The sequence below is a fragment of the Oncorhynchus nerka genome, unplaced genomic scaffold (assembly GCF_034236695.1).
Source record: "Oncorhynchus nerka isolate Pitt River unplaced genomic scaffold, Oner_Uvic_2.0 unplaced_scaffold_772, whole genome shotgun sequence".
Classification (NCBI taxonomy): domain Eukaryota; kingdom Metazoa; phylum Chordata; class Actinopteri; order Salmoniformes; family Salmonidae; genus Oncorhynchus; species Oncorhynchus nerka.
Genome location: NW_027040450.1, coordinates 285,559 through 357,647, shown reverse-complemented (window position 1 = coordinate 357,647; position 72,089 = coordinate 285,559). Strand labels below are relative to the sequence as shown.

General features: G+C 41.4%; 1 protein-coding gene across 1 annotated transcript; it reads left to right on the top strand.

The window, feature by feature from the left end:
* The first annotated feature begins 35,940 nt into the window (after positions 1 to 35,940).
* On the top strand, positions 35,941 to 63,008 carry LOC115125517 (NACHT, LRR and PYD domains-containing protein 12-like). Its single transcript, XM_065016899.1, is given in 13 exon segments — positions 35,941 to 36,044; positions 36,846 to 36,930; positions 37,060 to 37,288; positions 37,667 to 39,458; positions 39,747 to 39,920; positions 41,898 to 42,005; positions 42,007 to 42,234; positions 46,692 to 46,865; positions 48,952 to 49,125; positions 51,203 to 51,376; positions 55,265 to 55,438; positions 55,915 to 55,961; positions 61,205 to 63,008. Coding segments are annotated over 13 exon segments (3,960 nt in total). The 5' UTR covers positions 35,941 to 35,976; the 3' UTR covers positions 61,738 to 63,008.
* Positions 63,009 to 72,089: the final 9,081 nt, after the last annotated feature.

Sequence of the window (72,089 nt, the reverse complement as noted above, 5' to 3'; positions counted from 1 at the left end):
ACATGGTCTGATAAACACTCCTAACAACCCCACCACTAGGAGGTGTCCACATGGTCCTAAAACACACCATTTGCTTCCTTTTTTATCACATTCTAATAATCAAACTGTTGGGGACAAATATGAATTGGTATAGTATGGTCAGATTGCTTGCGATTAGAGGGTTGGGCCAGTAACCGAAAGGTCACTGGTTCGAATACCCTAGCCGTCAAGGTGAAAATCTGTCTATGTGCCGTTAAGCAAGGCACTTAACCCTATTTTGCTCTAGTGGAACCGTACTACTATGGTTGACCCTGTAAAACAACACTTTTCACTGCATGTGACAATAACAAATTACAATTCTTTCTCAATTACAACATTTAGTTTAACAATGTTGGTTATAAACCTTGTTGACATTCATCCAATGACACCTTGACTTGCATTACATTCTCACTGCAGAAAAACATGCTCATGTTATGGACCAACCAGAAATGTCACATATCTGTTTGACAGTAACCCTGGAGGAGGAATGTGTGAACTATCTTGTCATCTCTTTGGGTAACCACATTGGAACATTCTAGTCTTGAAGGACATGAACTGGAAGAACAGGTTTCAGCAAAGTATGGAGTCATTGTTTTCAGGAAGGTGTAACCATGATGATGGGAGGGACAGGAGGCAGACTAAGTGCAAGGGCAGCCACCTGAACTACTGTCCTACAGAGACAAACAGCATCTACACAAACAGCCACCTGAACTACTGTCCTACAGAGACAAACAGCCACCTGAACTACTGTCCTACAAAGACAAACAGCATCTACACAAACAGCCACCTGAACTACTGTCCTACAGAGACAAACAGCATCTACACAAACAGCCACCTGAACTACTGTCCTACAGAGACAAACAGCATCTACACAAACAGCCACCTGAACTACTGTCCTACAAAGACAAACAGCATCTACACAAACAGCCACCTGAACTACTGTCCTACAAAGACAAACAGCCACCTGAACTACTGTCCTACAAAGACAAACAGCCACCTGAACTACTGTCCTACAAAGACAAACGGCCACCTGAGCTACTGTCCTACAAAGACAAACAGCCACCCAAACTACTGTCCTACAAAGACAAACAGCCACCTGAACTACTGTCCTACAGAGACAAACAGCATCTACACAAACAGACACCTGAACTACTGTCCTACAAAGACAAACAGCATCTACACAAACAGCCACCTGAACTACTGTGCTACAAAGACAAACAGCATCTACACAAACAGCCACCTGAACTACTGTCCTACAGAGACAAACAGCCACCTGAACTACTGTCCTACAGAGACAAACAGCTACCTGAACTACTGTCCTACAAAGACAAACAGCATCTCCACAAACAGCCACCTAAACTACTGTCCTACAGAGGCAAACAGCATCTACACAAACAGCTACCTGAACTACTGTCCTACAAAGACAAAAAGCCACCTGAACTACTGTCCTACAAAGACAAACAGCATCTCCACAAACAGCCACCTGAACTACTGTCCTACAGAGGCAAACAGCATCTACACAAACAGCCACCGGAACTACTGTCCTACAAAGACAAACAGCATCTACACAAACAGCCACCTGAACTACTGTCCTACAGAGACAAACAGCATCTACACAAACAGCCACCTAAACTACTGTCCTACAGAGACAAACAGCATCTACACAAACAGCCACCTGAACTACTGTCCTACAGAGACAAACAGCCACCTGAACTACTGTCCTACAGAGACAAACAGCCACCTGAACTACTGTCCTACAAAGACAAACAGCATCTACACAAACAGCCACCTGAACTAATGTCCTACAAAGACAAACAGCATCTACACAAACAGCCACCTGATCTACTGTCCTACAAAGACAAACAGCCACCTGAACTACTGTCCTACAAAGACAAACAGCATCTACACAAACAGCCACCTGAACTACTGTCCTACAAAGACAAACAGCCAACTGAACTACTGTCCTACAAAGACAAACAGCATCTACACAAACAGCCACCTGAACTACTGTCCTACAGAGACAAACAGCATCTACACAAACAGCCACCTGAACTACTGTCCTACAGAGACAAACAGCATCTACACAAACAGCCACCTGAACTACTGTCCTACAGAGACAAACAGCATCTACACAATCAGCCACCTGAACTACTGTCCTACAGAGACAAACAGCATCTACACAAACAGCCACCTGAACTACTGTCCTACAAAGACAAACAGAATCTACACAAACAGCCACCTGAACTACTGTCCTACAAAGACAAACAGCCACCTGAACTACTGTCCTACAAAGACAAACAGCCACCTGAACTACTGTCCTACAAAGACAAACAGCCACCTGAGCTACTGTCCTACAAAGACAAACAGCCACCCGAACTACTGTCCTACAAAGACAAACAGCCACCTGAACTACTGTCCTACAGAGACAAACAGCATCTACACAAACAGAAACCTGAACTACTGTCCTACAAAGACAAACAGCATCTACACAAACAGCCACCTGAACTACTGTGCTACAAAGACAAACAGCATCTACTCAAACAGCCACCTGAACTACTGTCCTACAGAGACAAACAGCCACCTGAACTACTGTCCTACAGAGACAAACAGCAACCTGAACTACTGTCCTACAAAGACAAACAGCATCTCCACAAACAGCCACCTAAACTACTGTCCTACAGAGGCAAACAGCATCTACACAAACAGCTACCTGAACTACTGTCCTACAAAGACAAACAGCCACCTGAACTACTGTCCTACAAAGACAAACAGCATCTCCACAAACAGCCACCTGAACTACTGTCCTACAGAGGCAAACAGCATCTACACAAACAGCCACCGGAACTACTGTCCTACAAAGACAAACAGCATCTACACAAACAGCCACCTGAACTACTGTCCTACAAAGACAAACAGCATCTACACAAACAGCCACCTGAACTACTGTCCTACAGAGACAAACAGCCACCTGAACTACTGTCCTACAAAGACAAACAGCATCTCCACAAACAGCCACCTGAACTACTGTCCTACAGAGACAAACAGCCACCTGAACTACTGTCCTACAGAGACAAACAGCTACCTGAACTACTGTCCTACAAAGACAAACAGCATCTCCACAAACAGCCACCTAAACTACTGTCCTACAGAGGCAAACAGCATCTACACAAACAGCTACCTGAACTACTGTCCTACAAAGACAAAAAGCCACCTGAACTACTGTCCTACAAAGACAAACAGCATCTCCACAAACAGCCACCTGAACTACTGTCCTACAGAGGCAAACAGCATCTACACAAACAGCCACCGGAACTACTGTCCTACAAAGACAAACAGCATCTACACAAACAGCCACCTGAACTACTGTCCTACAAAGACAAACAGCATCTACACAAACAGCCACCTGAACTACTGTCCTACAAAGACAAACAGCATCTACACAAACAGACACCTGAACTACTGTCCTACAGAGACAAACAGCCACCTGAACTACTGTCCTACAAAGACAAACAGCATCTCCACAAACAGCCACCTGAACAACTGTCCTACAGAGACAAACAGCCACCTGAACTACTGTCCTACAGAGACAAACAGCATCTACACAAACAGCCACCTAAACTACTGTCCTACAGAGACAAACAGCATCTACACAAACAGCCACCTGAACTACTGTCCTACAGAGACAAACAGCCACCTGAACTACTGTCCTACAGAGACAAACAGCCACCTGAACTACTGTCCTACAAAGACAAACAGCATCTACACAAACAGCCACCTGAACTAATGTCCTACAAAGACAAACAGCATCTACACAAACAGCCACCTGATCTACTGTCCTACAAAGACAAACAGCCACCTGAACTACTGTCCTACAAAGACAAACAGCATCTACACAAACAGCCACCTGAACTACTGTCCTACAAAGACAAACAGCCAACTGAACTACTGTCCTACAAAGACAAACAGCATCTACACAAACAGCCACCTGAACTACTGTCCTACAGAAACAAACAGCATCTACACAAACAGCCACCTGAACTACTGTCCTACAGAGACAAACAGCATCTACACAAACAGCCACCTGAACTACTGTCCTACAAAGACAAACAGAATCTACACAAACAGCCACCTGAACTACTGTCCTACAAAGACAAACAGCCACCTGAACTACTGTCCTACAAAGACAAACAGCCACCTGAACTACTGTCCTACAAAGACAAACAGCCACCTGAGCTACTGTCCTACAAAGACAAACAGCCACCCGAACTACTGTCCTACAAAGACAAACAGCCACCTGAACTACTGTCCTACAGAGACAAACAGCATCTACACAAACAGACACCTGAACTACTGTCCTACAAAGACAAACAGCATCTACACAAACAGCCACCTGAACTACTGTGCTACAAAGACAAACAGCATCTACTCAAACAGCCACCTGAACTACTGTCCTACAGAGACAAACAGCCACCTGAACTACTGTCCTACAGAGACAAACAGCTACCTGAACTACTGTCCTACAAAGACAAACAGCATCTCCACAAACAGCCACCTAAACTACTGTCCTACAGAGGCAAACAGCATCTACACAAACAGCTACCTGAACTACTGTCCTACAAAGACAAACAGCCACCTGAACTACTGTCCTACAAAGACAAACAGCATCTCCACAAACAGCCACCTGAACTACTGTCCTACAGAGGCAAACAGCATCTACACAAACAGCCACCGGAACTACTGTCCTACAAAGACAAACAGCATCTACACAAACAGCCACCTGAACTACTGTCCTACAAAGACAAACAGCATCTACACAAACAGCCACCTGAACTACTGTCCTACAGAGACAAACAGCCACCTGAACTACTGTCCTACAAAGACAAACAGCATCTCCACAAACAGCCACCTGAACTACTGTCCTACAGAGACAAACAGCCACCTGAACTACTGTCCTACAGAGACAAACAGCTACCTGAACTACTGTCCTACAAAGACAAACAGCATCTCCACAAACAGCCACCTAAACTACTGTCCTACAGAGGCAAACAGCATCTACACAAACAGCTACCTGAACTACTGTCCTACAAAGACAAAAAGCCACCTGAACTACTGTCCTACAAAGACAAACAGCATCTCCACAAACAGCCACCTGAACTACTGTCCTACAGAGGCAAACAGCATCTACACAAACAGCCACCGGAACTACTGTCCTACAAAGACAAACAGCATCTACACAAACAGCCACCTGAACTACTGTCCTACAAAGACAAACAGCATCTACACAAACAGCCACCTGAACTACTGTCCTACAAAGACAAACAGCATCTACACAAACAGACACCTGAACTACTGTCCTACAGAGACAAACAGCCACCTGAACTACTGTCCTACAAAGACAAACAGCATCTCCACAAACAGCCACCTGAACAACTGTCCTACAGAGACAAACAGCCACCTGAACTACTGTCCTACAGAGACAAACAGCATCTACACAAACAGCCACCTAAACTACTGTCCTACAGAGACAAACAGCATCTACACAAACAGCCACCTGAACTACTGTCCTACAGAGACAAACAGCCACCTGAACTACTGTCCTACAGAGACAAACAGCCACCTGAACTACTGTCCTACAAAGACAAACAGCATCTACACAAACAGCCACCTGAACTAATGTCCTACAAAGACAAACAGCATCTACACAAACAGCCACCTGATCTACTGTCCTACAAAGACAAACAGCCACCTGAACTACTGTCCTACAAAGACAAACAGCATCTACACAAACAGCCACCTGAACTACTGTCCTACAAAGACAAACAGCCAACTGAACTACTGTCCTACAAAGACAAACAGCATCTACACAAACAGCCACCTGAACTACTGTCCTACAGAAACAAACAGCATCTACACAAACAGCCACCTGAACTACTGTCCTACAGAGACAAACAGCATCTACACAAACAGCCACCTGAACTACTGTCCTACAAAGACAAACAGAATCTACACAAACAGCCACCTGAACTACTGTCCTACAAAGACAAACAGCCACCTGAACTACTGTCCTACAAAGACAAACAGCCACCTGAACTACTGTCCTACAAAGACAAACAGCCACCTGAGCTACTGTCCTACAAAGACAAACAGCCACCCGAACTACTGTCCTACAAAGACAAACAGCCACCTGAACTACTGTCCTACAGAGACAAACAGCATCTACACAAACAGACACCTGAACTACTGTCCTACAAAGACAAACAGCATCTACACAAACAGCCACCTGAACTACTGTGCTACAAAGACAAACAGCATCTACTCAAACAGCCACCTGAACTACTGTCCTACAGAGACAAACAGCCACCTGAACTACTGTCCTACAGAGACAAACAGCTACCTGAACTACTGTCCTACAAAGACAAACAGCATCTCCACAAACAGCCACCTAAACTACTGTCCTACAGAGGCAAACAGCATCTACACAAACAGCTACCTGAACTACTGTCCTACAAAGACAAACAGCCACCTGAACTACTGTCCTACAAAGACAAACAGCATCTCCACAAACAGCCACCTGAACTACTGTCCTACAGAGGCAAACAGCATCTACACAAACAGCCACCGGAACTACTGTCCTACAAAGACAAACAGCATCTACACAAACAGCCACCTGAACTACTGTCCTACAAAGACAAACAGCATCTACACAAACAGCCACCTGAACTACTGTCCTACAGAGACAAACAGCCACCTGAACTACTGTCCTACAAAGACAAACAGCATCTCCACAAACAGCCACCTGAACTACTGTCCTACAGAGACAAACAGCCACCTGAACTACTGTCCTACAGAGACAAACAGCATCTACACAAACAGCCACCTGAACTACTGTCCTACAGAGACAAACAGCCACCTGAACTACTGTCCTACAGAGACAAACAGCATCTACACAAACAGCCACCTGAACTACTGTCCTACAGAGACAAACAGCATCTACACAAACAGCCACCTGAACTACTGTCCTACAGAGACAAACAGCCACCTGAACTACTGTCCTACAGAGACAAACAGCCACCTGAACTACTGTCCTACAAAGACAAACAGCATCTACACAAACAGCCACCTGAACTAATGTCCTACAAAGACAAACAGCATCTACACAAACAGCCACCTGAACTACTGTCCTACAGAGACAAACAGCATCTACACAAACAGCCACCTGAACTACTGTCCTAAAAAGACAAACAGCATCTACACAAACAGCCACCTGAACTACTGTCCTAAAAAAGACAAACAGCATCTACACAAACAGCCACTTGAACTACTGTCCTAAAAAGACAAACAGCATCTACACAAACAGCCACCTGAACTACTGTCCTACAGAGACAAACAGCATCTACACAAACAGCCACCTGAACTACTGTCCTACAAAGACAAACAGCATCTACACAAACAGCCACTTGAACTACTGTCCTAAAAAGACAAACAGCATCTACACAAACAGCCACCTGAACTACTGTCCTACAAAGACAAACAGCCAACTGAACTACTGTCCTACAAAGACAAACAGCATCTACACAAACAGGGAATCTGAGAAAAAATGGCTTTAAAGTTTGTTTTCTAGTCCATGCATATTAACCATGACCACTGATCTGAACTATGACCCCTAAGTACTGATACTACACTCTGCCTTGGTCTGACCTTAAACAGCTGTCTGGGTAATGAAACAGCAAAGTACAGCATCTAGAAATCTAAATGTGTTGATCCAGATTTATTGTTGTTTTTCTGTTTGATGGAAACAGTTTGAGATCTAACTACATTCCAACTGTATTTAATGGTGTTATGTAGTTGTGTTGTCATGTTGTCATGTTGTATTGTAGTAACCCTCAACTGTATTTAATGGTGTTATGTAGTTGTGTTGTCATGTTGTATTGTAGTAACCCTCAACTGTATTTAATGGTGTTATGTAGTTGTGTTGTCATGTTGTATTGTAGTAACCCTCAACTGTATTTAATGGTGTTATGTAGTTGTGTTGTCATGTTGTATTGTAGTAACCCTCAACTGTATTTAATGGTGTTATGTAGTTGTGTTGTCATGTTGTATTGTAGTAGCCCTCAACTGTATTTAATGGTGTTATGTAGTTGTGAATGTTGTATTGTAGGAGGCCTAAATGACAACAATTTCTGGTGATGGAGAGAGACACAGACAAGACACAGAGACAGCAACAGAAGAATAGGATATGATGAAGAGAGACACCAGACAAGACACAGAGACAGCAACAGAAGAATATGATGTGATGGAGAGAGACACCAGACAAGACACAGAGACAGCAACAGAAGAATAGGATATGATGGAGAGAGACACCAGACAAGACACAGAGACAGCAACAGAGGAATAGGATGTGATGGAGAGAGACACCAGACAAGACACAGAGACAGCAACAGAGGAATAGGATATGATGGAGAGAGACACCAGACAAGACACAGAGACAGCAACAGACTATGATATGATGGAGAGTGACACCAGACAAGACACAGAGACAGCAACAGAGGAATAGGATGTGATGGAGAGAGACACCAGACAAGACACAGAGACAGCAACAGACTATGATATGATGGAGAGAGACACCAGACAAGACACGGAGACAGCAACAGACGACACAGAGAAAGTGATGGAGAGAGACAGAAGAATAGAGTTCCAGACAGTTGTAGAATGTATGCCAATACACATTGTAAGAGCTATAAAGAGAGAGGGAGGGAGAGAGAACAGGCAGAACCTGATATGTAAATGAGCAGAGCAAATGAAAGTAACTTTTGACGACCTGATGATCATTCAGACTCTGTTTCTATTGAGAGATAAAAGGTAAGACGACGATTGTTATGTGTATTCATATAGTTGATGATATTGTTATGTGTATTCATATAGTTGATGATATTGTTATGGGTATTCATATAGTTGATGATATTGTTATGGGTATTCATATAGTTGATGATATTGTTATGGGTATTCATATAGTTGATGATATTGTTATGGGTATTCATATAGTTGATGATATTGTTATGTGTATTCATATAGTTGATGATATTGTTATGTGTATTCATATAGTTGATGATATTGTTATGTGTATTCATATAGTTGATGATATTTTTATGTGTATTCATATAGTTGATTATATTTTTGGTGGACAGTGTTATAATAGTCCTACTCTCCTTAAAATGTTTGATATAAATTAGATGCTTGGGGTGAATTGGTTCTGTGCCCATCTGTGTGCCCCAGGGTGATCACTCCTACACTATCTAGAATCTAAAAGGGTTCTTTGGCTGTCCTCATAGGAGAACCCTTTGTAGAACCCTTTTTGGTACTAGGTAGAACCCTTTTGGGTTCCATGAAGAACCCTTTCCACAGAGGGTTCTACATAGAAGCCAGGAGAATTCTACCTCGAACCCAAAAGCGTTCTCCTGTGGGAACAGCCAGAGGATCCGTTTAGAACCCTTTATTCTAAGAGTGTACTGTATCATAGGTCTATAGACCAGGGTGATCTCCTACTGTATCATAGGTCTATAGACCAGGGTGATCTCCTACTGTATCATAGGTCTATAGACCAGGGTGATCTCCTACTGTATCATAGGTCTATAGACCAGGGTGATCTCCTACTGTATCATAGATCTATAGACCAGGGTGATCTCCTACTGTATCATAGGTCTATAGACCAGGGTGATCTCCTACTGTATCATAGGTCTATAGACCAGGGTGATCTCCTACTGTATCATAGGTCTATAGACCAGGGTGATCTCCTACTGTTTCATAGGTCTATAGACCAGGGTGATCTCCTACTGTATCATAGGTCTATAGACCAGGGTGATCTCCTACTGTATCATAGGTCTATAGACCAGGGTGAGCTCCTAAATCAAATCAAATCAAATCAAATGTATTTATATAGCCCTTCGTACATCAGCTGATATCTCAAAGTGCTGTACAGAAACCCAGCCTAAAACCCCAAACAGCAAGAAATGCAGCTGTAGAAGCACGGTGGCTAGGAAAAACTCCTAGAAAGGCCAAAACCTAGGAAGAAACCTAGAGAGGAACCAGGCTATGTGGGGTGGCCAGTCCTCTTCTGGCTGTGCCGGGTGGAGATTATAACAGAACATGGCCAAGATGTTCAAATGTTCATAAATGACCAGCATGGTCGAATAATAGTATGGCAGAACAGTTGAAACTGGAGCAGCAGCATGGCCTGGTGGACTGGGGACAGCAAGGAGTCATCATGTCAGGTAGTCCTGGGACATGGTCCTAGGGCTCAGGTCAGTTGAAACTGGAGCAGCAGCATGGCCAGGTGGACTGGGGACAGCAAGGAGTCATCATGTCAGGTAGTCCTGGGGCATGGTCCTAGGGCTCAGGTCCTCCGAGAGAGAGAAAGAAAGAGAGAAGGAGAGAATTAGAGAACGCACACTTAGATTCACACAGGACACCGAATAGGACAGGAGAAGTACTCCAGATATAACAAACTGACCCTAGCCCCCCGACACATAAACTACTGCAGCATAAATACTGGAGGCTGAGACAGGAGGGGTCAGGAGACACTGTGGCCCCATCCGAGGACACCACCGGACAGGGCCAAACAGGAAGGATATAACCCCACCCACTTTGCCAAAGCTCAGCCCCCACACCACTAGAGGGATAACTTCAACCACCAACTTACCATCCTGAGACAAGGCCGAGTATAGCCCACAAAGATCTCCGCCACGGCACAACCCAAGGGGGCGCCAACCCAGACAGGATGACCACAACAGTGAATCAACCCACTCAGGTGACGCACCCCCTCCAGGGACGGCATGAGAGAGCCCCAGTAAGCCAGTGACCCAGCCCCTGTAATAGGGTTAGAGGCAGAGAGTCCCAGTGGAAAGAGGGGAACCGGCCAGGCAGAGACAGCAAGGGCGGTTCGTTGCTCCAGAGCCTTTCCGTTCACCTTCCCGCTCATGGGCCAGACTACACTCAATCATATATGACCCACTGAAGAGATGAGTCTTCAGTAAAGACTTAAAGGTTGAGACAGAGTTAGCGTCTCTGACATGGGTAGGCAGACCGTTCCATAAAAATTGAGCTCTATAGGAGAAAGCCCTGCCTCCAGCTGTTTGCTTAGAAATTCTAGGGACAATTAGGAGGCCTGCGTCTTGTGACCGTAGCGTACGTGTAGGTATGTACGGCAGGACCAAATCAGAGAGATAGGTAGGAGCAAGCCCATGTAATGCTTTGTAGCTTAGCAGTAAAACCTTGAAATCAGCCCTTGCTTTGACAGGAAGCCAGTGTAGAGAGGCTAGCACTGGAGTAATATGATCACATTTTTTGGTTCTAGTCAGGATTCTAGCAGCCGTATTCAGCACTAACTGAAGTTTATTTAGTGCTTTATCCGGGTAGCCGGAAAGTAGAGCATTGCAGTAGTCTAACCTAGAAGTGACAAAAGCATGGATAAATTTTTCTGCATCATTTTTGGACAGAAAGTTTCTGATTTTTGCAATGTTACGTAGATGGAAAAAAGCTGTCCTCGAAATGGTCTTGATATGTTCTTCAAAAGAGAGATCAGGGTCCAGAGTAACGCCGAGGTCCTTCACAGTTTTATTTGAGACGACTGTACAACCATTAAGATTAATTGTCAGATTCAACAGAAGATCTCTTTGTTTCTTGGGACCTAGAACAAGCATCTCTGTTTTGTCCGAGTTTAATAGTAGAAAGTTTGCAGCCATCCACTTCCTTATGTCTGAAACACATGCTTCTAGCGAGGGCAATTTTGGGGCTTCACCATGTTTCATTGAAATGTACAGCTGTGTGTCATCCGCATAGCAGTGAAAGTTAACATTATGTTTTCGAATAACATCCCCAAGAGGTAAAATATATACTCCTACTGTATCCTAGGTCTGTAGACCAGGGTGATCTCCTACTGTATCATAGGTCTGTAGACCAGGGTGGTCTCCTACTGTATCATAGGTCTATAGACCAGGGTGATCTCCTACTGTATCATAGTTCTATAGACTAGGTGCTCTCCTACTGTATAATAGGTCTATAGACCAGGGTGATCTCCTACTGTATCATAGGTCTATAGACCAGGGTGATCTCCTACTGTATCATAGGTCTATAGACCAGGGTGTTCCCCTACTGTTTCATAGGTCTATAGACCAGGGTGATCTCCTACTGTATCATAGGTCTGTAGACCAGGGTGATCTCCTACTGTATATCATAGGTCTATAGACCAGGGTGATCTCCTACTGTATCATAGGTCTATAGACCAGGGTGGTCTCCTACTGTATCATAGGTCTGTAGACCAGGGTGATCTCCTATTGTATCATAGGTCTATAGACCAGGGTGATCTCCTACTGTATCATAGGTCTATAGACCAGGGTGATCTCCTACTGTATCATAGGTCTATAGACCAGGGTGATCTCCTACTGTATCATAGGTCTATAGACCAGGGTGATCTCCTACTGTATCATAGGTCTATAGACTTGTCTTCTCAAAACAGGCTTAAAACACAACAAGCAACAAACAATCTCATTTTTATGCTTCTCACTTAGTTGTGTGAAAGAGAGACAAATACATATTGTGGAAAGCCTAATAACAAATTCCACTTCATCAAAACAGGTTGTGTGTATTCAATAGTGCCAACTGTAGAAAAACGTTTTTTGTCACGTTGTACAGTGTTTGGAAACTGTAAACTGTTTATGCAACATTTTAAAACCGTTGGCTGTGGAGTAAACTAATGAATACAACCCAGGTTGTAGCCTACGACTCGGCATGTTGATACCTGCCTGATGCTGAAACCTGAACATAGCCTGAGGGGTAAACTATGATACTAGCCAGATATACTGGTTTTCTAAAAATAGCCAGGTTCAGTTAGCTTCACATTCCAGCTCAGACCTCATCCATCAGAATATACAGAACACAACAGAAAATATCTCAATGACTTGACATGTTCTGGTTGTGAATTCAGGCTACAAGGTGAGAATCCTGCCAGGGATTATTGTAAAGTGTGTAGAGACATTCAATGTCTGGTGTAATGTTAGATACATTAAATAGTGAAGTGAAAACACTAAACACTCCTAACAGTAGATACATTAAATGTCTGGTGTAATGTTAGTATAGTGAATGACAGTAAAACACTCCTAACAGTAGATACATTAAATGTCTGGTGTAATGTTAGTATAGTGAAGTAAAACACTCCTAACAGTAGATAAATTAAATGTCTGGTGTAATGTTAGTATAGTGAAGTATAACACTCCTAACAGTAGATACATTAAATGTATGGTGTAATGTTAGTATAGTGAAGTATAACACTCCTAACAGTAGATAAATTAAATGTCTGGTGTAATGTTAGTATAGTGAAGTAAAACACTCCTAACAGTAGATAAATTAAATATATGGTGTAATGTTAGTATAGTGAAGTATAACACTCCTAACAGTAGATAAATTAAATGTCTGGTGTAATGTTAGTATAGTGAATGACAGTAAAACACTGCTAACAGTCTACTTCTACTGAGACAGGTTGGTGTCAGTTTAATCATACAACATGGAGCTGACTGGACGTGGTCAAGTCAAATTCAATATATCAATATTCATATATTATAGTTCTACATTTAACATTTCATATGATAATGTCATTTTATCATAGTTCCACAATAGTATAGTAATCCTCTACATTTCATATGATAATGTAATTGTATCATAGTTCCTCTACATTTCATATGATAATGTAATTGTATCATAGTTCCTCTATAGTGTAGTGAGCCACGTCACAATTCCAACCAAGTTACCCAATTGGTGCCAATGGCGCGATGCGTAGGTTGTTCACCTTTCACACATGCAACCTGGGTTCGCTTCCCTGCCCTGCTGTTTGCTACATTGGTGTCTGAGACATGCTTTTGTGTGAGCCAGGTAACAATTCCCACCATGTGGGTTAACCCTATTGGTGCAATACGTAGGTTGTTGACCTCCCTGCCTGCTGTTTTCAAGTATATTAACAGCACAGGCTGCCTGTAGGGTGTTGACCTCCCTGCCTGCTGTTTTCAACTATATTAACAGCACAGGCTGCCTGTAGGGTGTTGACCTCCCTGCCTGCTGTTTTCAACTATATTAACAGCACAGGCTGCCTGTAGGGTGTTGACCTCCCTGCCTGCTGTTTTCAACTATATTAACAGCACAGGCTGCCTGTAGGGTGTTGACCTCCCTGCCTGCTGTTTTCAACTATATTAACAGCACATGCTGCCCGTAGGGTGTTGACCTCCCTGCCTGCAAACAAACAGTGACTTATTATTATTATTATTATTATTATTATTATTATTATTATTATTATTATTATTATTATTATTGTTGCTGTACTGTCTATAACTACCTTAACAAACAGTGACTTATTATTATTATTATTATTATTGTTGCTGTACTGTCTATAACTACCTTAACAAACAGTAACTTATTATTATTATTACAGACAGTTACCATGGAGATGAAATGTCACAACTACGTTTTCATGTGATTGCATTAAATCATCTGATTGTTTCTGTTTCTGTTAGTAAATGTTTTATAAGAGATAATTAATAAATGATAACAATTGACATTAAATAATTACTGTGTTAACCACAAACAACATTTTGGGTATCTGTTTAGGGGTCAGTGCTCTAAAATGAGTCTCTCTGGGGAGAGAGAGGAGGGGGGCCATGACTCTAAAATGAGTCTCTCTGGGGAGAGAGAGGAGGGGGGCCCTGCCTCTAAAATGAGTCTCTCTGGGGAACATGGCACCAAAGCTAAGAGGTGAGATGACAATTTTTGATACATTATTATGAGTTTATTTCCAAAATGTTCACATTTGTTTTTTAATCAGAAATGGTTGCTATGGGTTCCTTCAATATTACTGTTCTCAGATTTTTAACTAATAGATTTTAGATGGGTATTTATATATATATACTCACGTAGCTATCTTAATTAAGATGAAAGCACTTACTGTAAATTACTCTGGATAAGAGCATCTGCTAAATCAGGGTTCTCAATCCGGGGTCTGTGGAGGTACTGCAGGGGTTCTCAATCCGGGGTCTGTGGAGGTACTGCAGGGGTTCTCAATCCGGGGTCTGTGGAGGTACTGCAGGGGTTCTCAATCCGGGGTCTGTGGAGGTACTGCAGGGGTTCTCAATCCGGGGTCTGTGGAGGTACTGCAGGGGTTCTCAATCCGGGGTCTGTGGAGGTACTGCAGGGGTTCTCAATCCGTGGTCTGTGGAGGTACTGCAGGGGTTCTCAATCCGGGGTCTGTGGAGGTACTGCAGGGGTTCTCAATCCGGGGTCTGTGAAGGTACTGCAGGGATTCTCAATCCGGGGTCTGTGGAGGTACTGCGGGGGTTCTCAATCCGGGGTCTGTGGAGGTACTGCAGGGGTTCTCAATCCGGGGTCTGTGGAGGTACTGCAGGGTTCTCTCCGGGGTCTGGAGGTACTGCAGGGATTCTCAATCCGGGGTCTGTGGAGGTACTGCGGGGGTTCTCAATCCGGGGTCTGTGGAGGTACTGCAGGGGTTCTCAATCCGGGGTCTGTGGAGGTACTGCAGGGGTTCTCAATCCGGGGTCTGTGGAGGTACTGCAGGGGTTCGCGGCACCCTGACTGTACTCGTTGCAATGTCAGACATTTGATAGAATTTTCACATGACACGACCACTTTGCCTATTCTGAATTATTGCCTAATAAAATAGAATGCATCTTTTAGACAATATAACCGTTATATCTACACTTCTGTTTAACAACTCTAAATATCTTTGACATAGTAGGCAAAGTCCCTGCCAATAATGTTGCCTACAACGTTGCATTCAATGTTCATTTTCATCAAACACATATTACACCCTAGATTCCTTCAATTGACAAATTTATATCCATGCACAATTTAGGATTATTTTTTAACAACATGATGTTGTGCTCCAAAGGGAGAACTTGAACTAACATGATGTAGATAATTAAATAACAACAAGATGTTGTGCTCCAAAGGGAGAACTTGAAATAACATGATGTAGATAATTAAATAACAACATGATGTTGCGCTCCAAAAGGAGAACTTGAAATAACATGATGTAGATAATTAAATAATCAAAAGAACATTGTGTTTATTATTATACACTCTTAGAACAGAAGGTTCCTTCTAGAACCAAAAAGGCTTCTATCACTTCCTTAATATATGGAACCACTAAAACATTATATATATATTTTTTGTTCAGTGAAGAAGAACCTCTAGAGATCTGATCAATGGAAGGTTAATGTTTAGAGGATGTGAATGAAGCAGCCGTCCAGTCATCAGATCACTTCTGGTGTTTTTTTCCCGGCCCGGGATTTGAACCAGCCACCTTTTGGCCACAGCACCAACTCCTTAGCTGCTGGGTGAAAATCTGAGTTAATCTGCCAAAATGTAGACACAATGCTGTGCAGACATAAATGGTATGACTTATTATAATTATTATACATAAATCATTGCCAAAAGCACAAGACATACTGTTGCATGTAGGTCTATATTATTTATCGATTGATCATATAGGAATATCAAACATTATTTTAACTACTGCTTTAATTTAATATGGTGACCCACAGTGCTAAACCTTAAACATTTTCTGGTCATGGTTAACCATATTTGTTTTCAGAAAAAGGTATACCACCTAAACAAAATGCATGTCCCTGTCCTCTTTTTCAAGATGTGGCCGATTTAAACAGCCAGAAGACATTTTATAAATAAGAAATAACACTTTTATTTGTTTCTAAATGGCTGCTGGGTAATTTGATAAGCATCGAAATGTTCGTTCGCCGGCATCGGATTGAGTGAAAGCTGCGCAGTTTCACTGAGTTAGAAAACAAATGGACAGGTCTAGCTCATTCATTTGTAGATCTGAAGCAGTTGCTACCTCAGATTATGAGCCGGGCAGGTGTCGTGAATTAGTTATGTAGTACCCACAGAAGGCCACAGGGAGAGAGAGAGCTATAAACCCATACTGGTTTTTGCCTTAAAATCCCTGAACCTAACAATCAATCAAATGCATTTATAAAGCCCTTTTTACATCAGCATCATAATGATTCTACATGTTATAGTATGAACCTGGATCATCATAATGATTCTACATTTATAGTATGCGTCCCCGTACAGAACTGTCCTCGTCCCTGTACAGAACTGTCCTCGTCCCCGTACAGAACTGTCCACGTCCACGTTCGGTGTGGCACCAAGGATATTGTCCGGTTACGCGCAGAGTGGACTGAGGTGATCTTGGGGAATAACGACGGAGTTTGTTACAGTGTTGAGACACCGAAGTTTATTGTTCAATTAGCTTTTTTCTTTACGGTCAGGGACAGTATGAGTGTAGCCAGATCCTTTTCACTCTCTATTCTTGTTTAATTTTGTGGTTCACCGTATTCATCATCGAGATGAGGGACAGACGAACGATCTGCTAGCTAGCCAAGCTAGTCGGTACAGCTCGGTAAGCTAGCTAGCTACTCTACCAGCAGCATCCTAGTTACCATAGCTACCACTACATCATCTCCGGCTGTCTGCATTTCTTGTGGACCGATGGAGCTCCCGGTTGTTTCTTCCACCTGTTAAATCCCGGTGAGGCTTCTCCCTCTCTCGTTGACGGATGCTGGCTACCTCTGTCCGGTTCTCCTCTCTTCACTAGATGGACGGTAACTTTAGTGCTTAACCCCTCTGTGTCCAAGGACCAGATTTAAGAATATTATTTTGGGGCGCCTCAAGTAGACTGGACACATGACATTTCCAACAATGTTTTTTTCTGATTAAAAACTAGTTCATTGCATCCGCCATGGAGCCCAGTTTCATAATATTACCTCATGTCCCTAATTATGAAGTAATCGTGAAAAACAGGTGTTATTTTAGGTCATTTTCACCCTGCCAGCTCCTATTAGTTCTATTGAGCACCGTGGAAGCAACTCATTTTCTGAATGTTCTATTCCCAGCTCATTGTTCTGCATCACAATGTCATCAATGAGACCTGCCAGTGTTGGGTCAGTTAAGTACAAGTTTACAATGATGGTCTACACCACCCAAAGTTGGAAGTCACTGGGCCAATTGTACACCACTTCAGGGCACTCCCAATCACAGCTGGTTGTGATACAGCGTGGAATTGAACCAGGGTGTCTGTAGTGATGCTTCTAGCATTGAGATGCAGTGTCTTATACCTCTGACCACTTGGGAGCCCACGTTCTTTTCAGAAAAAGGTGTACAACCTAGACAAAACACATGTCCCTGTCCTGTTTTTCAAGATAAGCTTAAGATTTAAACAGCCAGAAGAGATGTTTTTATATTATATAATATATGTTTTAAATGAAGATGTATTTATTTTTTTGACTACTTGTTGTTTCTAAATGGTTGCTGGGTAATTTGATATGCATCAAAATCTTAGTTCGTAGGGATCAAATTGAGTGAATGGTTCAGGTGTAGTTTATTGATTTGTAGATCTGAAGCAGTTGCTACCTCAGATTATGAGCCTAGCAGGTGTCGTGAATGAGTTATGTAGTACCTACAGAAGGCCACAGGGAGGAGCAAGAGAGCCATAAACCCATACTGTTTTTCGCCTTAAAAACCCTAAACCTAATAATCAATCAAATGTATTTATAAAGCCCTTTTTACATCAGCAGATGTCACAAAGTGTTATAGAGAAACTCTAACACTACGTGTGACCTATTTTAGCCTTAACCCCTAACCCTAATTCTAGGATAGGGTAGCCTAGAACACTTTTAGAAACTATTTTAGTTATAATATTATTTTAGTAAATCCAATGATAGTACTAAATAGCATTTAGCTTTTTTGTTTTGTTATTTTTATATATTATTGCAAGGCAGAACACTTGATAAACAAGACTCATTAGTTTTATTTTTCAAATATGGTTTGAACTGGGTGACCAAGTAACCCTTGTGTGAAAGTCCAGCAATTGGAATGGGTTAGGTAGGGCAGGATTGAGACTGATCTAAGGAATTAACAAGAAAAAAAAACCCAAACACATTATTTCTTATCTGCCTCACCAATGTCTGTACTAGAATTACTATATTTTAACTGCTAAATATTTCCAATAGATGGCTGCATAAAACAACAAAGCATCCGTTGAAGGATGAACAAACCATAAACACCACACATTTAGTTATATATATATTCAGATATATGTATATACAGTGGGGAGAACAAGTATTTGATACACTGCCGATTTTGCAGGTTTTCCTACTTACAAAGCATGTAGAGGTCTGTAATTTTTATCACAGGTACACTTCAACTGTGAGAGACGGAATCTAAAACAAAAATCCAGAAAATCACATTGATTTTTAAGTAATTAAGTTGCATTTTATTGTTCTCCGCACTGTATGTATATATATTTATTTCGATGGGTGACATTATCTGCCAAAGTAACAGCCCTGTAGACAAAGAAGAGCTCTCCGGTACCAAAACATTCAAAGGACATTTTCTCAAACGTGAGGTTACAAGTTTTCGTCTTTCAAAGCAGAATTGTTCTTCAACTGTAGTGTATTATATTCCATTTTCTAGCTATTAAAACCTAGCAGTACTACTGATTTCTCTGAGAGTGAGGCAGATATATATTATTACTGTGTAAAACCTAGCAGTACTACTGATTTCTCTGAGAGTGAGGCAGATATATATTATTACTGTGTAAAACCTAGCAGTACTACTGTTTTCTCTGAGAGTGAAGCAGATATATATTATTACTGTATAAAACCTAGCAGTACTACTGTTTTCTCTGAGAGTGAAGCAGATATATATTATTACTGTGTAAAACCTAGCAGTACTACTGATTTCTCTGAGAGTGAGGCAGATATATATTATTACTGTGTAAAACCTAGCAGTACTACTGTTTTCTCTGAGAGTGAAGCAGATATATATTATTACTGTATAAAACCTAGCAGTACTACTGATTTCTCTGAGAGTGAGACAGATATATATTATTACTGTGTTAAACCTAGCAGTACTACTGATTTCTCTGAGAGTGAGGCAGATATATTGCATGTTGCAATAAAACATGATTATTTGTCTCTCTGAAATGAAAACATCAAGTGATAGATTTTAAACAAATACATGTCTGTCTTTGAACAAACCCATGTCATGATTAGATAGTGATAAAACACACCAATCTCTTTCATAATGTCTTTAAACAATAAGAGATCATTTACAAACATTTCTGAAAAGTGATATATAGCGTTTGAATGAAACTCTTCTCTTGTTTCCCCATCTGAGCTCAGAGTAGATGAGAGATGTAATGTTTGTCTCTGTTGTGTTGAAGTCCAATCCAGCAGGAGAGACCAGCCTCCCCTGTACCCAGCTGTGTGTCCATGAAGAGTGACTGGTCTATGGGTCTACCTCTAAAGTTTAGAGAGGGAGACTTTTCTACTGAACAAAGGTAAGAAGAACTCATGGGTCCTGGTCAGTGAGTTAAACAACACTGTCTCTAATCCATAGGCTACTCCTTATTTCCATTTTCATAGTCCTAAAACAATATCAAATTAGCAGGTGAAGTGAATTATGTTTGTAGTACCCATAGAAGACCACAGGGAGGAGCAAGAGAGCTATAAACCCATGCTGTTTTTTTATCTCTAAACTTAACACTCAAATGTAGTCATAAAGCCCTTTTTACATCAGCAGATGTGACAAAGTGTTATACCCTAACTACTTCAGCCCTAACCCTAGGTATAACCTATTTTAGTCTTAACTAAATCTACCCTAGGGGCAGGTTTGAGACTGATCTAAGAAATTAACAAGAAAAATACACTTTATTTCTCAGCTGCCTCACCAATGTCTGTAAGTGAATTAATAACTTTTAATTACTAAATATTTCCAATAGATGGAAGCATAAGACCACGAAGCATCAGTTATAGTCTACAAGCAGCAATATGACCATGAAGCATCAGTTATAGTCTACAAGCAGCAATATGATGGACCATGAAGCATCAGTTATAGTCTACAAGCAGCAATATGACCATGAAGCATCAGTTATAGTCTACAAGCAGCAATATGATGGACCATGAAGCATCAGTTATAGTCTACAAGCAGCAATATGATGGACTATGAAGCATCAGTTATAGGCTACAAGCAGCAATATGATGGACCATGAAGCATCAGTTATAGGCTACAAGCAGCAATATGATGGACCATGAAGCATCAGTTATAGTCTACAAGCAGCAATATGATGGACTATGAAGCATCAGTTATAGTCTACAAGCAGCAATATGATGGACCATGAAGCATCAGTTATAGGCTACAAGCAGCAATATGATGGACCACGAAGCATCAGTTATAGGCTACAAGCAGCAATATGATGGACCATGAAGCATCAGTTATAGGCTACAAGCAGCAATATGATGGACCATGAAGCATCAGTTATAGTCTACAAGCAGCAATATGATGGACCATGAAGCATCAGTTATAGGCTACAAGCAGCAATATGATGGACCATGAAGCATCAGTTATAGGCTACAAGCAGCAATATGATGGACCATGAAGCATCAGTTATAGGCTACAAGCAGCAATATGATGGACCATGAAGCATCAGTTATAGGCTACAAGCAGCAATATGATGGACCATGAAGCATCAGTTATAGTCTACAAGCAGCAATATGATGGACCATGAAGCATCAGTTATAGGCTACAAGCAGCAATATGATGGACCATGAAGCATCAGTTATAGCTACAAGCAGCAATATGATGGACCATGAAGCATCAGTTATAGGCTACAAGCAGCAATATGATGGACCATGAAGCATCAGTTATAGGCTACAAGCAGCAATATGATGGACCATGAAGCATCAGTTATAGTCTACAAGCAGCAATATGATGGACCATGAAGCATCAGTTATAGGCTACAAGCAGCAATATGATGGACCATGAAGCATCAGTTATAGTCTACAAGCAGCAATATGATGGACCATGAAGCATCAGTTATAGTCTACAAGCAGCAATATGATGGACCATGAAGCATCAGTTATAGGCTACAAGCAGCAATATGATGGACCATGAAGCATCAGTTATAGTCTACAAGCAGCAATATGATGGACCATGAAGCATCAGTTATAGTCTACAAGCAGCAATATGATGGACCATGAAGCATCAGTTATAGGCTACAAGCAGCAATATGATGGACCATGAAGCATCAGTTATAGGCTACAAGCAGCAATATGATGGACCATGAAGCATCAGTTATAGGCTACAAGCAGCAATATGATGGACCATGAAGCATCAGTTATAGGCTACAAGCAGCAATATGATGGACCATGAAGCATCAGTTATAGGCTACAAGCAGCAATATGATGGACCATGAAGCATCAGTTATAGTCTACAAGCAGCAATATGATGGACCATGAAGCATCAGTTATAGGCTACAAGCAGCAATATGATGGACCATGAAGCATCAGTTATAGTCTACAAGCAGCAATATGATGGACCATGAAGCATGGACCAATATGATGGACCATGAAGCATCAGTTATAGTCTACAAGCAGCAATATGATGGACCATGAAGCATCAGTTATAGGCTACAAGCAGCAATATGATGGACCATGAAGCATCAGTTATAGTCTACAAGCAGCAATATGATGGACCATGAAGCATCAGTTATAGTCTACAAGCAGCAATATGATGGACCATGAAGCATCAGTTATAGGCTACAAGCAGCAATATGATGGACCATGAAGCATCAGTTATAGTCTACAAGCAGCAATATGATGGACCATGAAGCATCAGTTATGATGGACCTATCAGTTAAGCAGCAATATGATGGACCATGAAGCATCAGTTATAGTCTACAAGCAGCAATATGATGGACCATGAAGCATCAGTTATAGGCTACAAGCAGCAATATGATGGACCATGAAGCATCAGTTATAGGCTACAAGCAGCAATATGATGGACCATGAAGCATCAGTTATAGGCTACAAGCAGCAATATGATGGACCATGAAGCATCACTTATAGGCTACAAGCAGCAATATGATGGACCATGAAGCATCACTTATAGGCTACAAGCAGCAATATGATGGACCATGAAGCATCACTTATAGGCTACAAGCAGCAATATGATGGACCATGAAGCATCAGTTATAGTCTACAAGCAGCAATATGATGGACCATGAAGCATCAGTTATAGGCTACAAGCAGCAATATGATGGACCATGAAGCATCAGTTATAGTCTACAAGCAGCAATATGATGGACCATGAAGCATCAGTTATAGTCTACAAGCAGCAATATGATGGACCATGAAGCATCAGTTATAGTCTACAAGCAGCAATATGATGGACCATGAAGCATCAGTTATAGTCTACAAGCAGCAATATGATGGACCATGAAGCATCAGTTATAGTCTACAAGCAGCAATATGATGGACCATGAAGCATCAGTTATAGTCTACAAGCAGCAATATGATGGACCATGAAGCATCAGTTATAGGCTACAAGCAGCAATATGATGGACCATGAAGCATCAGTTATAGTCTACAAGCAGCAATATGATGGACCATGAAGCATCAGTTATAGGCTACAAGCAGCAATATGATGGACCATGAAGCATCAGTTATAGTCTACAAGCAGCAATATGATGGACCATGAAGCATCAGTTATAGGCTACAAGCAGCAATATGATGGACCATGAAGCATCAGTTATAGTCTACAAGCAGCAATATGATGGACCATGAAGCATCAGTTATAGGCTACAAGCAGCAATATGATGGACCATGAAGCATCAGTTATAGGCTACAAGCAGCAATATGATGGACCATGAGGCATCAGTTATAGTCTACAAGCAGCAATATGATGGACCATGAAGCATCAGTTATAGTCTACAAGCAGCAATATGATGGACCATGAAGCATCAGTTATAGTCTACAAGCAGCAATATGATGGACCATGAAGCATCAGTTATAGTCTACAAGCAGCAATATGATGGACCATGAAGCATCAGTTATAGTCTACAAGCAGCAATATGATGGACCATGAAGCATCAGTTATAGTCTACAAGCAGCAATATGATGGACCATGAAGCATCAGTTATAGTCTACAAGCAGCAATATGATGGACCATGAAGCATCAGTTATAGTCTACAAGCAGCAATATGATGGACCATGAAGCATCAGTTATAGTCTACAAGCAGCAATATGATGGACCATGAAGCATCAGTTATAGTCTACAAGCAGCAATATGATGGACCATGAAGCATCAGTTATAGTCTACAAGCAGCAATATGATGGACCATGAAGCATCAGTTATAGTCTACAAGCAGCAATATGATGGACCATGAAGCATCAGTTATAGTCTACAAGCAGCAATATGATGGACCATGAAGCATCAGTTATAGGCTACAAGCAGCAATATGATGGACCATGAAGCATCAGTTATAGGCTACAAGCAGCAATATGATGGACCATGAAGCATCACTTATAGGCTACAAGCAGCAATATGATGGACCATGAAGCATCAGTTATAGGCTACAAGCAGCAATATGATGGACCATGAAGCATCAGTTATAGTCTACAAGCAGCAATATGATGGACCATGAAGCATCAGTTATAGGCTACAAGCAGCAATATGATGGACCATGAAGCATCAGTTATAGTCTACAAGCAGCAATATGATGGACCATGAAGCATCAGTTATAGTCTACAAGCAGCAATATGATGGACCATGAAGCATCAGTTATAGGCTACAAGCAGCAATATGATGGACCATGAAGCATCAGTTATAGTCTACAAGCAGCAATATGATGGACCATGAAGCATCAGTTATAGTCTACAAGCAGCAATATGATGGACCATGAAGCATCAGTTATAGTCTACAAGCAGCAATATGATGGACCATGAAGCATCAGTTATAGGCTACAAGCAGCAATATGATGGACCATGAAGCATCAGTTATAGTCTACAAGCAGCAATATGATGGACCATGAAGCATCAGTTATAGTCTACAAGCAGCAATATGATGGACCATGAAGCATCAGTTATAGTCTACAAGCAGCAATATGATGGACCATGAAGCATCAGTTATAGGCTACAAGCAGCAATATGATGGACCATGAAGCATCAGTTATAGTCTACAAGCAGCAATATGATGGACCATGAAGCATCAGTTATAGGCTACAAGCAGCAATATGATGGACCATGAAGCATCAGTTATAGTCTACAAGCAGCAATATGATGGACCATGAGGCATCAGTTATAGTCTACAAGCAGCAATATGATGGACCATGAAGCATCAGTTATAGTCTACAAGCAGCAATATGATGGACCATGAAGCATCAGTTATAGTCTACAAGCAGCAATATGATGGACCATGAAGCATCAGTTATAGTCTACAAGCAGCAATATGATGGACCATGAAGCATCAGTTATAGTCTACAAGCAGCAATATGATGGACCATGAAGCATCAGTTATAGTCTACAAGCAGCAATATGATGGACCATGAAGCATCAGTTATAGTCTACAAGCAGCAATATGATGGACCATGAAGCATCAGTTATAGTCTACAAGCAGCAATATGATGGACCATGAAGCATCAGTTATAGTCTACAAGCAGCAATATGATGGACCATGAAGCATCAGTTATAGTCAATATGATACAAGCAGCAGCAATATGATGGACCATGAAGCATCAGTTATAGTCTACAAGCAGCAATATGATGGACCATGAAGCATCAGTTATAGGCTACAAGCAGCAATATGATGGACCATGAAGCATCAGTTATAGTCTACAAGCAGCAATATGATGATGGACCATGAAGCATCAGTTATAGTCTACAAGCAGCAATATGATGGACCATGAAGCATCAGTTATAGTCTACAAGCAGCAATATGATGGACCATGAAGCATCAGTTATAGTCTACAAGCAGCAATATGATGGACCATGAAGCATCAGTTATAGTCTACAAGCAGCAATATGATGGACCATGAAGCATCAGTTATAGTCTACAAGCAGCAATATGATGGACCATGAAGCATCAGTTATAGGCTACAAGCAGCAATATGATGGACCATGAAGCATCAGTTATAGTCTACAAGCAGCAATATGATGGACCATGAAGCATCAGTTATAGTCTACAAGCAGCAATATGATGGACCATGAAGCATCAGTTATAGTCTACAAGCAGCAATATGATGGACCATGAAGCATCAGTTATAGTCTACAAGCAGCAATATGATGGACCATGAAGCATCAGTTATAGTCTACAAGCAGCAATATGATGGACCATGAAGCATCAGTTATAGTCTACAAGCAGCAATATGATGGACCATGAAGCATCAGTTATAGTCTACAAGCAGCAATATGATGGACCATGAAGCATCAGTTATAGTCTACAAGCAGCAATATGATGGACCATGAAGCATCAGTTATAGTCTACAAGCAGCAATATGATGGACCATGAAGCATCAGTTATAGTCTACAAGCAGCAATATGATGGACCATGAAGCATCAGTTATAGTCTACAAGCAGCAATATGATGGACCATGAAGCATCAGTTATAGTCTACAAGCAGCAATATGATGGACCATGAAGCATCAGTTATAGTCTACAAGCAGCAATATGATGGACCATGAAGCATCAGTTATAGTCTACAAGCAGCAATATGATGGACCATGAAGCATCAGTTATAGTCTACAAGCAGCAATATGATGGACCATGAAGCATCAGTTATAGGCTACAAGCAGCAATATGATGGACCATGAAGCATCAGTTATAGTCTACAAGCAGCAATATGATGGACCATGAAGCATCAGTTATAGTCTACAAGCAGCAATATGATGGACCATGAAGCATCAGTTATAGGCTACAAGCAGCAATATGATGGACCATGAAGCATCAGTTATAGTCTACAAGCAGCAATATGATGGACCATGAAGCATCAGTTATAGTCTACAAGCAGCAATATGATGGACCATGAAGCATCAGTTATAGTCTACAAGCAGCAATATGATGGACCATGAAGCATCAGTTATAGGCTACAAGCAGCAATATGATGGACCATGAAGCATCAGTTATAGTCTACAAGCAGCAATATGATGGACCATGAAGCATCAGTTATAGTCTACAAGCAGCAATATGATGGACCATGAAGCAATATGATGGACCATGAAGCATCAGTTTATAGCAATATGATGGACCATGAAGCATCTACTACAAGCAGCAATATGATGGACCATGAAGCATCAGTTATAGTCTACAAGCAGCAATATGATGGACCATGAAGCATCAGTTATAGTCTACAAGCAGCAATATGATGGACATCAGTTATAGAAGCATCAGTTATAGTCTACAAGCAGCAATATGATGGACCATGAAGCATCAGTTATAGTCTACAAGCAGCAATATGATGGACCATGAAGCATCAGTTATAGGCTACAAGCAGCAATATGATGGACCATGAAGCATCAGTTATAGTCTACAAGCAGCAATATGATGGACCATGAAGCATCAGTTATAGTCTACAAGCAGCAATATGATGGACCATGAAGCATCAGTTATAGGCTACAAGCAGCAAATATGATGGACCATGAAGCATCAGTTATAGTCTACAAGCAGCAATATGATGGACCATGAAGCATCAGTTATAGTCTACAAGCAGCAATATGATGGACCATGAAGCATCAGTTATAGTCTACAAGCAGCAATATGATGGACCATGAAGCATCAGTTATAGTCTACAAGCAGCAATATGATGGACCATGAAGCATCAGTTATAGTCTACAAGCAGCAATATGATGGACCATGAAGCATCAGTTATATGATGGACCTAGCATCAGTTATAGTCTACAAGCAGCAATATGATGGACCATGAAGCATCAGTTATAGTCTACAAGCAGCAATATGATGGACCATGAAGCATCAGTTATAGTCTACAAGCAGCAATATGATGGACCATGAAGCATCAGTTATAGTCTACAAGCAGCAATATGATGGACCATGAAGCATCAGTTATAGTCTACAAGCAGCAATATGATGGACCATGAAGCATCAGTTATAGTCTACAAGCAGCAATATGATGGACCATGAAGCATCAGTTATAGTCTACAAGCAGCAATATGATGGACCATGAAGCATCAGTTATAGTCTACAAGCAGCAATATGATGGACCATGAAGCATCAGTTATAGTCTACAAGCAGCAATATGATGGACCATGAAGCATCAGTTATAGTGGACCATGAAGCATCAGTTATAGTCTACAAGCAGCAATATGATGGACCATGAAGCATCAGTTATAGTCTACAAGCAGCAATATGATGGACCATGAAGCATCAGTTATAGTCTACAAGCAGCAATATGATGGACCATGAAGCATCAGTTATAGTCTACAAGCAGCAATATGATGGACCATGAAGCATCAGTTATAGGCTACAAGCAGCAATATGATGGACCATGAAGCATCAGTTATAGGCTACAAGCAGCAATATGATGGACCATGAAGCATCAGTTATAGTCTACAAGCAGCAATATGATGGACCATGAAGCATCAGTTATAGTCTACAAGCAGCAATATGATGGACCATGAAGCATCAGTTATAGTCTACAAGCAGCAATATGATGGACCATGAAGCATCAGTTATAGTCTACAAGCAGCAATATGATGGACCATGAAGCATCAGTTATAGTCTACAAGCAGCAATATGATGGACCATGAAGCATCAGTTATAGTCTACAAGCAGCAATATGATGGACCATGAAGCATCAGTTATAGTCTACAAGCAGCAATATGATGGACCATGAAGCATCAGTTATAGTCTACAAGCAGCAATATGATGGACCATGAAGCATCAGTTATAGTCTACAAGCAGCAATATGATGGACCATGAAGCATCAGTTATAGTCTACAAGCAGCAATATGATGGACCATGAAGCATCAGTTATAGTCTACAAGCAGCAATATGATGGACCATGAAGCATCAGTTATAGTCTACAAGCAGCAATATGATGGACCATGAAGCATCAGTTATAGTCTACAAGCAGCAATATGATGGACCATGAAGCATCAGTTATAGTCTACAAGCAGCAATATGATGGACCATGAAGCATCAGTTATAGTCTACAAGCAGCAATATGATGGACCATGAAGCATCAGTTATAGTCTACAAGCAGCAATATGATGGACCATGAAGCATCAGTTATAGTCTACAAGCAGCAATATGATGGACCATGAAGCATCAGTTATAGTCTACAAGCAGCAATATGATGGACCATGAAGCATCAGTTATGGCTACAAGCAGCAATATGATGGACCATGAAGCATCAGTTATAGCAATATGATGGACAAGCAGCAATATGATGGACCATGAAGCATCAGTTATAGTCTACAAGCAGCAATATGATGGACCATGAAGCATCAGTTATAGGCTACAAGCAGCAATATGATGGACCATGAAGCATCAGTTATAGTCTACAAGCAGCAATATGATGGACCATGAAGCATCAGTTATAGGCTACAAGCAGCAATATGATGGACCATGAAGCATCAGTTATAGTCTACAAGCAGCAATATGATGGACCATGAAGCATCAGTTATAGTCTACAAGCAGCAATATGATGGACCATGAAGCATCAGTTATAGTCTACAAGCAGCAATATGATGGACCATGAAGCATCAGTTATAGGTCTACAAGCAGCAATATGATGGACCATGAAGCATCAGTTATAGTCTACAAGCAGCAATATGATGGACCATGAAGCATCAGTTATAGTCTACAAGCAGCAATATGATGGACCATGAAGCATCAGTTATAGTCTACAAGCAGCAATATGATGGACCATGAAGCATCAGTTATAGTCTACAAGCAGCAATATGATGGACCATGAAGCATCAGTTATAGTCTACAAGCAGCAAATGATGGATGGACCATACAAGCAGAAGCATCAGTTATAGGCTACAAGCAGCAATATGATGGACCATGAAGCATCAGTTATAGTCTACAAGCAGCAATATGATGGACCATGAAGCATCAGTTATAGTCTACAAGCAGCAATATGATGGACCATGAAGCATCAGTTATAGTCTACAAGCAGCAATATGATGGACCATGAAGCATCAGTTATAGTCTACAAGCAGCAATATGATGGACCATGAAGCATCAGTTATAGTCTACAAGCAGCAATATGATGGACCATGAAGCATCAGTTATAGTCTACAAGCAGCAATATGATGGACCATGAAGCATCAGTTATAGTCTACAAGCAGCAATATGATGGACCATGAAGCATCAGTTATAGTCTACAAGCAGCAATATGATGGACCATGAAGCATCAGTTATAGTCTACAAGCAGCAATATGATGGACCATGAAGCATCAGTTATAGTCTACAAGCAGCAATATGATGGACCATGAAGCATCAGTTATAGTCTACAAGCAGCAATATGATGGACCATGAAGCATCAGTTATAGTCTACAAGCAGCAATATGATGGACCATGAAGCATCAGTTATAGTGGACCTACAAGCAGCAATATGATGGACCATGAAGCATCAGTTATAGTCTACAAGCAGCAATATGATGGACCATGAAGCATCAGTTATAGTCTACAAGCAGCAATATGATGGACCATGAAGCATCAGTTATAGTCTACAAGCAGCAATATGATGGACCATGAAGCATCAGTTATAGTCTACAAGCAGCAATATGATGGACCATGAAGCATCAGTTATAGTCTACAAGCAGCAATATGATGGACCATGAAGCATCAGTTATAGTCTACAAGCAGCAATATGATGGACCATGAAGCATCAGTTATAGTCTACAAGCAGCAATATGATGGACCATGAAGCATCAGTTATAGTCTACAAGCAGCAATATGATGGACCATGAAGCATCAGTTATAGGCTACAAGCAGCAATATGATGGACCATGAAGCATCAGTTATAGTCTACAAGCAGCAATATGATGGACCATGAAGCATCAGTTATAGTCTACAAGCAGCAATATGATTGACATAAAATAGCAGCAAACACAGACTTTATGTACCATGATTTTCTAAAATGGTCTCATTACTTTAGTTAGCTATTTACCTCATATTTGGGCTGTGTTGCTTTTTGGGAGAGCAAATAAATGGCTACAGCAGGTATTGAACCCCGGGTAAATAATCACTAGTCAGAACCTCAACCTTAGTATACATACATGATAAAAAAAGAACCGTATATTATTATCTAATATTGCGATTAAACATCCTCGGGAATAGACAAGACAGAGTGCGTCTTACACCCCGCCAATTAATTCTCATGCAACCCTTGTGGTTAGAAAATGTACCTCAACATGCCCCCCTGCTTACTTGAGAAGCTAGTGTGACGGCACAAGCTTTTTAGTGGGGCTGAGATGACTGCTTGCTCGAAGGCAGAGTGGGTCGATGCTGGTTGATGAACTTGACAATGAATGTGCCTGGAAAAGGCTTTTTTTCTCTCGATCAGAGATGACTGAATTAATGTTCATGCTTATTGATAATCGTTATATTAATGAAGTATAATTTCAAAACATGAGCATAAAAACAGGTAATAATAAACATGAATCATCATTATATTACTTCACAGTAATCTGATAAATGCTTTTTCAGTCCTTCCTCTTGTGTTAGCAGTGTGGAAAGGGACAGAAAGAAGCACACAGGAGTTTTCCTGTGAGGGGGAGTGGTGGTGCATCCAGGGAGAAAACTAAACTAATCTTCTGAAATGTCATTTGTGTTCTTATGCTGCCATCTATTGGAATTATGTAGCAACTGCAGTAGTACTGAATGTGTAATTCCTTACTAAAGTAGTAATTACTCAGAATTGCAAATATAACATTTTCTAGGTCATTTTAGCACTTACAACCATAAAATAAAAATGTATAGAACAATGAAACAGACATAATCCAAAAACACCATACATTTAGTTCATTAGGTTTATATTTTAAAAACGATTTATTTAGATGGGTGACATTATCTGCCAAGATAACAGCCCTGTAAACAAAGGAGAGCTCTCCAGTAGGTTCCAAAACATTCAAAGGACATTTTCTCAAAAGTGAGGTTACAAGTTAATGAACGTTCAAAGCAGAATTACTTTCCCATTGTTCCTCAACTGTAGTGTATTACATACCATTTTCTACCTCTGAGTCTCAACTAATAAACCTAGCAGTACTTCTTATTGCTCTGAGAGTGAGGCAGATAGACATTATTACTGTGTAAAACCTAGCAGTACTTGTAACGGTTCTCTTTAGTTGAAGGAGAGTCGGACCAAAATGCGGCGTGTAGATTGCGATCCATGTTTAATCAACAAACGTAAAACACGAATCAATACAAAAACTACAAAACAATAAACGTAACGAAAACCGAAACAGCCCTATCTGGTGAAAACACAGAGACAGGAACAATCACCCACAAACACAGTGAAACCCAGGCTACCTAAATATGGTTCCCAATCAGAGACAATGACTAACACCTGCCTCTGATTGAGAACCATATCAGGCCAGACATAGAAATAGACAAACTAGACAATGAAACATGGAATGCCCACTCAGCTCACACTCTGACCAACCAAAACATAGAAATATACAAAGTAAACTATGGTCAGGGTGTGACAGTACACCCCCCCAAGGTGCGGACTCCGGCCGCAAAACCTGAACCTATAGGGGAGGGTCTGGGTGGGCATCTGTCCGCGGTGGCGGCTCTGGTGCTGGACGTGGCCCCCACTTCACCGTAGTCTTCCCCCACCTTGTCCGCTTCCGTGACCTCCTAGCCACGGTAACCCTACTTAATAACACGGGACAGAGGGGCAGCTCGGGACAGAGGGGCTCTTCAGACTCCGGCAGCACAGGAGAGGAGGAAGGCTCTGGCAGATCCTGGCTGACTGGCGGATCTGGATGAATCTGGCTGACTGGCGGATCTGGAAGAGTCTGACGGATCTGGAAGAGTCTGGCGGATCTGGAAGAGTCTGATTGACTGACGGATCTGGAAGAGTCTGGTTGACTGGCGGATCTGGAAGAGTCTGGCTGACTGGCGGATCTGGAAGAGTCTGGCTGACTGGCGGATCTGGAAGAGTCTGGCTGACTGGCGGATATGGAAGAGTCTGGCTGACTGGCGGATATGGAAGAGTCTGGCGGATATGGAAGAGTCTGGCTGACCTGGAAGAGTCTGGCTGACTGGCGGATCCTGGCAGACTGGCGGCTCTGGCTGCTCCATGCTGACTTGCGGCTCTGGCTGCTCCATGTAGGCTGACAGCTCTGGCGGCTCCGTGCAGACTGGCAGCTCCTTGCAGACTGGCAGCTCCTTGCAGACTGGCTGCTCCGTGCAGACTGGCGGCTCCGTGCAGACTGGCGGCTCCTTGCAGACTGGCGGCTCCTTGCAGACTGGCGGCTCTGTGCAGACTGGCGGCTCCGTGCAGACTGGCAGCTCCGTGCAGACTGGCAGCTCTGGCGGCTCCGTGCAGACTGGCAGCTCCTTGCAGACTGGCTGCTCCGTGCAGACTGGCTGCTCCGTGCAGACTGGCAGCTCCGTGCAGACTGGCAGCTCTGGCAGCTCCATGCAGACTGACAGCTCTGGCGGCTTCTTACAGACTGGCAGCTCTGGCGGCTCCGTGCAGACTGGCAGCTCCGTGCAGACTGGCAGCTCCGTGCAGACTGGCAGCTCCGTGCAGACTGGCAGCTCCGTGCAGACTGGCAGCTCTGGCTGTTTCATGCAGACTGGCAGCTCTGGTTGCTCCATGCAGGCTGGCAGCTCTGGTTGCTCCATGCAGGCTGGCAGCTCTGGTTGCTCCATGCAGGCTGGCAGCTCTGGCTGCGCTGAACAGGCAGGAGACTCCAGCAGCGCTGTAGAGGCGGAAGGCTCTGGCAGCGCTAAACAGGCGGGAGACTCCGGCAGCGCAGGAGAGGAGGAAGGCTCTGGTAGCGCTAAACAGGCGGGAGACTCCGACAGCGCAGGAGAGGAGGAAGGCTCTGGCAGCGCTGGAGAGGCGAGGCGCACTGTAGGCCTGATGCGTGGTGCTGGCACTGGTGGTACTGGACCGAGAACACGCACAGGAAGCCTGGTGCGGGGAGATGCTACCGGAGGGTTGGGGTGTGGAGGTGGTACTGGATAGACCGGACCGTGCAGGCGCACTGGAGCTCTTGAGCACCGAGCCTGCCCAACCTTACCCGGTTGAATGCTCTTGGTCGCCCTGCCAGTGCGGCGAGGTGGAATAGCCCGCACTGGGCTATGCAGGCGAAGCGGAGACACCGAGCGCAAGGCTGGTGCCATGTAAGCCGGCCCAAGGAGACGCACTAGGGACCAGATGCGTAGAGCCGGCTTCATGGCATTTGGCTCGACGCTCAATCTAGCCCGGCCGATATGCGGAGCTGGAGTATCCCTCACAGGGCTATGCACCCGCACTGGAGACACCATGCGCACCACAGCATAACACGGTGCCTGCCCGGTCTCTCTAGCCCCCCGGTAAGCACAGGGAGTTTGCGCAGGTCTTCTACCTGGCATAGCCATACTCCCTGTGAGCCCCCCCAAGAATACCAGCGCCTCTCCGCTTTCTCCGCCTCCAGTTCTTCCTTGGGGCGGCGATATTCTCCAGGCTGAGCCCAGGGTCTTTCACCGTCCAGTTCGTCCTCCCATGTCCATAAATCCTTATGTTTCTCCTGCTGCACCTTGGGGCGGCTACACTCCCCTGGTTTAGCCCAGGGTCCTCTCCCGTCGAGGATTTCCTCCCAAGTCCAGAAATTCTTGTTGCGCTGCTCCTGCTGCTGCTGTTGACTGTTACCACGCCACTTGGTCCTGTTGTGGTGGGTGATTCTGTAACGGTTCTCTTTAGTTGAAGGAGAGTTGGACCAAAATGCAGCGTGTAGATTGCGATCCATGTTTAATCAACAAACGTAAACCACGAATCAATACAAAAACAACAAACGTAACGAAAACGGAAACAGCCCTATCTGGTGAAAACACAGAGACAGGAACAATCACCCACAAACACACAGTGAAATCCAGGCTACCTAAATATGGTTCCCAATCAGAGACAATGACTAACACCTGCCTCTGATTGAGAACAATATCAGGCCAGACGTAGAAATAGACAAACTAGACAATGAAACATAGAATGCCCACTCAGCTCACACCCTGACCAACCAAAACATAGAAATATATAAAGTAAACTATGGTCAGGGTGTGACAGTACTACTGATTTCACAGAGAGTGAGGCAGATATATATTATTACTGTGTAAAACCTAGCAGTACTACTGATTTCTCTGAGAGTGAGACAGATATATATTATTACTGTGTAAAACCTAGCAGTACTACTGATTTCTCTGAGAGTGAGGCAGATATACATTATCACTGTGTAAAACCTAGCAGTACTACTGATTTCTCTGAGAGTGGGGCAGATATATATTATTACTGTGTAAAACCTAGCAGTACTACTGATTTCTCTGAGAGTGAGGCAGATATATATTATTACTGTGTTAAACCTAGCAGTACTACTGATTTCTCTGAGAGTGAGGCAGATATATATTATTACTGTGAAAAACCTAGCAGTACTACTGATTTCTCTGAGAGTGAGGCAGATATATTGCATGTTGCAAAAAAACATGATTATTTGTCTCTCTGAAATGAAAACATCAAGTGATAGATTTTAAACAAATACATGTCTGTCTTTGAACAACCCCATGATTAGATAGTGAACAACCCCATGATTAGATAGTGGACAACCCCATGATTAGATAGTGAACAACCCCATGATTAGATAGTGAACAACCCCATGATTAGATAGTGATAAAACACACCAATCTCTTTCATAATGTCTTTAAACAATAAGAGATCATTTACAAACATTTCTGAAAAGTGATATATAGCGTTTGAATGAAACTCTTCTCTTGTTTCCCCATCTGAGCTCAGAGTAGATGAGAGATGTAACGTTTGTCTCTGTTGTGTTGAAGTCCAATCCAGCAGGAGAGACCAGCCTCCCCTGTACCCAGCTGTGTGTCCATGAAGAGTGACTGGTCTATGGGTCTACCTCTAAAGTTTAGAGAGGGAGACTTTTCTACTGAACAAATGTAAGAAGAACTCATGGGTCCTGGTCAGTGAGTTAAACAACACTGTCTCTAATCCATAAGCTACTCCTTATTTCCATTTTCATAGTCCTAAAACAATATCAAATTAGCAGGTGAAGTGAATTAGGTTTGTAGTACCCATAGAAGACCACAGGGAGTAGCAAGAGAGCCATAAACCCATGCTGTTTTTTTTATCTCTTAACTTAACACTTTCTACCTCTGAGTCTCAACTAATAAAGCAGTACTTCTTATTGCTCTGAGAGGCAGATATATAGCATTTTGCAAAAGAAATATGACTATTTGTCTCTCTGAAATGAAACCATCAAGTGAGAGATGAAAACACATACTTGTATGTTATTGAACAACCCCATAGTTGATAGTGAAAAAACACACCAATCTCTTTTATAATTTCTTTAACCAATTAAAAGCTAATTTACAAACATTTCTGAAAATGGATATATAGCATTTTGGAATGAAACTCAGGTAAGAACAAAGGTAAGAATAAATCATGGTCAGTGAGTTAAACAACACTGTCTCTAGTCATTTCTCTCTCCCATTTTCCCATTTATTGTTGTTGTTTTCATAATCCATAGGCTAATCATTTTGCCCATTTTCATAGTCCTAAAACAATATTAAACAAACACAACATTGCCTCCCTGTGTGTGTGTGTGTGTGTGTGTGTGTGTGTGTGTGTGTGTGTGTGTGTGTGTGTGTGTGTGTGTGTGTGTGTGTGTGTGTGTGTGTGTGTGTGTGTGTGTGTGTACTCGCTGGATGAGGAGATGTAATCTCATGTTTTGTCCACAGAAACCAACAGGAGAGATCAGAGTCAGAGATTCTCAGTGGTCAGTCTTCCCAGAGTCATCAAACAGACCTGGCCTCCATATTCAGTGTATGTTGTCCTGTTATGTACATTTGTTTTTGTTTACCTCAAGTAAAGTTGATCTGTCAATCATTCATTTATGTTTTAATTAGAAAGCATTTAGTCTCTTACTTAACTCATTTACTTTATTTATTCCAGTTGCTTGAAGAGAAAATTCTGACATTTGTGAAGAACGAGCTGAAGATGTTCAAGAGGATTCTTAGTCCAGAACTCCCAGAAGGCTTTGAGAGTCAGAAGCAGGATAAGGAAGTGGTGGACCCTGAAGATGAGCAGCAGGAGAGCAGTGCCAGAGAGGGGGCTCTGAAGATCACACTGCACATCCTGAGGAAAATGAACCAGAAGGAGCTTGCTGACACACTGGAGAAAAGTGAGATCTGTCTGTCTCATGTTGAATGATGATTTATAACATTTAAAAGCTGTAGGTAAAGTACAGCTAAAGTAGCTGTGTAACTCAATGATATTGTAGCAGCCTTAACACAACACCTAGTGACCTCATCAAGTAGCAGCAGGGATGTGTAGTGGTGATTCATTTAGAGAGAGAGAACATTAATAATACCATCAATAATACCAATAATAATATAATCAGTCACACCAGTCTGTAATGCATTATGAAAACATTTACACATTTATACCGTCAGTTAAGAGAATAAATTATTATAATTTACAACTTTATAACAGTCCTTCAATACTGTAGACATTAAAACAGACGTAATATTAATATCCTCTGTGTTATTTCTATATTCAGATGAGCTTGCTGTGATTTGCCAACGTGAACTCAAATCTAATCTAAAGAAGAAGTTTCAATGTGTATTTGAGGGGATCGCTAAACAAGGAAACCCAACACTTCTCAATAAGATCTACACAGAGCTCTACATCACAGAGGGTGGAACAGGAGAGGTCAATAATGAACATGAGCTGAGACAGATTGAGACAACAACCAGGAAACAAGCAAGACCAGAGACTGCAATCAAATGTAACGACATCTTCAAACCCTTAACTGGACAAGACAAACCTATCAGAACTGTGCTGACAAAGGGAGTCGCTGGCATTGGAAAAACAGTCTCTGTGCAGAAGTTCATTCTGGACTGGGCTGAAGGAAAAGCAAATCAGGATGTCCAATTTGTATTTTCATTCCCTTTTCGGGAGCTAAATTTGATGAAAGAGGACAAACACACTTTCATTGAACTTCTTAATCACTTCTCAATGGAAACCAAACAATCAGGAATCTCCAACTACAACAAGTACAAAGTTCTGTTCATCTTTGATGGTCTGGATGAGTGCCGACTGCCCCTAGACATCCAGAAGAACAAGATCTGTTGGGACGTCACAGAGTCAACCTCAGTGGATGTTCTGCTGACAAATCTCATCAAGGGAAATCTGCTTCCCTCTGCTCTCCTCTGGATAACTACCCGACCTGCAGCAGCCAATAAGATCCCTTCAGGGTGTGTTGACCAGGTGACAGAGGTACGAGGGTTCAATGACCCACAGAAGGAGGAGTACTTCAGGAAGAGATTCAGTGATGAGGACCTGTCCAGCAGAATCATCTCACACATAAAGACATCAAGGAGCCTCCACATCATGTGCCACATTCCAGTCTTCTGTTGGATTTCTGCAACAGTCCTTGAACACATGCTGAAACATAAGAGAGAAGCGATGCCCAAGACTCTGACTGAGATGTACACACACCTTGTGGTGTTTCATACCAAACAGAAGAATGAAAAGTATCTTCGGAATGAAGAGACAGGTCCACACTGGAATAAAGAGAGCATTCTGTCACTGGGAAAACTGGCTTTTCAACAGCTTGTGAATGGCAATCTGATTTTCTATGAAGAAGACCTGAAAGAGGCTGGCATTGATGTCAATGAAGCCTCAGTGTATTCAGGATTGTGCACACAGCTCTTTAAAGAGGAATGTGGGCTGTACCAGGACAAGGTGTACTGCTTTGTTCATCTGAGCATTCAGGAGTTTCTGGCTGCTGTATATGTGTTCCTCTCATTCATCAACAACAATGAGAATCTCATGGACAAACTGCAAACAACGTCCAGGAACTTTTCTGTGAGGATCAGACAAAGGCGTAAAGTTACTTTCTACAAGAGTGCTGTGGATAAAGCCTTACAAAGTGAGACAGGAAACCTGGACCTTTTCCTCCGCTTCCTTCTGGGCCTCTCACTGGAGTCCAATCAGAAGTACTTACAAGGTCTGCTGACAAAGACAAGAAGCAGCTCACAGAGCCATGAAGAAACAGTCAAGTACATCAAGGAGAAGATCAGGGAGAATCCCTCTCCAGAGAGGAGCATCAATCTGTTCCACTGTCTGAATGAACTGAATGACCATTCTCTAGTCGAGGAGATCCAAAGATACCTGAGATCAGGAAGTCTCTCAAAACCCAACATCTCACCTGCACAGTGGTCAGCTCTGGTCTTTGTGTTGCTGACTTCAGAAAAGGAGCTGGATGTGTTTGACCTGAAGAAATACTCCAGATCAGAGGAAGGTCTTCTGAGGCTGCTGCCAGTGGTCAAAGCCTCCAGAGCTGTTCTGTGAGTAAATAAAATTACATATAAGAACTAATCATCAGGAAAAAATATTCAGTTTAGAGAAAAGTATGTATTCTAATATGCAATCAATTATATAATAAAAAAAACTATTGAATAAATGCATTGATTTTCACATTAGTATTACATTATCACCATACAATTCTAGGAGACGGAAGATGAATCTATATGTTGTTTGAGAGAATAAACCAAATTCATCTGCCATTGCCCTGTCTACACTACTGGTGTTAAATTAACAGCGTGTTTGTGAAGTCATGATGATCTCTTTATCAGGCTGTCAGGCTGTGGAGTCACAGAGGAAGGCTGTGCTTCTCTGGTCTCAGCTCTGGAGTCAAACCCCTCACACCTGAGAGAGCTGGATCTGAGTAACAATGACCTGAAGGATTCAGGAGTGAAGCTGCTCTCTGCTGGACTGGGGAATCCACATTGTAAACTGGAGACTCTGAGGTCAGTATTCCTGTAGTTGATCAACAAGTGATAACTGATCACCAGATCCACATGTGTTTACCAGACACACATAGTCCACACCATTTGTGTTTGGACAGTGAAGCCTACAGTTTTAAATGTGGTGCTATGCTCCAACATTTTGGATTTGAGATACAATGTTTCATATTAGGTGACAGTACAGAATGTCACCTTTTATTTGAGGTTAAAGGTGAGAGGATAGTATGTTTTGTGGTATCCTCTGTTATTGGTAATGGTGAGAGGTTAGCATGTTTTGTTGTAGCCTCTGTTATTGGTAATGGTGAGAGGTTAGCATGTTTTGTTGTAGCCTCTGTTATTGGTAATGGTGAGAGGTTACCATGTTTTGTTGTAGTCTCTGTTATTGGTAATGGTGAGAGATTAGCATGTTTTGTTGTAGCCTCTGTTATTGGTAATGGTGAGAGGTTAGCATGTTTTGTTGTAGTCTCTGTTATTGGTAATGGTGAGAGGTTAGCATGTTTTGTTGTATCCTCTGTTATTGGTAATGGTGAGAGGTTAGTATGTTTTGTTATAGCCTCTGTTATTGGTAATGGTGAGAGGTTAGCATGTTATGTTGTAGCCTCTGTTATTGGTAATGGTGAGAGGTTAGCATGTTTTGTTGTAGCCTCTGTTATTGGTAATGGTGAGAGGTTAGTATGTTTTGTTGTAGTCTCTGTTATTGGTAATGGTGAGAGGTTAGCATGTTTTGTTGTAGTCTCTGTTATTGGTAATGGTGAGAGGTTAGTCTGTTTTGTTGTAGCCTCTGTTATTGGTAATGGTGAGAGGTTAGTATGTTTTGTTGTAGACTCTGTTATTGGTAATGGTGAGAGGTTAGCATGTTTTGTTGTAGCCTCTGTTATTGGTAATGGTGAGAGGTTAGTCTGTTTTGTTGTAGCCTCTGTTATTGGTAATGGTGAGAGGTTAGTATGCTTTGTTGTAGTCTCTGTTATTGGTAATGGTGAGAGGTTAGCATGTTTTGTTGTAGCCTCTGTTATTGGTAATGGTGAGAGGTTAGTATGCTTTGTTGTAGCCTCTGTTATTGGTAATGGTGAGAGGTTAGTATGTTTTGTTGTAGCCTCTGTAACTTTCTCACTCATTATTATTAATGATTCATTTATGATCTTTCTCAATCACAGGCTTGATATAGTCATTGTGTTAAAAAATATGAGACCTAATGATGTACATTTGACTACTTTAATACCCTATCAGTTAAGTGTAAGTGAATTAGTCAGAATACTTATGACATCTTCAAATAGGGGGACTAGATACATAAAGTGTTTTTATTCTAAGCAGTGTACCAGAAATTTATTAAAATATCCTCAAATAAAAGGTGACATTATAAACTGTCACCTCATATAAAACATTCGATCTGAAATCCAAAATGTTGGGGTATAGAGCCACATATAAAATGTTAACTCCACTGTCTAAATAGATATGGTGTGGACTGTATACTCAATACAATCTAAATCTGATACCTCACTGTCTAAATAGATATGGTGTGGACTGTATACTCAATACAATCTACATCTGATACCTCACTGTCTAAATAGATATGGTGTGGACTGTATACTCAATACAATCTAAATCTGAATCCTCACTGTCTAAATAGATATGGTGTGGACTGTATACTCAATACAATCTAAATCTGATACCTCACTGTCTAAATAGATATGGTGTGGACTGTATACTCAATACAATCTAAATCTGATACCTCACTGTCTGTCTTCTGACTGATACTGATTTTAAACTGGTCTGGTCAGTCTACTATAATATTTGTACTATACATGTTTCCATCTACCAATAAAATTATGATCATTTATAATAATGATACATTCATTTATGAATAGATACTGGAGGTTTCAGGACACTGATGTATGTACACATTTTGAAAAAATATACTGCCACTTTTTTTCACCACCAAAGAATATCAGTGTGATTTTAATATGATTTGACTCTTTGCAGGCTGTCAGACTGTGGAGTCACAGAGGAAGGCTGTGCTTCTCTGGTCTCAGCGCTGAGGTCAAACCCAACACATTATTTGTGCACAGGTTACAGTGTAAGCAGGGAAAGCTAAGCGTATCATTTCAATACAACCTGTCTGTCATTGTATTTCTCTGTGTTTCAGACTCGCTGTCTGTAAACTCACAGACACATCCTGTAAAGTGTTGGACTCAGTTCTCAGTTCAAACCCCTCACACCTGAGAGAGCTGGATCTGAGTAACAATGACCTGAAGTATTCAGGAGTGAAGCTGCTCTCTGCTGGACTGGGGAATCCCCACTGTAAACTGGAGACTCTGAGGTCAGTATTCCTGTAGTTGGTCAACAAGTGATAACTGTTCACCAGATCCACATGTGTTTACCAGACACACATAGTCCACACCATATGTGTTTGGACAGTGAAGCTTACAGTTTTACATTTGGTGCTCTGCTCCAGCATTTTGGATTTGAGATATAATATTTCATATTAGGTGTCAGTACAGAATGTCACCTTTTATTTAAAGGTATTTTCATACATATATATTTTACAGTTTATAAATGAAAACACTTTATGTATGTAGTTCTCCCATTTGAAAAAGTCTAAATTATTTGGACAAATTCACTTATGGTATATTAAAGTAGTCAAAGGTTTAGTATTTGGTCCCATATTCCATGCCTGCAGTGATTACATCAAGCTTGTGATTCTACTAACTTGTTGAAATCATTTGCAGTTTGTCTTGGTTGTGTTTTAGATGTTTTCCTAATAGAAACTGAATGGTGAATAATGTCCTGTCATTTTGGAGTCACTTCACTTGTATTGTCAGTAAGAATAGAAGATGTTTCTGAACACTTCTACATTCATGTGGATGTTACCATGATTATGAATAATCATGAAGGAATTGTGAATGATGGTGAATGATGATGGATGAGAAAGTTAGAGGCACAAATATCAGACCACCTCTGTTATTGGTAATGGTGAGAGGTTAGCATGTTTTGTTGCAGCCTCTGTTATTGGTAATGGTGAGAGGTTAGCATGTTTTGTTGTAACCTCTGTTATTGGTAATGGTGAGAGGTTAGTATGTTTTGTTGTCGTCTCTGTTATTGGTAATGGTGAGAGGTTAGCATGTTTTGTTGTAGCCTCTGTTATTGGTAATGGTGAGAGGTTAGCATGTTTTGTTGTAGCCTCTGTTATTGGTAATGTTGAGAGGTTAGCATGTTTTGTTGTAGTCTCTGTTATTGGTAATGGTGAGAGGTTAGTAATGTTTTGTTGTAGCCTCTGTTATTGGTAATGGTGAGGTTAGTATGTTTTGTTGTAGCCTCTGCTATTGGTAATGGTGAGAGGTTAGCATGTTTTGTTGTAGCCTCTGTTATTGGTAATGGTGAGAGGTTAGCATGTTTTGTTGTAGCCTCTGTTATTGGTAATGGTGAGAGGTTAGCATGTTTTGTTGTAGCCTCTGTTATTGGTAATGGTGAGAGGTTAGCATGTTTTGTTGTAGCCTCTGTTATTGGTAATGGTGAGAGGTTAGCATGTTTTGTTGTAGCCTCTGTTATTGGTAATTGTGGATGAGAGGTTAGCATGTTTTGTTGTCAGCCTCTGTTATTGGTAATGGTGAGAGGTTAGCATGTTTTGTTGTAGCCTCTGTTATTGGTAATGGTGAGAGGTTAGTATGTTTTGTTGTAGCCTCTGCTATTGGTAATGGTGAGAGGTTAGCATGGTTGGTTGTAGCCTCTGTAACTTTTTCACTAGTTATTATTCATGATTCATTCAATATTTGTATTAATCATGGCATCATCAGGATTAATTTAGTATTGTTTAGAAACATGTTACCACTTAGACATACATTTTTTTCAGTCATCATCCACTATCCAGTTACTATTGGTCAAAACATATCCCAAGTGTCACGTTTTGACCTTAATTTCCTTTGTTTTGTATTTATTTAGTATGGTCAGGGCGTGAGTTGGGTGGGTTGTCTATGTTTGTTTTTCTAGGTTTTGGGAATTTCTATGTTTCGGCCTAGTATGGTTCTCAATCAGAGGCAGGTGTCATTAGTTGTCTCTGATTGAGAATCATGCTTAGGTAGCCTGGGTTTCACTGTGTGTTTGTGGGTGATTGTTTCCGTGTCTGTGTTTGTTCGCCACACGGTACTGTTTCGGTTTTGTTCACGTTTATTGTTTTGTATTCATTGAGTGTTCAGTTCATGTTTTTAAATAAACAACCATGGACACTTACCACGCCGCATCTTGGTCCGATCCTTGCTACACCTCCTCTTCAGACGAAGAGGAGGAAAACCCTTACACCAAACAAACTCATCTTTTGACTACTTTAATACACTCTAAGTATATTGGTCACTTATGACTTCTTCAAATGGGGTCGACTAGATATAAAAAGTGCTTTAATTTCAAAACATGAAATATATAGGAATTAAAATATCCTTATTAAATAAAAGGTGACATTAAATGCTGTCACCTCAAATATATACAGTTGAAGTCAGAAGTTTACATGAACGTAGGTTGGAATCTTTAAAACTTGTTTTTCAACTTTTACACAAATGTATTGTTAAACTATAGTTTAGGCAAGTCGGTTAGGACATCTACTTTGTGTATGACACAAGTAATTTTTCCAACAATTGTTTACAGACAGATTATTTAACTTATAATTCATTGTATCACAATTCCAGTAGGTCAGAAATTTACATACACTAAGTTGACTGTGGCTTTAAACAGCTTGTAAAATTCCAGAAAATTATGTAATGGCTTTAGAAGCTTCTGATAGGCTAATTGACATCATTTGAGTCAATTGGAGGTGTACCTGTGGATGTATTTCAAGGCCTACCTTCAAACTCAGTGACCCTTTGCTTGACATCATGGGAAAATCCAAATAAATCAGCCAAGACCTCAGAAAACAATTATACACCTCCACAAGTCTGGTTCATTCTTGGGAGCAATTTCCAAACGCCTGACGGTACCACATTCATCTGTACAAACAATAGTATGCAAGTATAAACACCATGGGACCACGCAGCCGTCTTACCACTCAGGAAGAAGACACATTCTGTCTCCTAGAGATGAACGTACCTTGGTGCGAGAAGTGCAAATCAATCCCAGAACAACAACAAAGGACATTGTGGAGATGCTGGAGGAAACAGGTACAAAACTATCTATATCCACAGTAAAAAGAGTACTGTATCGACAACCTGAAAGACCGCTCAGCAAGGAAGAAGCCACTGCTCCAAAACCACCATAAAAAAGCCAGACTACGGTTTGCAACTGCACATGGGGACAAAGATCGTACATTTTGGAGAAATGTCCTCTGGTCTGATGAAACAAAAATAGAACTGTTTGGCCATAATGACCATCATTATGTTTGGAGGGAAAAGGGGGAGGCTTGCAAGCCGAAGAACAACATCCCAACTGTGAAGCTCGGGGTGGCAGCATCATGTTGTGGGGTGCTTTGCTGAAGGAGGGACTAGTGAACTTCACAAAATAGATGGCATCATGAGGTTGGGAAATTATGTGGATATATTGAAGCAACATCTCAAGACATCAGTCAGGAAGTTAAAGCTTGGTCACAAATGGGTGTTCCAAATGAACAATGACCCCAAGCATACTTCCAAAGTTTTGTCAAAATGGCCTAAGGACAACAAAGTCAAGGTATTTGAGTTGCCAGCACAAAGCCCTGACCTGAATCCAATAGAAAATATGTGGGCAGGACTGACTAAGCGGGTGCGAGGAAGGAGGCCTACAAACTTGACTCAGTTACACCGGCTCCGTCAGGAGAAATGGGCCAAACTTCACCCAACTTATTGTGGGAAGCTTGTAGAAGGCTACCTGAAACATTTGAGCCAAGGCAAACAATTTAAAGGCAATGCAACCAAATACTAATTGAGTGTATGTAAACTTCTGACCCACTGGGAATGTGATGAAAGAACTTAAAGCTCAAATAAATCCTTCTCTCTAATATTATTCTGACATTTCACATTCTTAAAATAGTGGTGATCCTAACTGACATAAAACAGGGAATTTTTACTGGGATTAAATGTCAGGAATTGTGAAAAACTGAGTTTAAATGTATTTGGCTTAGGTATATTTGAACTTCTGAATTCAACTGTATATACAGTATATATAACATTTGATCTCTTGGAATATAGAGACACATTTAAAAGATTAACTTCTCTGAAAAAAATGGATATGGTGTGGACTGTATACTCAATACAATCTAAATCTTATTCCTCACTGTCTAAATAGATATGGTGTGGACTGTTTACTCAATACTTAAATCTGATACCTCACTGTCTAAATAGATATGGTGTGGACTGTATACTCAATACAATCTAAATCTGATACCTCACTGTCTAAATAGATATGGTGTGGACTGTATACTCAATACAATCTAAATCTGATACCTCACTGTCTAAATAGATATGGTGTGGACGGTATACTCAATACAATCTAAATATGATACCTCACTGTCTAAATAGATATGGTGTGGACTGTATACTCAATACAATCTAAATCTGATACCTCACTGTCTGTCTTTTGACTGATACTGCTTTTAAAACTGGTCTGGTCAGTCTACTCAAATATTTGTACTATACATGTTTTTATCTGCAGGCAATACTTTGATCATTTGTCATTTATCATAATGATACATTCATTAATGAATAGATATGGCAGGTTTCAGGACACTGATGTAGCTGAATATGTTGAAATAATATACTGCTACTATCTTCACCACCAAAGAATAGCAGTGTGATTTTAATATGATTTGACTCTTTGCAGGCTGTCAGGCTGTCTAGTCACAGAGGAAGGCTGTGCTTCTCTGGTCTCAGCTCTGGAGTCAAACCCCTCACACCTGAGAGAGCTGGATCTGAGTAGCAATGGCCTGAAGGATTCAGGAGTGAAGCTGCTCTCTGCTGGACTGGGGAATCCCCACTGTAAACTGGAGACTCTGAGGTCAGTTTTCCTGTAGTTGGTCAACAAGTGATAACTGTTCACCAGATCCACATGTGTTTACCAGACACACAGTTTTACATTTGGTGCTATGCTCCAGCATTTTGGATATGAGATGTTTCTTATTTGGCAACAGTACAGAATGTCACCTTTTATTTAAGGGTATTCATACATACATGTTTTACTGTTTAGAAATGTATCGTGAATGACGAATAACAAAGTTATAGAGGCACAAAGATCAGATTTTTTTAACCTCCCTGTTATTGGTAATGGTGAGAGGTTAGCATGTTTTGTTGTAGCCTCTGTTATTGGTAATGGTGAGAGGTTAGCATGTTTTGTTGTAGCCTCTGTTATTGGTAATGGTGAGAGATTAGCATGTTTTGTTGTAGCCTCTGTTATTGGTAATGGTGAGAGGTTAGCATGTTTTGTTGTAGCCTCTGTTATTGGTAATGGTGAGAGGTTAGAATGTTTATTTTTACATAAAGTGTTTTCATTTTTAATCGTGAAACAGATATGTATTAAAATATCCTCAAATAAAAGGTGACATTATATACTGTCAACTCGTTTGAAACATTTGATCTGAAATCCAAAATGCTGGAGTATAGACACATTTAAAATGTTAGCTTAACCTCTTAAGTCGACCCTCTACTTTTTTGAACATTCTGTTAAAAATCGCGCAACATTTCAGCGCCCTGCTACTCATGCCAGGAATATAGTATATGCATTTGCCTAGTCTGTGTGGATAGAAAACACTCAGACGTTTAAAAAACTGGTTAAATCACTGCTGTGGCTTTACCAGAACGGCATTTACATCGAAAAGCACAGGAAAAACTGATCACTTAAAATGGGAAAATATATCCATGCGCTACTTGAACTCATTGATAAAGGTGAACCACAATTAATTGACTGAGGTTGCAGTACCTACAGCTTCCACACGGTGTCTAGAGTCTTGTCATTTCCCTTCGAGTTTTTTCTTGGTCAAACACATGCAGGGCACCGTATCTCCTTAGGTCTAGGACCGGATATTTTCGTTGAGTTTCTAGCCGGACATTTTTCCAGACGGACAGCTAATGATCTTTACATCGCCTCCTGATGAATTTTATCGCTTATTAACGTTTACTAATACCTAAAGTTGCATTACAAACGTATTTCGAAGTGTTTTGTGAAAGTTTATCGTCGACTTTTTGAATTTTAAAAAATGACGTTACGTTTTGAAACGATGTTTTTTTCGTTTATCACACAGTCTACATATAACGATATCTAGGCTTTATATGGACCGATTTAATCGAAATAAAGACCCAAATAGTGTTTATGGGACATCTAGGAGTGCCAACAAAGAAGATGGTGAAAGGTAATGAATGTTTTCTATTTTATTGTGCGGTTTGTGTAACGCCGAAATGCTAATTATTTTGTTTACGTCCCCTGTGGGTCTTTTGGGGTGTTACATGCTATCAGATAATAGCTTCTCATGCTTTCGCCGAAAAGCATTTTAAAAATCTGACTTGTTGCCTGGATTCACAACGAGTGTAGCTTTAATTCGATACCTTGCATGTGTATTTTAATGAACTTTTGAGTTTTAACTAATACTATTAGCATTTAGCGTAGCGCATTTGCATTTCCAGAGCTCTAGTTGGGACGCAAGCGTCCCGAGTAGAAGCAACAGGTTAACTGTCTAAATAGATATGGTGTGGACTGTATACTCAATACAATCTAAATCTGATCCCTCACTGTCTAAATAGATATGGTGTGGACTGTATCCTCAATACAATCTAAATCTGATTCCTCACTGTCTAAATAGATATGTTGTGGACTGTATACTCAATACAATCTAAATCTGATACCTCACTGTCTGTCTTCTGACTGATACTGATTTTTAAACTGGTCTGATCAGTGCTCAAAAATGTGTAATGTACATTTTTCTCTCTACAAGAAACATTATTATAATTTATAATAACACCACATTAATTCATGAATAGATATGTCAGGTTTCAGGACACTGATGTATCTGAATATTTAATAAAATCTATTGCCACTATTTTCACCACCAAAGAGTATCAGTGTGAAATTAATACGATTTGACTCTTTGCAGGCTGTCAGGCTGTGGAGTCACAGAGGAAGGCTGTGTTTCTCTGGACTCAGCTCTGAGGTCAAACCCCTCACACCTGAGAGAGCTGGACCTGAGTAACAATGGCTTGAAGGATTCAGGAGTGAAGCTGCTCTCTGCTGGACTGGGGAATCCCCACTGTAAACTGGACACTCTGAGGTCAGTATTCCTGTAGTTGGTCAACAAGTGATAACTGTTCAACAGATCCACATGTGTTTACCAGACACACAGTTTTATATTTGGTGCTATGCTCCAGCATTTTGGATATGAGATGTTTCTTATTTGGCAACAGTACAGAATGTCACCTTTTATTTAAGGGTATTCATACATACGTGTTTTACTGTTTAGAAATGTATCGTGAATGACGAATAACAAATTTATAGAGGCACAAAGATCAGAAAAAATGCTAACCTCCCGTGTTATTGGTAATGGTGAGAGATTAGCATGTTTTGTTGTAGCCTCTGTTATTGGTAATGGTGAGAGATTAGCATGTTTTGTTGTAGCCTCTGTTATTGGTAATTGTGAGAGGTTAGCATGTTTTGTTGTAGCCTCTGTTATTGGTAATGGTGAGAGATTAGCATGTTTTGTTGTAGCCTCTGTTATTGGTAATCGTGAGAGGTTAGCATGTTTTGTTGTAGCCTCTGTTATTGGTAATGGTGAGAGATTAGCATGTTTTGTTGTAGCCTCTGTTATTGGTAATCGTGAGAGGTTAGCATGTTTTGTTGTAGCCTCTGTTATTGGTAATGGTGAGAGGTTAGCATGTTTTGTTGTAGTCTCTGTTATTGGTAATGGTGAGAGGTTAGCATGTTTTGTTGTAGCCTCTGTTATTGGTAATGGTGAGAGGTTAGCATGTTTTGTTGTAGTCTCTGTTATTGGTAATGGTGAGAGGTTAGAATGTTTATTTTTACATAAAGTGTTTTCATTTTTAATCGTGAAACAGATATGTATTAAAATATCCTCAAATAAAAGGTGACATTATATACTGTCAACTCATATGAAACATTTGATCTGAAATCCAAAATGCTGGAGAATAGAGACACATTTAAAATGTTAGCTTCACTGTCAAAATAGATATGGTGTGGACTGTATACTCAATACAATCTAAATCTGATACCTCACTGTCTAAATAGATATGGTGTTGACTGTTTACTCAATACAATCTAAATCTGATACCTCACTGTCTAAATAGATATGGTGTGGACTGTATACTCAATACATTCTAAATCTGATTCCTCACTGTCTAAATAGATATGGTGTGGACTGTATACTCAATACATTCTAAATCTGAAACCTCACTGTCTTTCTTTGTGGTGGAAAATCGGTTCAAATATGACACAACCAAGAACTTTGTGAAAATCAAAATAGACTTTTAATACAACAGTATCACCAGCCGGAGTGGTCCGCGGAACACACACCCTTTTTTCAGAGCACTCGCTCTGAGTTATACCATACCACATTAGTCCCTCCCATATGTAAATTAAGTAACATCCCAATCTGTGCATCCTGCTTGTTCAGCCCAATAACGCCCACATCTGCTTTCCGTCAGATTATAATGATGACAAGACCCTTGCTTTGACCTAAAGATAATATACATCCCTCTATCCTATGGCCTATGTTTTGACCCTGTAATTAACTCCATGTGTCCCTTTGTATGTGTGTCTTTTATCTCGGATCAGCGGACTGTGTGTCTCCTCTAGTTTTAGTGTGTCGCCTCCTCTTCATATGGTTGTCTAAGATCAACAAACTTATGTGTCTCCCCTGTCATGTGATTGATGTCTATAATCCATCAGTTGGTCATTTGGCTGACCCCCTCCTTTGTATATCCCTCTGAGCTTTGTATGTCCAGCTATTCTAGGCGTCTATGTGTCTGCATTTTTAGTGTTTCCAGCTTTCCCATACTCCCATGGCCTTTCTTTGGCTTCCTGTCCTATACAATAGACCATGCATTTTACCAGACAATATTTGTGTTGTTCCATATATGTACATAATTTCTCCCATATCTTCTGACTGATACTGATTTTTAAACTGGTCTGATCAGTGCTCAAATATTTGTGCTGTACATGTTTCCCTCTACAAGAAACATTATAATAATTTATAATAATGACACATGAATTTATGAATGGATATGTCAGGTTTCAGGACACTGATGTATCTGAATATTTAATAAAATATATTGCCACTATTTTCACCACCAAAGAGTATCAGTGTGATTTTAATATGATTTGACTCTTTGCAGGCTGTCAGGCTGTGGAGTCACAGAGGAAGGCTGTGTTTCTCTGGACTCAGCTCTGAGGTCAAACCCCTCACACCTGAGAGAGTTGGATCTGAGTAACAATGACCTGAAGGATTCAGGAGTGGAGCTGCTCTCTGCTGGACTGGGGAATCCCCACTGTAAACTGGAGACTCTGAGGTCAGTATTCCTGTAGTTGGTCAACAAGTGAAGACTGTTCACCAGATCCACATGTGTTTACCAGACACACATAATCCACACCATATGTGTTTGGACAGTGAAGCTTATAGTTTTACATTTGGTGCTGTCCTCCAGCATTTTGGATTTGAGATAAAATGTTTCATATTAAGTGACAGTACAGAAAGTTACCTTATATTTGAGGTTAATGGTGAGAGGTTAGTATATTTTGTTGTAGTCTCTGTTATTGGTAATGGTGAGAGGTTAGCATGTTTTGTTGTAGCCTCTGTTATTGGTAATGGTGAGAGGTTAGCATGTTTTGTTGTAGTCTCTGTCACTGGTAATTGTGAGAGGTTAGCATATTTTGTTGTAGTCTCTGTTATTGTTAATGGTGAGAGGTTAGCATGTTTTGTTGTAGCCTCTGTTATTGGTAATGGTTGGTATTGGTTTTATCAAAGATTCTCTGTAATTAGTATTGCGCGATCAAACTGATTAATCATGTAACTGTAAATAACTAGGAAGTCAGGGCACCAAGGAATAAATTCAGATTACAAGGTTATAATTTCCCAATATAACCTTTCAGATATTTTCATATCTGATCCATAGTCTTCTGATTAATGAATTATTTACTTTACCTCACCTTAGTCTCATTCCAAACGCCGTAAATTGTTGGTTATCTGCATGAACCCAGTCTTCACTATGAGTCATCCATACATCAATTGTCTTAAATAATTTATTTATTTCCAACTAAGTAATTCAAAGTAAATGCATTAACAAAACAACAAAGTAAATATGGTTACAAGAAATTATAGGAAATGTGCCCTAGTTGGCTAAACCGGCATCGCGACTTGGTGGACAAGTTGGAGAGTGTGGGTCAGCGTGCAATCAATATATTTATTTACGCTCAGTGTGTCGTCTTGATCGCTGTTGAAAAGTTGTTTATTTTGAAGAATTGTCCGTCTCTCTCCCTCTCTATGTTGTGGTTAGAGTGGATTGTTCAGAGTGACATTCATTCGTTTCGTTATGTTTCGGCGGTTGTCGTTCTTCGTGTTCAATGATACCGAATTTCTAGCTGCAGACTGCAGACTAGTAATTAATATCAAAGACTTGTTCTTATTCTGTCAGTATCAATAGTCTAAGAGTTTAACCACGTGGTATGGTTAAAAGATTCAGCAATGGTCTGCAACCTTTGTAATCCTGTGATTGAGAGAAACATGGTCTGCTTGAGAATTTCTCAAAGTTGGGTTTTATTCGGAATTGCAGAAAAAGGGCTGTCCCAGGATGCCTGACCCTAACGGGGCTCATAGGCGGTCCTCTGATTTAGTTCAACTCAAAACGGAATAGGAATTTCCTTCATTAAACAGTCCAAAATCACATTACACAATTTCACAACCAGTATCATACTCATTCATTCATCTTATACAAAAATGAGATATAAACCTCATTTCTGAGGCTATTACAGTGCCTTGCGAAAGTATTCGGCCCCCTTGAACCTTGCGACCTTTTGCCACATTTCAGGCTTCAAACATAAAGATATAAAACTGTATTTTTTTGTGAAGAATCAACAACAAGTGGGACACAATCATGAAGTGGAACGACATTTATTGGATATTTCAAACTTTTTTTAACGAATCAAAAACTGAAAAATTGGGCGTGCAAAATTATTCAGCCCCCTTTACTTTCAGTGCAGCAAACTCTCTCCAGAAGTTCAGTGAGGATCTCTGAATGATCCAATGTTGATCTAAATGACTCAAATATTTGTATTATACATTTCTCTCGACAAGCAACACTTTGGTCATTTGTCATTTCAAATAATGAAACATCCATTTATTAAAACTTCTCTGGAACAGTAGCGTCCCAACTCGCCAACAGCCAGTGAAATTGCAGGGCGCCTAATTCAAAACAACAGAAATCCCATAATTAAAATTCCTCAAACATACAAGCATTTACACCATTTTAACTTGTTATGGCTGCAATCCCACTAACAGGATAAGTGCCATCAACAACTGCTGAATAGCATAGCGCTACGTTCAATAAATATTACTAAAAATATTTATATTCATGAAATCATGTCAGATTTTGAAATTATGCTTTACAGCGAAAGCAATCCAAGTGTTTGTGTAAGTTTAGCGATCGCACGACAAAACATTATGTACACTTAGAATCAGGTAGCTTGGTCACGAAAATCAGAAAAGCAATCAAATTAATCATTTACCTTTGATGATCTTGGGATGTTTTCACTCACGAGACTCCCAGTTACACAACAAATGTTCCTTTTGTTCGATAAAGATTATTTTTATATCCAAAATACCTCCGTTTGTTTGGCGCGTTATGTTCAGAAATCCACAGGAAAGAGCGGTCATGACAACGCAGACGAAAATTCCAAATAGTTTCCATAATGTCAACAGAAACAAACGTTTTTTATAATCAATCCTCAGGTTGTTTTTAAAATAAAAATCGATAATATATCAACCGCAAATGTCTTTCACAGTAGGAGAGGGAAAAGCAATACCTATCCAAACTCTGTTGAGCGAGCAAAACTCATGTGGGCTCTTATCTTTCTGGCTCATTTTTCAAAATAAAAGCCTGAAATTATGTCTGAAGACTGTTGACACCTTGCGGAAGCGATGGGAACATATATCTGGTTCATATCCCTTTAAATCCAGCAAATGGAGGCTATGGAACATGGAGTTTTCAAAATAGAAGCCACTTCCTGTTTTGATTTTCCTCAGGGTTTCGCCTGCAACATCCGTTCTGTTATACTCACAGACAATATTTTGACAGTTTTGGAAACTTTAGAGTGTTTTCTATCCAATACTAATAATACTATGCATATATTAGCAACTGAGACTGAGGAGCTGGCCGTTTACAATGGGCACCTTTTCATCCAAGCTACTCAATTCTGCCCCTGCAGACATAAGTTAAAGATAAACTTCTTGTAAATCCAGCCACAGTGTCAAATAGGCTTTACGGCGAAAGCACACCAAACGATTATGTTAGGTCAGCACTTAGTCACGGAAAACCATACAGCCATTTTCCAGCCAAGAAGAGGGCTCACAAAATTCAGAAATTGCGATTAAATTAATCACCTTCCTTTGATGACCTTCATCAGATAGCACTCACATCATTTATGTCCAAATACCTCCTTGTTGTTCGCGTTTAGTTCACAAATCCAAACTCACGAGGCGCGGGCAAGTCTAGGCGAAAGTTCAGACGAAAAGTCCAAAAAGAATAACAGGTCATAGAATCATGTCCAACGATATAGAATCAATCTTTAGGATTTTTTTTACATAAATCTTCAATGTTTCAACCGGACAATTCCCTTGTCTTTAGAAATGCAATGGAACGCAGCTACCTCTCAACGCCGCACGCATGATTTATCTCATGGCACTCTGCCAGACCTGGCCCAAACAGCTCTCATTCGCTCCCCCATCACAGTAGAAGCCTGGAACAAGGTTCTAAAGACTGTTGATATCTAGTGGAAGTCTTATGAAGTGCAATATGACCCCACAGACACTGTATATTCGATAGGCAATGACTTGAAGAACTACCAACCTTTTTTTCTCAAGTTTTTGCCTGCCATATGAGTTCTGTTATACTCACAGACATCATTCAAACAGTTTTAGAAACTTCAGTGTTTTCTATCCAAATCTACTAAATATATGCATATTCTAGCTTTTGGGCCTAACGAGCAGGTAGTTTACTCTGGGCACCATTTTATCCAAGCTACTCAATACTGCCCCCCAGTCCCAGAAGAAGTTAATAGATATGAAAGGTTTCAGGACACTGATGTATCTGAAAATAAATATATATATACTGCCACTATTTTCACCTCCAAAGAATAGCAGTGTGATTTTTGTTTTGTTTTAATATGATTTTTCCCTTTGTCAGGCTGTCAGGCTGTCTAGTCACAGAGGAAGGCTGTGCTTCTCTGGTCTCAGCTCTGAGGTCAAACCCCTCACACCTGAGAGAGCTGGACCTGAGCTACAATCACCCAGGAGACTCAGGAGTCAGACTGCTCTCTGCTGGACTGGAGGATCCTCACTGCAGACTGGAGAAACTCAAGTATGTAGAGGGTTAATGTCAATGTTCATATCAGACATATTTGACTTATCAGGCTAGTTAAGAAAAACATTCTTAGCACCACTTGGACAAGGTTTTATGTTTGTGTGTGTGTCCAGTGTGTGTGTGTGTGTGTGTGTTCAGTGTGTGTGTGTGTGTGTGTGTGTTCAGTGTGTGTGTGTGTCCAGTGTGTCCAGTCTGTGTGTGTGTCCAGTGTGAAACAAACACTGGACTCACACACAGGACACACACAGGACACTTTCACACACACACTGGAAACAAACACTGAACACACACAGATAAACATTATTGTGTGTATGTGTGTGTGTGTGTGTGTGTGTGTGTGTGTGTGTGTGTGTGTGTGTGTGTGTGTGTGCAGTGTGTGTGTCCAGTGTGTGTGTCCAGTGTGTGTGCAGTGTGTGTGTGTGAGTTCAGGTGTATCCCTCAATGACTGTCTGTTCTTCTGTTTACCGTTACAGTGTGGAACATGGTGGAGAGTACACAATGAAGCCTGGGCCTAGAAAATGTAAGGGAATACCCCCCTGAAATGGACAAAAATGAATGGGAAGTCATTGGCATTGGACAAACCATATACACTTTGTCCAATACCTCCCAATTCGGCATTCATTCGTGTAAAGTTGATTGCAAATGCCATATGGCAAATGCCAGGTGTAACACTTTGAAAATCCAACAGGTGGCGAGTGCGCTCCACCGTGTTTTTTCATATTGCAAATGCAGCCCAAGTCACACATCCAAAAGCAAAATTTTTCTTGTGCATAAGGCTTGTAATAATGTTTTGTCGATTTGCAATATGATTTCATAGGAAGTCAAAAGTCGAAAATGTGAACTTTAAAAAAAAATCGAAATTGTTTCGATTTTATGTCAATTAATCATGTGTAAGAACTGTATGAATATACTTTTGTAAAATGTTATTATCATAATTTTTATTTTATTTTTTACTTGTGCATAAGGAATATGATTTGTCCATTTGCAATATGATTTCATAGGAAGTCAAAAGTCAAAGTCAAAAGTCACTTTTTTGGGGGCCAAATGCCATAAGAAATTTGACATGCTCAAAAATCCTGCAGAATTGCAAAATTGACTGGCCTGATAAACTCGGGATGGCCGGGCAGTGATAGTTGTTCTTTTCCATCACTCGTTGTGTTGATTTCATCATGTCCATTTGGTGATGTTTTTTTCACTGTTGAATCATATTGCAAGTGCACGTGCTTTTGCAATATGGTTCAATGGGCATGTACCATCACGAATTTGGCATGCTCAAAAATCCTGCAGAAATGCAACATTGACTGTCCTGATGAACATAGGATGGCCGGGCATTGATAGTGGGTCTTCTCCATCGCTCGTTGTGTTGATTTCATTATGTCCATTTGTTTATGTTTTCTTACTTTTGCAAAGTCACTGTGCATTTGCAATATGGTTCAATGGGCATTTACCATCACAAATTTGTCATGCTATAAAAATCCTGCAGGAATGCGAAATTGACTGGCCCGATGAACTCGGCATGGCTGGGCAGTGATTCTGGTTCCTCTCAATCGCTCGTTAGGGTTGATTTCAGAATGTCACTTTGGTGATGGTACCTCACTGTTTAAACATATTGCAAATGGACAAGAGTCACCAGCAAGTCACCGTCCATCAGTCAATTAGAGATCATTCTGACACCAAACTGATACAAACTGACACCAAACCCACTTTTTCCAACTCGCTTAGTAGCCAACTATCACATACTTCAGAGCTGGCCCAAAATTCACAACGCCTTCTGTTCAAACCATAATAAAATTGTAAAACACGTAGTTACGTTCCAGCTGCGGGTCCAGTTCTGATGTTATGTGTAGGCCTAGTTGAGGCGACCCTGAATCACAAGTTTCGGCTCGATGGGTCATTTGGTGCCCGAGCAAGACCCTAATTGGTGCTGAAAATCCACATTTCTTCCATGACTTGCTACGGGGTCCTTGAATGAGCTATCGGACAGGAACATTGGGGTCCGTCTATATGGGCCGAGGCGGTTGTAATGCACCTAGTCTTGCGACTCTGGGACATTTCTAAATGTCGTCATTTTCGTGATGCAAAAATGAATTGAAGTCATTGCAAATGTACGAGGTTGTTTCTCGGTCCTTCTAGAGCCACGTAACTCACCACGCACTATCGACCTGAGGTCTAGAACAGGTTTCTAAAGTTTCGGAACTCTAGGTCTGACGGTTCTTTTTTAGCTCGAACAAAGCTAACTATTGGAGGCACTGTCTGTCTCTACGCACCCCAATACGTCCCTCCTTCCAAGCTGTGTGTGTGTGTGATTTAGTTTTCCTTTGAAATTTTATGGGAAAAATGACTGATTTACAGTTCATGGGGGTTGCCTAATCACACATAAGAGGTTTTGGAAAGATCTGACTTTTTTAACCCTTCGAAACAGCCCCTGTGACACCAATTATGGCACTTTCGGTTGGCACAGGAAGCTATAAGTCATTTTAAGTCCTTACGAACTGACTGATTTACACAGGGTTGAATGCACTATTTCTATCAAACTACAGGTAGGGTATGGATATACACTTTTAGCGTGATTTTAACCACTTCTGGTTGGTCCAGGAAGCTTAGAATCGACACAGGTAGACCTCATAGTGTCCTGATGGACTGTCATCGAAGACAGATTCATAAGGCATTCATAACCCACATAGGCTTCAGGTTGACTTTAGAGGAGCAGGCAATGTATTCCTATGGGGAGAGATGTCATTGTAATCTGTGAGATCAAAAATCCCTGTTTTACTGTTAACCTGTTGCCTCTACTTGGGACGCTTGCGTCCCAACTAGAGCTCTGGAAATGCAAATGCGCTACGCTAAATGCTAATAGTATTAGTTAAAACTCAAAAGTTCATTAAAATACACATGCAGGGTATCAAATTAAAGCTACACTCGTTGTGAATCCAGGCAACAAGTCCGATTTTTAAAATGCTTTTCGGCGACAGCATGAGAAGCTATTATCTGATAGCATGCACCAATACACTACAACAGAAAAGCACAGCAGGGACGTAAACAAAATAATTAGCATTTCGGCGTTACACAAACCGCACAATAAAATAGAAAACAGTCATTACCTTTCACCATCTTCTTTGTTGGCACTCCTAGATGTCCCATAAACACTATTGGGTCTTTATTTCGATTAAATCGGGCCATATAAAGCCAAGATATCGTTATATGTAGACTGTGTGATAAACGAAAAAAACAGCGATTTCACAACGTAACGTCATTTTTTTAAATTAAAAAAGTAGACGATAAACTTTCACAAAACACTTCGAAATACGTTTGTAATGCTACTTTAGGTATTAGTAAACGTTAATAAGCGATAAAAATCATCCGTAGGCGATGTAAATATCATTAGCTGTCGTCTTGGAAAAAATTTCAGGAGAGAGCTCTTCCGGAATGATCTGGGCGGAGACCGGAGGTAAGCGGTGCCCCTCTTTCGGTTCAACCAAGAATCAAAGATGATTAAATTCACAAGACTCTAGACAACATGGGGATGCTGTGGGAGTTGAATGCTCGGTCTTATCTAATCTTATCTTATCTTATCTATCTTTATTTCCATTTTCTGTGATCAGGTTTTCCTGCGCTTTCCGATGTAACGCACGTTATGTAATAGCCACAGTCGTGATTTAACCAGTTTTAAAAACGTCTGAGGGTTTCCTATCCACACATTCTAACCATATGAACGTACTATATTCCTGGCATGAGTAGCAGGGCGCTGAAATGTTGCGCGATTTTTAACAAAATGTTCAAAAAAGTAGAGGGTCGACTGAAGAGGTTAAGGGTTAATGCCACACGGTCGAGGTTAGGCTTGCACAGATCGGGAGGACCTCAGGATCGTACCTGAGGTCGAATTGTGCTTCTCACCCTAACGGTTCTCTCACTGTCACCCAAAAGCAAATGACATTTAGGGCCAGGCTTCATTTTGGGCCAACTTTTTTTCACGGTCGCTGCAATCAGAGCGAGCTACGGTCAAGCGGGGCGTCTCGTTGAACTCGGCACAGTCTGGAGACTATGGTGATGCCATTTTTTGTGTTGATTTCAGAATGCCATTTTGGTGATGGTCCCTCTCCGTTTAAACATATTGCAAATGTACAAAAGTCAACTAGCAAGTCAGTGTCCATCAGAGCGAGCTACGGTCAAGCGGGGCATCTCATTGAACTCGGCACGGCCTAGAGAATATGGAAATGCCATTGCAGGCTCTGTGTGTCTTTAAGCACCGCACTTTGTCACTCCATCCTTGCTGTGTGTGTGTGTCTGTGTGTGTGTGTGAGAGAGAGCTTTTCTTTGACATCTGTTGGTAGAAATGACTGACTTACAGTTCATGGGGGTTGCCTAATCACACATATGAAGTTTTGAAAAGATCTGACCTTTTTCAATAAGTGATTGATGGTCCTAACTCGATCTGAACTACACCAGGTTCAGACCAGTCAGGTCATAAATGTTGAATGTCAGATCCAAATCCACAACAACATTGGAAACAGCCACTATGACACCATTTAAGGCCCTTCCGGTTGTCACAGGAAGCTATAAATAAACCCATATCCTGACTGGGGTATGCCTTTACAGAATCCTGAGTTATAAGTCTTTACGTTAAGAACTGAGTTATTTACAGAGTGTTTAGTGAGTGTGTGTTATTTCAGAAAATCATAGAAAATCACAGAAATCTCGCAGAGCTCCGCAGCACACTTTAAAAAGATTCATATGAACACCCTGCAACTGAATCTGTAACTGTTTAAAAAAGAAAACACCTATTTTTGAAAATCACCAATTTGACATTGTACGATTTCTCTTAAATGACAATAGATAAATGGCTGGTTCTTTTTTTATTGACACCGGAGGCTCCTTGACTTTGACGTGACGTGGACAAATAATTTCTCTATTTTCATTTTGGACCTTTTTTCCCAGAAAAATGGCCATTACTCAAAAACCGTTGAGGCCTAGATGCCATCTTGTTCGGGGCCAACTGCCCATTATGCCAAACCTATGCTCACCAAGTTTCGGCTTCAAAATATTTTCCGTTTTGGAGATAAGGCCACGTCGTGATTCGTGATATTTTGTACATTTGCAATATGATTGCTTATGCCCTCTTGTGGGATTTACCGGGACAGCGGAAATGTTTTATTATTGTATAAAACGGAAACCGAATGTCAGATAAAGTTTGTTTGATGACTTCCCGGTAGGTCCGGCCCTGCTGCTCGGCCCGACGGTGTCCGAAATGTTATCGGACGTCTAGTAAGGGACCATACATTTGCAAAATGGACTTTCTCACTAACCATACGGCAAATGTCAAAATGTTCCCTTAAGGTATGTGAGTGTTGACTGCTGTGAAGAATAAGTCTTAATTCAAGTTAATTCAAAGACAAATACCACCATCATTACTTTCTTGGTCATATTAAATATCAATTGTAGTTCTACAGAAGCAGAAATCAGGGACACCAAAGTTTACAAAGAGTTGCTTTGACAATGTATGTGTGTGTGTGGCATGTTTGTGTTACATAAGAATGGGTTTGTTGATGCATGCATTCAGGTTTGTGTGTGTGTAATTAATGGGAATAAGTGTGTTTTATATTACCATACAATATAACATATGATTATTCAACAAGTCTCAAGTTACCTTAACTTCTCCTTTTGATACCTATAAACATCTACATTAAATTAATTAGTGAAAAGTGAGTTAACATTCTAATGTGAATGATGATGATTTCTAATATTGTGTCTGGTTTCATCCATCAGATGTCTGTGATCTCACACTGGACCTAAACACAGTAAACAGACTCCTCTCTCTGTCTGAGGAGAACAGAAAGGTGACATGGAGGAGAGAGAAGCAGTCGTATCCTGATCACCCAGAGAGATTTGAGGACTGTGAACAGGTGCTGTGTAGAGAGGGTCTGACTGGGCGCTGTTACTGGGAGGTAGAGTGGAGTGGGAGAGAGGCTGTTATAGGAGTGACATATAAAGGAATCAACAGGAGAGGAAGGAGTGAGGACTGTTGTCTTGGATACAATGACAAGTCCTGGAGTCTGTACTGCTCTGACAACCGTTACAGAGCCTGGCACAATAATAATCTCACCCCCATAGACGTCCTCTCCTCCAGCCCCCACAGAGTAGGAGTTTATCTGGACTGGCCAGCCGGCACTCTGTCCTTCTATAGAGCCTCTTCTGACACACTGACCCACCTGAACACATTCACCTCCACATTCATTGAGCCCCTCTATCCAGGGTTTAGGCTTTGGGGTGATGGCGACTCAGTGTCACTCTGTCAGTGATACACACACACACACACACACTGGAGACACACATACACACTGGACACACACTGGACACACACACACACACACACACTGGACAACCACACACATTGGACAAATAACCACACACATTGGATGGACACACACACGCTGGACACACACACACGCTGGACACACACACACACACTGGACACACACACACTGGACACACACAAACAGACTGGACACACACAAACACACTGGACAAACACACACTGGACACACACAAACACACTGGACAAACACACACTCACACTGGACAAACACTGTAACACACACACAAACACTGGACACACACACACACTGGACGAACACACACACACTGGACGCACACACACACTGGACGCACTCTCCCACACATGCGCGTCTTCCTATAATTGTGAGGACCTTGACCCAATAACACCTTTAAAATACCAATGTCATCATTTGTTATACAACAAATTATGCAATAATATATTGACAAATGCTCCATAGTTGTACACAAGGATGTATAAGTATACAAGGATATATAGTACTTTTCATAATAAAACATACCTGAAATAAGAAAAGGCATGTTAATTGTGAAAACCGTTTAGTTATTGATTTTATATTGCCTCTGTCAGTTGCAGGTTGATGTTAAAGTAGGAATCTCGGAGCATCATAGCACCATTAGGTGTAAAAACCCAGTTGCGGCTCACTTTTTGGAATCGATTTAGTCTCTGCATTATATCGGCATCAAACATGTCACTTAGGAGAGAGGGGGTGACCTTGACAATTTATTGTTAAAACGAGAAGCTGCCTGGATCTTTAATTTAAAGACCCTTTGCTCCCTTCGGTCTCAACGTAGAATTTGATCTGATGCCATTTTTGTGATTATTGTGATTTTGTTATTCATTGTAATGTTAGCCTATGTAGCTGCATTGTATCTATGAATAAATCGGAGAGTGGAGTTAGATGAACAAGAATTTAAGCTTTCAACCAATATCAGACACTGATATGTACCTAAATGTTTAATATCCTTATTATTTAGTATGATTTAATTGAACCCTTCAGTCTCACCGGAAGTTGTCCCGCTTGCGGGATGCATAGCCCTAAAAGGATTTCTTAGCTCCTTCTTGAACTGCACGGTTGGTTAAGGGCGTGTAAGTAAAGCATTTCACGGTAAAGTTTACACTTGTTGTATTCGGCGCAAAGTTTGATTTGATTTGATCAGCGGTGTTTGTCATGATTGATATCTGTTAAAACGTTGGTTAATAAATTATTGTGTCTGAGCTCCCAGAGTTCTCCTTTCTTTTACAAATATTATAATAGGCTACATGAGACCTACAGTCAGTGTCCAGACTTCAGTTAATATTATAATAGACTACAGTCAGTGTCCAGACTACAGTTAATATTATAATAGACTACAGTCAGTGTCCAGACTACAGTTAATATTATAATAGACTACATGAGACCTACAGTCAGTGTCCAGACTTCAGTTAATATTATAATAGACCTACAGTCAGTGTCCAGACTTCAGTTAATATTATAATAGACCTACAGTCAGTGTCCAGACTTCAGTTAATATTATAATAGACTACATGAGACCTACAGTCAGTCTCCAGACTTCAGTTAATATTATAATAGACTACATGAGACCTACAGTCAGTCTCCAGACTTCAGTTAATATTATAATAGACTACATGAGGCCTACAGTCAGTGTCCAGACTTCAGTTAATATTAAAATAGACTACAGTCAGTGTCCAGACTTCAGTTAATATTATAATAGGCTACATGAGACCTACAGTCAGTGTCCAGACTTCAGTTAATATTATAATAGACCTACAGTCAGTGTCCAGACTTCAGTTAATATTATAATAGACTACAGTCAGTGTCCAGACTTCAGTTAATATTATAATAGACTACATGAGACCTACAGTCAGTGTCCAGACTTCAGTTAATATTATAATAGACTACATGAGACCTACAGTCAGTGTCCAGACTTCAGTTAATATTATAATAGACCTACAGTCAGTGTCCAGACTTCAGTTAATATTATAATAGACTACAGTCAGTGTCCAGACTTCAGTTAATATTATAATAGACTACATGAGGCCTACAGTCAGTGTCCAGACTTCAGTTAATATTATAATAGACCTACAGTCAGTGTCCAGACTTCAGTTAATATTATAATAGACCTACAGTCAGTGTCCAGACTTCAGTTAATATTATAATAGACTACATGAGGCCTACAGTCAGTGTCCAGACTTCAGTTAATATTAAAATAGACTACATGAGGCCTACAGTCAGTGTCCAGACTTCAATTAATAGTTTCTGACATGCTGATTGAGTCAGTTTTAACACTTGGTAGAGATTTTGGCATGTTGATTTAGTCAGTTTGAACAGGCTCTCTCTGTTTTGTGGCTTTTCTATGAGTTGTGTGGCTATTAACATGAATCTGTATGAGGTAACACACACACACGCTCCCGCATGCACAAACACGCACACACACACACACACACTACCCACACACAAATTCTGAGCTGCCTTTTTAACTCCAGAGGTCAACATGGACTTGATAACAGGTGGAGAATAATAGGCCTGACACACACACTGTCCAGACGTGACAGAACGGATAACTCATTTCCTATTGGACGAGATTATTTATGCATATTATTATTTATTTATTCAAGTTTTAATCATTTCCTATTGGAGGAGATTATTTATGCATACTATTATTTAATTATTCATGAGGTTGTTTCTCTCCCTCTCTCTTTATTGGTGGTGACACTTCCTCTTATGCTGTCAGAAGAGAGGGTGTGTATGTGTGTGCGCTCGTGTGTTTGTGTGTGTATACGGTGTGTGTGTGTTTAGGAGAGAATGCCATTTGTCAGGGTTCATTTATCTATTTAACTACTAAATGGTAACAGGTCCTACAGTAGTCTACAGTATTGAAGACATCTCCCTACTAGATGGTAATAGGTCCTACAATAGTAGACAGTATTGAGACATCCCCCTACTAGATGGTAATAGGTCCTACAATAGTAGACAGTATTGAAGACATCGCCCTACTAGATGGTAATAGGTCCTACAGTAGTAGACAGTATTGAAGAAATCTCCCTACTAGATGGTAACAGGTCATACAATAGTAGACAGTATTGAAGACATCTCCCTACTAGATGGTAACAGGTCCTACAGTAGTAGACAGTATTGAAGACATCTCCCTACTAGATGGTAACAGGTCCTACAGTAGTCTACAGTATTGAAGACATCTCCCTACTAGATGGTAACAGGTCCTACAGTAGTAGACAGTATTGAAGACATCTCCCTACTAGATGGTAACAGGTCCTACAGTAGTAGACAGTATTGAAGACATCTCCCTACTAGATGGTAATAGGTCCTAGTAGACAGTATTGAAGACATCTCCCTACTAGATGGTAATAGGTCCTAGTAGACAGTATTGAAGACATCTCCCTACTAAAAGATCCTAGTAGACAGTAATGAAGACATCTCCCTACTAGATGGTAACAGGTCCTACAGTAGTAGACAGTATTGAAGACATCTCCCTACTAGATGGTAACAGGTCCTACAGTAGTAGACAGTATTGAAGACATCTCCCGACTAGATGGTAACAGGTCCTACAGTAGTAGACAGTATTGAAGACATCTCCCTACTAGATGGTAATAGGTCCTAGTGGACAGTATTGAAGACATCTCCCTACTAGATGGTAATAGGTCCTACAGTAGTCTACAGTATTGAAGACATCTCCCTACTAGATGGTAATAGGTCCTACAGTAGTCTACAGTATTGAAGACATCTCCCTACTAGATGGTAACAGGTCCTAGTAGACAGTATTGAAGACATCTCCCTACTAGATGGTAACAGGTCCTACAGTAGTCTACAGTATTGAAGACATCTCCCTACTAGATGGTAATAGGTCCTACAGTAGTCTACAGTATTGAAGACATCTCCCTACTAGATGGTAACAGGTCCTAGTAGACAGTATTGAAGACATTTCCCTACTAGATGGTAACAGGTCCTACAGTAGTTGACAGTATTGAAGACATCTCCCTACTAGATGGTAATAGGTCATACAGTAGTAGACAGTATTGAAGACATCCCCCTACTAGATGGTAGAAGAAGGGGAGAAGGAGGAGGAAGATGAAGAAGAGGGGGGGAGAGGGGGAGGAGAGAGAAGAGAGGGAGGAGGAAGATATAGAAGAGGGGGAAGAGGGGGAGGAGAGAGAAGAGAGGGAGGAGGAAGATATAGAAGAGGGGGGAAGAGGGGGAGGAGAGAGAAGAGAGGGAGGACGAAGATGAAGAAGAGGGTGGGAAGAGGGGAAGGAGAGAGAAGAGAGGGAGGAGGAAGATGAAGAGGAGGACGAGGGGGAGGAGGTAGAAGGAGGAATATGAGGAGGAAGAGCGGGAGGAGAGAGAAGAGGGTAAAAGGCATGTGTCCCCGTCTAGTGCCGATGACTCATCACAACACCTTAGGTGCTTAGTGATGACATCATCACTACTGTGACATCACGACCCCGACTGATGATGGCATTAACAGCTCATGGCAAAAGGTCCCAGCATTGATATAGTGTACCACGCATTGGTGCGTGTGTGTTTTGTGTGTGTGTGTGTGTGTGTGTGTGTGTGTATTAGCATTCTGTAAAAGCCCCAGGGTTCCATCTCTGTCCAGTATAAATATAAAAATTTAAACACAGAAACACACGTCAACACGAAACACTAGATGCTTGGTGTCCTCAGTCTTGCAGTGAGGAGCAGAATGAACAGTGTAATGCTGAATGTTACGTGTTAACTCTATATAGACAGTGAGGAGCAGAATTAACAGTGTAATGCTGAATGTTACGTGTTAACTCTATATAGACAGTGAGGAGCAGAATGAACAGTGTAATGCTGAATGTTACGTGTTAACTCTATATAGACAGTGAGGAGCAGAATTAACAGTGTAATGCTGAATGTTACGTGTTAACTCTATATAGACAGTGAGGAGCAGAATGAACAGTGTAATGCTGAATGTTACGTGTTAACTCTATATAGACAGTGAGGAGCAGAATTAACAGTGTAATGCTGAATGTTACGTGTTAACTCTATATAGACAGTGAGGAGCAGAATGAACAGTGTAATGCTGAATGTTACGTGTTAACTCTATATAGACAGTGAGGAGCAGAATTAACAGTGTAATGCTGAATGTTACGTGTTAACTCTATATAGACAGTGAGGAGCAGAATGAACAGTGTAATGCTGAATGTTACGTGTTAACTCTATATAGACAGTGAGGAGCAGAATGAACAGTGTAATGCTGAATGTTACGTGTTAACTCTATATAGACAGTGAGGAGCAGAATGAACAGTGTAATGCTGAATGTTACGTGTTAACTCTATATAGACAGTGAGGAGCAGAATGAACAGTGTAATGCTGAATGTTACGTGTTAACTCTATATAGACAGTGAGGAGCAGAATGAACAGTGTAATGCTGAATGTTACGTTTTAACTTGAAAACATAACGTCAAAAACAAAATGAAACATTTCCCCTGAAAATGATTAAATGATAAAAATATAAAATGTATGTGTTGATATGTGTACATAAATTGTGTAGTGTCTCTTATTACTTATTTATATAATAAGAAAGACTCTGAATACCAGAAATTGAACCGGAGCTTCCCATTTACTGTAACGAACCAGAACAACACTTTATTCTGAACTTGAACAGGCAGTTTTTGTTTGTTTATAAGTCCAGTGTGTCTGGTGGACGTTCGTTCTGGGTAGCGCCTCGGATTGTCTGGAGGCTCCTGAACATCCTCAGTGTGTGTTATGGGAGAAATTATGTACATATATGGAGGAACATAGATACTGTAACACAAGAGAGAGATACACTTATAGAGTGCATTTGCCATTCTGGTAAAATACATTGTCTATTGTATAGGAGAGGAGAGCTAGAGGAGACACATAGTCTGCTGATATTAGACAACCACATGAAGAGAAGGCGACACATAGGCGCCAGGACAGCTGGACACACTAAAACTAGAGGAGACACACAGTCTGCTGATCCGAGATAAAGAACGCATTAAGCAAGCCTAGGAAATACAGGAATGTATAGTATTTTTAGTATAGCTGAGCACGCTAAAAACAGAGGAGACACATAGTCTGCTGACCCTAGATAACACACATACAGAAGAACGCATTAAGCTGAGTGCAGGGAAAAAGCAAGGGTCTTGTCATCATTATATTATATTATATTGGGCTGAACAAGCAGGACGCACGGATTGGGATGTAACTTCATTTGCAACTCATAAGTTGTATGTGTATAAATCAGAGCGAGAGCTCTGAAAAAAGGTGTGTGTTCCGCAGACCACTCCGGCTTGCGATACTTTTTTATTAAAAGCCTATTGATTTCACAAAGTTCTTGTAAGCGTCATATTTGAACCGATTTTCCACGACAGTGTCTGGTGGACGGTGGCAAACCGAAGCGTGTAAACTTTGTTCTGAGACACTCTATCGTCTGAGCTGAGGTGGAGGAGTCAGTGCAAAACACCTCTGGCCATTTGGAATGGGCATCCACTATAACCAGAAACATGTGCTTTTCAAAGGGACCAGCGTAGTCCACATGAATTCTCTGCCATGGCTCTGCGGGCCATTCCCATGGGTGGACTGGGACAGGAGCAGGCATGTGGAGTGTTTCCAAACATCTTCGCCATAATTTCTATCTGTTGATCCAGACCTGGCCACCAGAAGTGGCTCCTTGCGAGCAGCTTCATTTTGACAATTCCAACATGACCTTCATGTAGTTGCTGCAAGACTAGATGTTGGCATCATTTCTGGGGTATCATGACTCTCATTCCCCACATCAAACATCCTTGGTACGTTGTAATTTTGTTTCTCCGCTGGAAATACGGAGTCAGCTCCTTTCTGCCAGTAGCTGGCCATCCTGACATGGTGTAGGTGTACACTTTTGACAAGGTCACATGTTTCCTTGTCTCCTGTTTGATAACTGCTTGTGACCGGTAGTGCCTCGAGCTGAGCAGTATGGAACATGTCCACTGCATCCACCCTCCTTTGTCTTTCTCTTGTACAGTCTGGATAATCCATCTGCGTTTGTGTGGAGGGACGACAGCTTAAACTCAATGTCATACATATGACTGGCAAGGAACAGGGCGTATCGCTGTAACCTGGCTGCTGTCATTGACTGGCAAGGAACAGGGCATCTCGCTGTAACCTGGCTGCTGTCATTGACTTGCAAGGAACAGGGCATCTCGCTGTAACCTGGCTGCTGTCATTGACTGACAAGGAACAGGGCATATCACTGTAACCTGGCTGCTGTCATTGACTGACAAGGAACAGGGCATCTCGCTGTAACCTGGCTGCTGTCATTGACTTGCAAGGAACAGGGCATATCACTGTAACCTGGCTGCTGTCATTGACTGACAAGGAACAGGGCATCTCGCTGTAACCTTGCTGCTGTCATTGACTTGCAAGGAACAGGGCATATCACTGTCATTGACTGACAAGGAACAGGGCATATCACTGTAACCTGGCTGCTGTCATTGACTGACAAGGAACAGGGCATATCACTGTAACCTGGCTGCTGTCATTGACTGACAAGGAACAGGGCATCTCGCTGTAACCTGGCTGCTGTCATTGACTTGCAAGGAACAGGGCATATCACTGTAACCTGGCTGCTGTCATTGACTGACAAGGAACAGGGCATCTCGCTGTAACCTTGCTGCTGTCATTGACTTGCAAGGAACAGGGCATATCACTGTCATTGACTGACAAGGAACAGGGCATATCACTGTAACCTGGCTGCTGTCATTGACTGGCAAGGAACAGGGCATCTCGCTGTAACCTGGCTGCTGTCATTGACTTGCAAGGAACAGGGCATCTCGCTGTAACCTGGCTGCTGTCATTGACTGACAAGGAACAGGGCATATCACTGTAACCTGGCTGCTGTCATTGACTGACAAGGAACAGGGCATCTCGCTGTAACCTGGCTGCTGTCATTGACTTGCAAGGAACAGGGCATATCACTGTCATTGACTGGCAAGGAACAGGGCATATCGCTGTAACCTGGCTGCTGTCATTGACTTGCAAGGAACAGGGCATCTCGCTGTAACCTGGCTGCTGTCATTGACTGACAAGGAACAGGGCATATCACTGTAACCTGGCTGCTGTCATTGACTGACAAGGAACAGGGCATCTCGCTGTAACCTTGCTGCTGTCATTGACTTGCAAGGAACAGGGCATATCACTGTCATTGACTGACAAGGAACAGGGCATATCACTGTAACCTGGCTGCTGTCATTGACTGACAAGGAACAGGGCATATCGCTGTAACCTGGCCGCTGTCATTGACTGACAAGGAACAGGGCATATCGCTGTAACCTGGCTGCTGTCATTGACTGACAAGGAACAGGGCATATCACTGTAACCTGGCTGCTGTCATTGACTGACAAGGAACAGGGCATATCACTGTCATTGACTGACAAGGAACAGGGCATATCACTGTAACCTGGCTGCTGTCATTGACTGACAAGGAACAGGGCATATCACTGTAACCTGGCTGCTGTCATCGACTGGAAAGGAACAGGGCATATCACTGTAACCTGGCTGCTGTCATTGACTGACAAGGAACAGGGCATATCGCTGTCATTGACTGACAAGGAACAGGGCATATCACTGTCATTGACTGGCAAGGAACAGGGCGTATCGCTGTAACCTGGCTGCTGTCATTGACTGACAAGGAACAGGGCGTATCGCTGTAACCTGGCTGCTGTCATTGACTGGCAAGGAACAGGGCATATCACTGTAACCTGGCTGCTGTCATTGACTGACAAGGAACAGGGCATATCACTGTCATTGACTGACAAGGAACAGGGCATATCGCTGTAACCTGGCTGCTGTCATTGACTGGCAAGGAACAGGGCATATCGCTGTAACCTGGCTGCTGTCATTGCCTGGCAAGGAACAGGGCATATCGCTGTAACCTGGCTGCTGTCATTGACTGGCAAGGAACAGGGCGTATCGCTGTAACCTGGCTGCTGTCATTGCCTGGCAAGGAACAGGGCATATCGCTGTAACCTGGCTGCTGTCATTGACTGGCAAGGAACAGGGCATATCGCTGTAACCTGGCTGCTGTCATTGCCTGGCAAGGAACAGGGCATATCGCTGTAACCTGGCTGCTGTCATTGACTGGCAAGGAACAGGGCATATCGCTGTAACCTGGCTGCTGTCATTGACTGGCAAGGAACAGGGCATATCGCTGTAACCTGGCTGCTGTCATTGCCTGGCAAGGAACAGGGCGTATCGCTGTAACCTGGCTGCTGTCATTGACTGGCAAGGAACAGGGCGTATCGCTGTAACCTGGCTGCTGTCATTGCCTGGCAAGGAACAGGGCGTATCGCTGTAACCTGGCTGCTGTCATTGCCTGGCAAGGAACAGGGCGTATCGCTGTAACCTGGCTGCTGTCATTGCCTGGCAAGGAACAGGGCATATCACTGTAACCTGGCTGCTGTCATTGACTGGCAAGGAACAGGGCATATCGCTGTAACCTGGCTGCTGTCATTGCCTGGCAAGGAACAGGGCATATCGCTGTAACCTGGCTGCTGTCATTGACTGGCAAGGAACAGGGCGTATCGCTGTAACCTGGCTGCTGTCATTGCCTGGCAAGGAACAGGGCGTATCGCTGTAACCTGGCTGCTGTCATTGCCTGGCAAGGAACAGGGCATATCGCTGTAACCTGGTTGCTGTCATTGACTGGCAAGGAACAGGGCATATCGCTGTAACCTGGCTGCTGTCATTGCCTGGCAAGGAACAGGGCATATCGCTGTAACCTGGCTGCTGTCATTGACTGGCAAGGAACAGGGCATATCGCTGTAACCTGGCTGCTGTCATTGCCGGAATGCCTTTCTTTGGACTGAAAGTGGAAAGCAACGGCTGGTGATCTGTAACCAGTGTGAAACACTTGCCATATAGGTATCAGCGTGGAATTTCTTTACTCCTTGCCCCACACTAGCGCCAGTGCTTCTTTGTCGATTTGTGAGAAGTTTTTCTCTGCATCATTCAACGTTCGTGACATAAATGCAACTGGCCTCTGACCCATCTTTGAGTGTGTGTGAAAGGACGGCCCCTAATCCATAAGGGGACGCATCACAAGCCAACTTCACTGGCAGTTCAGGGTCATAGTGCATCAGGACCCGTTCAGATGTGATGAGCCGTTTTGCCTCCAGAAATGCATTTTCACACTGCTCTGTCCACCGCCATGTCCTATTCTTTTCCAGGAGCTGATTTAGAGGCTGGAGTACTGCTGAAAGGTTTGGGAGAAATCTTCTGTAGTAATTGTTCAGTCCAGTGAAAGATCTCAC